General features: G+C 34.2%; 2 protein-coding genes and 1 long non-coding RNA gene across 3 annotated transcripts in view; 1 reads left to right on the top strand and 2 right to left on the bottom strand.

The window, feature by feature from the left end:
• The first annotated feature begins 8,339 nt into the window (after positions 1-8,339).
• Positions 8,340-18,793, top strand: LOC107845674 (plasmodesmata-located protein 8). The gene is made up of 4 exons (XM_016690123.2): positions 8,340-8,895; positions 8,977-9,278; positions 11,243-11,350; positions 18,562-18,793. Exons 1-4 carry the CDS (start codon positions 8,420-8,422, stop codon positions 18,564-18,566), a joined length of 891 nt encoding a protein of 296 aa, XP_016545609.1. The 5' UTR covers positions 8,340-8,419; the 3' UTR covers positions 18,567-18,793.
• Positions 18,794-23,359: 4,566 nt separating this feature from the next.
• LOC107845684 (pectinesterase 2) lies at positions 23,360-26,545 on the bottom strand. The gene is made up of 2 exons (XM_016690135.2): positions 25,612-26,545; positions 23,360-24,288 (listed from the first exon to the last, which is right to left on the bottom strand). The coding sequence occupies exons 1-2, from the start codon at positions 26,486-26,488 to the stop codon at positions 23,606-23,608; spliced, it is 1,560 nt and encodes a 519-aa protein (XP_016545621.1). The 5' UTR covers positions 26,489-26,545; the 3' UTR covers positions 23,360-23,605.
• Positions 26,546-64,154: 37,609 nt separating this feature from the next.
• The window catches only part of LOC124886380, a 9,131-nt gene continuing 1,196 nt past the window's right edge, over positions 64,155-72,089 (bottom strand). Inside the window, exons 1-2 of the long non-coding RNA XR_007043471.1 lie at positions 65,307-72,089; positions 64,155-65,222 (exon numbers count right to left, since the gene is read on the bottom strand). The exon at positions 65,307-72,089 is cut by the window's right edge and continues 1,196 nt beyond it. This is a non-coding gene — a long non-coding RNA (uncharacterized LOC124886380). The remainder of the gene's footprint in view (positions 65,223-65,306) is intronic.

Here is a 72,089-nt window from a genome sequence, read left to right on the forward strand (position 1 = left end):
TGAATAATCTTGTTTTTATTTTTGCTCACAAATTAAACATCAAATCCATTCCAAATAATTAAAATTCTTCTCCAACTAATTTAAATTTTTAACTATAAATTCATACATACAAACATAATAAATTTTGATTTTTAAATTTGAATATTTTTAACAAATTCACAAAGTTTAATTTTTTTAAGCAAAATTCACTATTTTTTTTCAATATTCACTATCACTCACTTTCAATTTAAATTTAAATTTTAATTCCCCCCCCCCAAAAAAAGATTTCAAATTTAAATTTTAATTAAAAAATGAAAGAAATTGAATTGAGAGGGAAAATTAAAATTAAAAAAAAAAAAAAAGTGAACGTGTGTGTGAGGGGGGGCTGGAAATGTGTTTGGGTGGGGTGTGGGGGCTGGAAGGGGTTAGGGTGGGGTGGGAATGGGGCTGGGAGGGGCATGGGGACTGTGGGTGGGGTGGGGCTGGGTGGGATGGGGACGGGCTGGGTAGGGTGGGGGGCTGGTGAAGGGGGAGGGGTTACATGAGGCTGGGTGGGCTGGGGACGGGTTGGGGTGGAGGGCTGGGGAGAGGGATGGGTGCGACTGGGTGGGGTGGGGACGGGATGGGGTGGGGGTGGGGAGGCTGGATGGGGTAGGGAGGGGTTGGAGAGGGGGTGGGGTAGGATTTTTTTTTTAAATTTATTATTTTTATATTTTTAAAAATATTTTAAATGAAAAAGGATGGGGAAAAAAATGACCCTTTTATTTTTTAAAAATTTTTTTTATATATTATTTATTTATTTTTTAATTATTTTAATGTTAAATTGGCCAAAAAATGACCCCCACTCGCACCCCGAGGCGAGTGGGTACACTCTCCTTGTCCTATTCAGCATGATCTTGCCACATAGACAAGGTCAACGGTTAAAGGGTGCAAAATGTTTTCTTTTGAATGGTTCAAGGGTGCAGATGACAAACATGTAAGTAGAAGTGTCCAACTTACAAAACCGACATAGTACAAGGGTCCAGAAGGTCATTTTGTCTATTATTATATATATAACTCGAGAAAGGTTCTTTAAGATAATAAAACTTTATCCATTTGTTGCAATACAATACTTTAGTATTTAGTTCTTGTTCTCAAAAATCTTATTTGTAAATAATAAATTTAAAATAGTTTAGATAAAAGTTATGAAATATCAAACAAAGTTCTACTGACTTTAACTAAAAGAAAATTAAAAATGAAAATAAAATTTTCTCCACTTCTAATGTCATGACTATATAAAGAAATAATTAACTTTTCTAAATATTAATTGTAACTTTATAATACATACAATAATATTTGTCTAGTGATTATAAGAAATTTTTGCTGAAAAGTAAATTTAATTGTAACTTAAGATATTGAAATACAAACTTGATAAGGTGGAAAGAAGAGGAGTCGGGATCCTAAAGGATAATTTTTTTCATTTAAAATTTCAAAGCGGCATATGAAAACAAAAAATTTCAAAACGGACAACGTAAACATAGGTGTTCTTGTCCATTAAAAGTTAACGTAAGTGTAAAGTAAAATCACAGTTTTACCTTACAAGGTAAATGGAGTCACTTAACTTATCCTCTAACTGAAAAAATTGGTGGAGGTTGAAAATTTTAATGACACGATGTACTTTCTCCGTTCATCTTTATTTGTCCACTTTTTTATTTTTGATGTCCAACAATACTTGTCCACTTTATAAAATCAATATATAATTTATGGAGGAAGTATTTAATGAAGAAACTGTTTTACAACGTGTTTCTTACCTTACTAATTTTCTTTTATAAATCACTCATTTCGTTTATTTCTTGTTCACATTATTTGTTTGTTCATCCAAACTCACTATCCGTGAGTTCTTCAACAATAGGGGAATGTTCAACAGACGCATACATGTCAAGCGTTTGTAGATTAAGGCGATTGCCAAAAATTTCAATGGTATGAAAAAATAAAGATAAAGAATCGTCATTCCAAATAGGAGTTTCACCAAATTTTGATTATCCGCTGGACGTAAAATAATTCGGATATCAACCAGAACCACGTCGTCTATCGATTAGTAATACTCGTTTTACTCCTAAACATAGTTTTTTTAGAAGATCATATTTGAGAGATAAAGGAAACGATTAAACCACTATAGAACGCCTAATATATCACACCGAATTCCCATCATGCAAAACTTCACCATCCAATGTAAATTTACTCTCACCTTATTATCACCCATCTTAAAGTAAGAAATAAATAAGATTCAACACAAATATTTTGAGTTATGCACTATGACAATTTTTTTTTTTGAATTGATGCAAATGAAAGAAACCTACACTCACACTCTTTATATAGCATCATCTGATGAATTTTGAAGTTGTTACAAGACAAACAATAAATCTTACCTTACAAGGTGAACATGGGGGCCTACTTTACAAGGTGAGAGTTCATACTTGACTTCCCATCAGCGATCAAAAGGCAATTTATTCTCCCTCTTGTCAACAGTAAGTCCCATCTTGGAGACACTTTTTTCCCTAGAAAAATTTATTTCCCACTTTTTCAGTTAAAGATAATTTATTCCTCACTTTTCAGTCAAAAGATAAGGTAAGTGACTCACCAAGTAATTGATGACGTTAATTTTTAATGGATTAGGTTGTCCATTTTAAAAAATTTTAATTATCATATGCCCCTTTGAAATTTTAAATGAAAAAACTTGTCCTTTAGGCTCCGACTCGAAAAAGAGTGCGTTCCCATGTAACTATACAAGCAAATTTGTAAACTTTTTGTATTTTAAAAAAATTCAAAATGGTATTCAATTCTATATAAAAGGCCATAAATAAAATGTTTCATTATTATTTTTTAGATTTTTGTTTAAATGAGTGAGCAAATTAGGTCAAATTTATATCTTTCATTAATTAGTAATGTATTGCTCTGTCGGTTCTTATTTTTTCTTGTTCTCGTATATTTTTTTTCCCTATATATGATGATTTTATATATTATTTTAAGCTTACATTTTCTAATTAATTATTTTTAGTTGTACATGAAAATAAACATTTGAATGAATTAACCTTCAATAGGGTAACTTGATAATTTTGCATATGAAACGGTAAAAAGAAAGAATTAAAAAAAAATAAGTTCACTAAAAATATTTGTGATATCATATTAAGCTTTGACTTTAGGTTATCGATTATATTGAACCGCCTCGAAAAATATTTTCATGTAGGCAACTTTGCAATTTTCACAAAAAAGGTATGTACTCATTGCAAAACAAAGAACGTGTTGACAGAAATTAGTGGTCATTTTCTCTTATGTGAAATGTTGGAATAGTATTGGTTTTATAGTAATGATATTTTTCAAAATTGAGCCATTTTTTATGATGGGAAAAAAAGAAAAGAAAGAATATTTGCCGTCAGGAGAGTTTATCTCCACAAATGTCATTTTCCGCAATAGTGAAAGAATCAGCATATATTCTAGTAATGAACAAATTAATGTAAAGAGAAACTTCACTTGGTCACCTTTGATTTTTGATAGTGCCAAGTCCTAAAACCTCCATGAAATTAGATTGGATCAAGAATTTAAAGTTTATGAATTTCTGATAATTATAATTTTTTTAAAAATTAATTGAAGTGTCCGAGGAAAATGAAACCCTCTTCAAGAAGGATTGAAAATTTTAAATGAATTTCATTTCTATCATGGATCACAAGAGTCTAATATAAATATTGAATTTATACCAAAATTGCTGAATTTAAGAGCTAAGGTAGGTGGTCCTCCATTAGGCAAATGGGGCATAAAGTTTAGGTTCCTTTTCCAAAAGGTTTACGTACATTATTAATGGTCTTGAAATTCATCGAAGCCCCCAGGTGTTGTCCTAGTCCATCATACTCATTCCATATCTTGCACGTCAATAAATCAAGAGGATATTAATTAGTATATTTTTTAAAGAAGTAAATAATTCATATGATTAACGCTAATTATTATTAGTTTTTTTTTTTAATGATGAGTATGTCAGAACTACTTATTCTAGATCGGAGGGATCGAAGTACGTACAATATTAAGGTCAACAATCACATCCACTTATTAATTAACCATTCCCAATTTCTAGTTATATAAGAATTATATATAGTATGCGTGAGGTAATTAAATAGAAAGTTCATAAGTCAGATCATTTGAGGTCTAATGTGCATTGAATTTTTTTTCAAATGTGTTTGAAAATGAAATTGTGGTGCAAATCACAATTCACAATAAATTAAAGAAAAGTCTCGTGGTTTTCGTAGTTTGACAATCCTTGCATGAAAGAGAGCTGGTGAAGAAAAAATTGATCTCAGTAGAAGGCAGAGGACCAACATTTTCTTACACCAAATATGAACAAAATTAATTGAATATATATAAGAAATTAATAAAATGTCTCTACTTTATAAGATTCTATTTAATTAGTGGATGTATATACCAAAACGGATTATAACTCACAAATGAACAACTTGCAACATGTTATATGTGAAAGGGTAATTAAAGAAGAGAGACAACATGGAATAACCTTAAATCTAGGCAAAAGTTTAGTTTCTAGTTAGATCGATCCTATATAGGTGCCATCACTAATCACTATGAATTTCTAGGTATTTGAAAGAGTGCCAGTGGAACCTAAGGTGTCATATTGGTAAATGCAATACGAATAATAGGTTCTTTGAAATCCTTATGTGTTGGTCTCTATAAAATTTTAACGAGGGATTAAACTTTATGCAGATACTGAGATTCGAAAAATATACATCTTCGTCCACTAATTCCAAAAGAAAGAATAAGGAAAAGGACAGTATCATGTGGTCGAATTGATTGAGCAGGTGATCTCTAAAATAGAGGTCTCAGATTCAAAATTTCTTGTATACTTTCTTAATCAAGCTTATCGCACGGCATTTATTTATCTTTTTTGTATAATTTACAAGCTATTAATTATATATTATCTTAAGCACGCTAAAATAATAGCAACTACGGTAATCTCTTAAAAATAAAAGGATTGAGCAGCGTGTCATGGAACACGAATTGTAGCCTTGAGCACGGGAGCAATTTTTGGGTTTAATTATTTAGTATCATTATTTTATCTAGAAGAACTACTTTTAAGCTCTAATTGTTAATTAACTTGGACAATAAAATAGTAATTTAACTCTTGTTTTTCTAAATTGGATAAATTAAAAGTAGACATATATTTTTAGTATATACAGTGGATAAGTAAAAATTGATGGAGGAGTATCAAGTTAAGCTACATTGATATTTGTAAAACCTCTTTAATTTATGCTATTTGTTGGAAGTAATCGCTTACCATCAATGTCAAAAGCTATAACTGATAGCAAGCGCAAAGTTTTATTTCCCAACTAAATCCACCAAGCAATCATCGTATTTGATCATGACTTTGAAAAGGGCCACCCCGACCCTTGTGGTCCTTGCCATAAGGTGGATGTTGGCGTTACCAACAATTTTTCCTCCCAACACCTGCCTCATGTTGATATTGAGAATCGAACCCATAATCTTGACTCTAACCCCACTTGCTAGGATCAGGCGTTAATTATCATTATGCTAAAGCAATAGCTAATAACAATGATGTAACTTTACTTTTTAACTGCCAACTAAGCAAGTGTCATGTTTGATCATAAATCCGATTCGAACCACCCTGCCCCTCGTAACCCTTGCTAGATACAAAATGCTTGGCGTTACCCAACACTATTGGTGTTTAGTGTTTACCACTTACTACCAAGTCTTTTTTTTTTTCCTCCTTTTTAAGAATGGTAAATGATTATTAGACCATGACAACCCGTAAGGAATAGGCACTCATTGGTCATCAATTCATGTGTCTCGAAATCCCACTTGATATATGGTCCATATATTCCATAATGCAAGACCAAGTCATGTTGTTGTTATACCTTTAACCAGTAAATCGTTTAGCTAAAGCCAAATTGTTGAAAATACTTGTTATAATAATAGCTCTGTTGATCAAACTTTTTAAAAATTACTTTGTCATCAATGTTTTTATGGCGAGCAGAAAATTTTATTTGATTAATCACTTTGGAATCGTTTTTTCCCCAGTATCTGACTAACAATTTTTGTGCGACCACGTTTACAAATTAAAACTGCTTATACATGCATATAGAAAAATATGTTATCAAATTCTCAGTAAATAGACTAAAAAAAAGGTCATTGATGTACCCCCAAAAAAGGCACTTCTCATAACTATATATACTCCTATTCATGGCGTTAGTTTCGTTTTTCTCTTTGGATTTGTCTTCTTTCAGTCAGAAAATTGCAGAGGTCTAGAAGCTAGAGAATTAATTAGTGCAAAGATAAATCAATTAATAAATTGTCAAAGAAGTAGGAAATGCAGATAAACCAAGTCTGAATAGTTGAACTTACCGAACAACTCTAATATTTTTCTAATGTCAAAATTCATCGACTTAATTAATTAATTGCAAAGAATTGCATTCGTTTGTCTGACTCTTGACTATATAACGTCTCCCTCAATCGTTTAGTAAATGCTTAATTTATTGACGATAGTGCAAATTTGAAACTGATCCATGCTACAATTATTGAACTTGAACAATTCAGAGCTACAGGTTATAACATAGCTTTTCCACCATCCAAATCGCAATCTAATTTTGCTGTTCTTAATATTACATGGCTACATAAATAATAAAAGTCAAATTTAGAGTTTTCCGATCCCTTAATTAACCTAAACTACATTAGTAATTAATTTAGTAAAATACACCTCTTACTAATTTTTTTTTTTTTAAAGGATGTGTCAAGTCAATAAGAGTCGAGTAGAATAAAACGGGAGAGTATTAAAGTTCTATTGAATTTACCGTTCAAGATTTGAAAAAGAGAGACGAAATGCTTAAAATACCTCACATTCATGTATACTGTGACAAGTTATAGAATATTAATTCAGTAAGAGGTTAATTAGAACCATAGAAGGAACCTTAAAAAGTCCTTAGTCAAGTGTATAATATTGTATTCGGGTTGTCTAATATTGTTACGAAAACAATTTGTCTTTTTAAAGGGTGTGTCAAGTCAACAAGTGTCAAGTAAAATAAAACAGGAAAATATTAAAAGTCTGTTAAATTTACCGTTCAAGATTTGAAAAAGAGGGACGAAATGCTCAACAAACTATTCTTAAAATACCTCACATTCATGTATATTGTGACGAGTTATAGAATATTAATTCAGTAAGAGGTTAATTAGAACTATAGAAGCAAATAAAAAGTCCTTATAAGTGGAGGGGAATTAAGTGTATAAATATTCGAGTTGTCTAAATATTGTTACGACAACAATTTGTCTATGCAGCTTGTAAGCTGAAAATATAGCTATATATGGGTGCAATCTGTTGACTTGGACTATATATTTTTTGAAAAAAATCACTAATTAATATAACGAGTACTAACATACACCTAATTTCAATAAATAATCATACATGATCCATCTGTAAATTTGTATAAATATAATTTTAATCTTTAGAATACCAATATTAAACATGTTATGCACCACCTCCATTTCTAGATGTATGTTTGAATGAGCTTATAACTTATGACTTATAAGTTAAAATTTTCCAACTTGCCACTTATTTTTATTAATTTGACTTAAAAATAAGTGTTTAAATTATTAATTTTTTCGTATTTCCCCATATACTACAATACTTTAAAGCTATTTTATCTTTAGAGCAACTAAAATAAGTCGATCCAAATAGGCAAATTCTTATCGTTACTCCCCAAAAGCCTAAAGTGAGATTGGCCATGTTGTAAAACTAGGTTAGTCGAATAAAGACCCAGAGATGGTGGAAATCAATTTCAGCCCAATTGACTCAAGGCTAAGCCATTGTTAACCAAACTAGATCCAATGGATGTGGCTCAAATTGTTATTGGGCTCGGACTTAGATTTTTTAATGGGTTATCTCAACTTTCTTATGGATTCCATTTGTATACATTCAATTGACATTCACCAATTTGTATGAAAGAGAATTTTGCAACCTCACCCAACTAGTTGAAGCTCACTTTAAAGACTAAAATAAAATTAAGATAGGAATACATAGAGGTTCGTATATAGAATTTATTCGAAGGAACAATGTAGCCTGCTCATCAACCCACTTGCTACGAGTCATTTGGTTTTTATAGAAACGAAATTAGCTTTTTCTACCTTTTATTTGGGGATAGCTAACCCCACAATTTTAAGTAGAAGAAAATTTTTGAGACTAGTAAATATCCATAACCAAATCGCCAACTTTATTTCAAAGGCATCTTTAGTACTCACCAAAGATACCAAATGGGCACAAAATTAAAGTTGTTTAATTTAACTATTTTCCTTCAAGTCCACAAAATCAAATTAAAGCATCCAAACCAAAAAAGAACAATATAAAAGGAAGACAAATTTCATAAAATTCCATAGGAAAAGAAAAAGAAGAGAAATGCTGAACATCACAAATCTTCCACAACACTTCTTACCTTTATTCAAACTCTCTTCTTCTCTTTCCATTTTCTTCCTCTACTTCTTCTACAATATTTTCCTACATAATAACCACCTTGTTAAAGCTCATGTTTTTATCTACGCAGGTTGTTCACAAGACAAATATCAACAAAATTATCCTTTTGCTCCAAGCTTAAACTCTCTACTATCCTCACTAGTTAGTTCTTCTTCTCAATCTCTTTACAATAGTTACGCTATTGGAAATGACAGTTCAGCCCCTCAAGAATCGTCTATTTACGGTTTGTATCAATGTAATGGTGACCTACAATTAAGAGACTGTTCAACATGTGTGGCGAGTGCAATTGGCCAAATGAACATAGTTTGTCCCTATAATTTTGGTGCTATTTTGCAATTAGATGGTTGTTGTGTTAGATACGAACACAAAGATTTTCTTGGAAAACCTGACACCAGTTTAAGGTACGTACTGATTATCTAAAAGTTTAAACTATTAGAGAGAACACGTACTTTTATTTACTTAATTATATTTTCAACGTACAGGTACAACAAGTGTAGCAAGACTCAACTACGAGGAGACGGAGAGTTCATTAGGCACAGAGATAATGTTCTTGCTGGATTAATGCAAGGTAGTGGTGGAGCAACGGGTTTTAAGGCTAGCAGTTCGGGTTCGATACAAGGATTTGCTCAGTGTTTGGGTGATTTGAGTCCAGAAGATTGTTCTGCTTGTGTTTCTGAAGCTGTTATGAAGATGAAGGACATGTGTGATGCTGCTGCTGCTGCTGATGTTTTTTTGGCTCAGTGTTATGCTAGATACTGGCTTTCCGGCTACTATCATTCCTCCAGTAAGAGTTTAACTTCTATATACTGATAGTAGTAGTATTGAAGAAAGTTTATATTCATTGTTTAAAAGTTTTAGAGTAATACAAGGATAGTGAAAGAGTTTTTAGATGGATCATGCATGAACAAGAAAATTAAACTATTCATGCATGATATCAATGTGTAAGACTCATAATATGGATAATTTTCTTGCTATCTTATGAATCATATGTTATAATTTATATACAAAAATATAAATTGGATAATCAATCTATGATACTAGAACTTTCAGTATGTGAGTTATAAGGAAATTATACTACTGCATAAATTTGATACTTATAAGACTACATTTTTTAGTAATCACTCCTTCTGTCCCAAATTAAAAGTCACTTCAACTAATAAAATTATCTCAAATAATTATCACTTTGAAAATTCAAAATTAAAGTTGAACACTATTTTCCACATATATACCCTCATATTTATTTTGAATGTTGCTTGATTCTCAATAAAAACATTTTATAAATAAAAGTATACAGAAATTATACCTTATAGATTTCTTAATGAGCATGAAAAGAGCTAAAACATTCGTCAAAATGGAGTGGAGGCAACTTTGTAATTTTCCGTGATTAATTTTTTCTCCAATACTTCAATTCTTTTTCTTTTGTAATTGTGTGTGTTTCGAATTTAACAAATTCCTCCCAATTAATTTATAAGAGACATTTCAAGCATTTATTTTTCAGACAACTTTTGTAATTGTGTGTGTTTCGAATTTAACAAATTCCTCCGAATTAATTTATAAGAGACATTTCAAGCATTTATTTTTCTTTAATTATATAAGACAAGATAGAAAAGCAAAAGAATCAATCACATTTTTCGAAAACAGATTATGATACATAAAAAAAATATTCTCTTACTATAGCATAAAGTTAGGAATAATTCACTTTAATTGAAATCTCTAGCAATGTCTCTTTTTGTTTTAAAAGTTGTTATTCTTCTTTCTGTTAAGCTTAACCTCCCACTTTGTTCCTATCGTCCCTAAAGTCCTTTATATATATCATATCAAAATTTAGCATTTATAGAAGAAGGTGGGTCAAAAGTCAAAACCCCTATTCAAATTGAAATTCATAATCATTCACATCTTCAATGATTTGTCTTGAAATTAGCGTTTCAATATTGTCAATTAAAAATTATAAGCAAGAAAAGCCTAGACGCGGTTGAAAAAATGAATCAAAGATGTCTCAATAAAATTAGTGGTCTAAAATTAAATTTTAATCTGACATCATATATATATATATATATATGATAAATAAAAAATTATGTTGCTTTTTCTTGATTTTTATAATTGTTGTTTTTAGTGTAGTAGTATGTTTCACATATTAATATTATTATTTATAATAGTGAAAATTGATTCAAATTAATGATACGTTAACCATGCATTTTTAATACAGTACCTTGGATGTTATGGTAAACAAATTATTTATTATTATGAAGATTTGAGTATTTTAATTCAAAGTTTCAAAATATTTCTATTGAATGATGATAGTTTTTTTTTCTATATCCAGTCAAATAGAAAATAAAATTATAAAATCAACAATTAATTTTTTTTTGAGGTTTTGTGATTTGGGAACCTACAACAAAAATTTTATTAGTTTTATCCTTGAGTCACCACTGCGGGGAATGATAATTCATGATTAAGTTATTTTATTAGCTATGATATGTCACAACACGAAATTAAAGCTAGATAAAAATAATATAAATCACAAATTTCTATGATTTGAAATACATCAAAACTGTTTCAGAATTATTGTCCAAGAGAAAAAAAATTACTAACTCACCAAATAATACAAGTATCATATAAAAATGAATAAGACTGGCTAGAAAAAATAAATATTCTCTTATTTTGACTGTAATGTTTAATATAAGAGCTATATATCTTTGCTTCTTTTTTTTTTTTTGGTTAATTATATATCTTTGCTTAATTTGTGAACAGATCCATCTAATGATGATGAAGTAGGGAAAACAGTGGCAATAATCGTAGGAGTATTAGCTGGTATTGCTGTTTTCATCGTTCTCCTCTCTGTTTGCCGCAAATCTTTAGGTAAACTTTTATATATATATAAAATAATTTGTAGTGTCTTAATTCTGAATCTGTAGTTTTGGGGTTTAGAGTTACGCCTAACTCTTAATATTCATTTTCTTATCGTGGTATCAGATTAAGATTCCTCCAGCTTATTTCACTCGATGCTATCCTTATTTATCTTTTCACTCTCTAGTTGTCAATCGAAAGCATGTGGGAATCTTTTATAATCCCACATCTTAAGCTAACTTTTGAAATTGAATAACTACTATACGAACAGTTTTGTTTGGCTAAGACCGGCAAATCCAACTATTCTTTTTATTAATTAGTTTCTTTTATGGTCTTTTTTTTTTTTTTGGTAATTAGGAGCATTTAAATATACATATAAGGTATTACGTCGTTAGGGCCAGTCAGCCAGGGTTAATTACAAAAAGATTGCAATTTTGCTCAGTTAGAATTTAAGCATTTGCTCTAATGGATCTTTCAAATAAAGTTCCTCGCATGTCTGCTTCCAATTCCTGAAGAGCATACACAGGTGGAACTTGCAAAAAAAGAGATTCTTCGAAGATATTTGTGGTTGCTCCCTACTTGGCAAACTTATCAGCTACTTGGTTCTGTTCCCTGAAGCAATGTTGGACTATTGTAGCCCCTGCCTCCCTCAGCTTTGACCTGCAAAGAGTAACAATGCCATCATACTGAACATTTCCATCTTTGAGCATTTGTAATACTTCCATTGAATCAGTGTTGACTTCAATGGGGGTGAGCTTTTGTTGGATGGCGATAGAAAGGCCAACCTTAAGAGCTAGTAGCTCCATTTGGTTATTAGTAGTAAAAAGATAACTTTGGGTAAAGCCTATCAACCATTCACCATTGTGGTTGCGTATTACCTGCCCATACCCCCTCTTCCAGGATTGCCAAGACAAAAACCATCTACATTGAGCTTATAGTAGCCTGTTGGTGGGGGGATCCAGTTGATGTAAATGGTAGTCTTGGGGACTCTACAGTGAGATTTGTTGTTGAGTAGAGTGTACTTAGTCGCTTCACTATAAGCCTATGAGAAGGAAGGCTTAACAATTTTTTGTTGGAAGATGTTGTGGTTCCTGGTCTTCCAGATTTCCCATCGGCGATGGGGGATGATTTCGTGCCAAAGAACCATGCGGTTGAAAGCTTTATGCTTTGTGATCCTCCACACATTAAACCAGTTGGTGTTGAAGAGGTTTGAAAGGTTACCAGTAGATGAACACGAAACTTCACTGAAAGTGTCTACCCAGATAGAATTAGTGGAGGGGCAGTTGAAGAACAGATGGTTTGTATCCTCAATGATGTTGGGGCAATATTTACAGTAAGGGTTTATATCTAGGCCTTTTCTGGAAAGATTGAGACCGATGGGGAGTCTATCGTGATGAAGTAGCCATATAAAGAATTTGATCTTAGGAGCTATGGGGAGGCACTAGAGCCAGTTGGAGGATTTGTTAGACTGAAATTTAAGGTTGGTATTATGACTGATCAGGTGATGGTAAGCACTACCGGTGGAGAAGGTTCCTTTGCCATTTATAGTCCAGACAGGGGTGTCTAACACTACTTTGGGGTTAGCAAAGAAAGAGTTCTTGATGTGGTGAATGACATCCTGGGTATGACCATGGAAATGCTGTCAAAATTCCAAGAGCCCTGATATCAGACCTGGTTGAGTTGGATCCTCTTATCTAAGCTGGATAGAGGGCCATAAATTAGGTTTCTAAGGGGTTGAGAGTTAGGGATGCACCTATCATACCAGAAAAACACCATGGAACCATCCTTGACAGCCCAGGTGGAGATTTCTTTGCATCTGGCCCAGCCTTGGTAAATATTCTTCCAATTCTTAGAGGTATTGGTGTGACACCCCATGCCATCCTAGCTATATTTGATTTTTAAGACTTTAACCCAAAGGCTTTCAGGCTAATGCATGACTCTCCAGGCAAGACTCATAAAGAGGAAATTATTTTTAAGAGATGCTCTTTGGATGCCAAGTCCTCCATCAACTTTAGACAGAGTCACGTTTTTTCAAGAGATCATGTGAATTTTCCTTTGCTCATCAGTAGATCCCCAGATAAAATTTCTAATGATTCTGTCAATATGTTTAAGAATTTAATGAGGGATGGAAATGTACTGCATGATATGGTTGGGGATGCTGCTAAGAGAAGCCTTGGCAAAAATGATTCTTCCATCGATGTTAAGGAACTTGGATTTCCATCCTCCAAGTTTGTTATGGTGGGAATCCAGGATAAAATGGAAATCCCTATTTCTGGGCTTTGAGTGAAAAATGGGGAACCCCAGGTATCTGCCCATGTCCTTCTTGGGTTTGATATGAAGAAGGTGAGCTAATTGGTTCTTGAACTGATTGGAGCAGTTATTAGAGAAAATAACTTTGGATTTTAAGTTATTTACTCTTTGACCAGAATAGATAGAGAAACTACTAAGAGTTTCAGTGATGGTCCTGTAGTTCTTCTCATCAATTTTGGCAATTAGAATAAGGTCATCAGCAAAAAAAAAATGGGAGATCCTAGGTCCTTTTCTGCTAATTAAAATTGGGTCCCATTTGAGAAGGTTTACTTCATGGTCAATCCTTCTAGAAAGGAATTTCGTGCATAGTTTGAATATATAGGGGGATAGGATCCCCTGTCTAAATCCCTTAAAGGGTTTGAAGAAGGTGGTTTTACCCCCATTTATGAGGATAGATATGGAGGAGATGGAAATGCAAAGACATGATAAGCTTGATGAGATTGCAGGGGAAGTTAAAAAAATGAAAGGCCTACCTTATGAAAAAACATTCAATCTTATCAAAAGCTTTTTCTAGGTCTATTTTGAGCATTATGTTAGCTTTCTTACCCTTCATTTTTGAGAAATGGGTGATGTATTCCTGAACAATTATAGCATTGTCAGAAGCCCTTCTCTTGGAGAGGAAACTATCTTGAGAATTACTGATGAGGTCCCCTAGTTGCATCTTTATTCTATTGGCAATAATCTTGGTAATGATCTTATATTAGGTGTTTCAGAGGCCAATAGGTCTAAAGTTCCTGAGGTGAGTGGCATTCTTGCATTTAGGGATTAAACAAAGGTAGGTTGAGTTAACCTTTTCATAAATGGAAGAAGAAGTAAAGGTCTGAATAAAGAATTATAGGATGGGAGGCTAAAGGATATCCCAGTATTTCTGATTAAAAAGTGGGTGGAAGCCATCTGGTCCAGGGGCCTTATTGGGCTGGAAGAAGAAGACAACTCTTTTAATCTCCTCCAGGCTAGGGATGACATCAAGGGTTTGATGGGTATCAGAAGTTAAGGACCCCTTAGAAGAGGGCTTCTTTTGGATGCTAAGGTAGGAGTGAGTCTGTTCAGAGGAATAGAGATGATGGTAGAAGTTGAGGATGGTGGTGGAAATATCCTCTTGAGAGTAATGTCAGTTGCCCTGGTCATCTTTAATAGAGTTGATCCTGTTATTCCTTCTCCTATTGATGGTAGAGGAGTGGAAAAACTTAGTATTCAGATCTTCATCAGTGAGCCAGTTTATTCTTGACTTAATCTTCTAAAATTCTTGTTCTTGTCTTAACAACTCACTGTACTCTCTGTAAAGCTGGAGTTTAAGATTGTGCAGGAAGGATCTATAAGGGTAGTCCTCAGCCCTCTGAATACCCTCCAATCTTGCAAGGAGTTTTTTTTTTCTGGAAGATATTTTCAAAGATCTCTCTATCCCAGGAGGTGATGATAGGTTGGAAGTTGGTGGTGGCTTGAGTAAGGTCAGTATTTCCAAGGAAGGTACCTTTGACCATGTTTGGGAAAGTTGGGTGAGAACACCAGATGGTTTTCATTCTAAAAGATTTAGAGAAAATAATTTGGTGTTTTGAGATAGTAATCGGCATATGAGAGTGATCAGAGTGAGTTCTGGGCAGGTGAGTTACAGAAGCCTCAGGGAAAAGGTCTATCCAAGAGTGATTAACTAGACACCTATCCAATCTTTCAAGGATCAGGGAACCCTTATTTCTGAACCTTTTGTTGGTCCAGGTGAACTTGCTGCCCTTGAACCCCAGATCAATTAGAATGCTTTTGTTAATACAATCCCAGAAGAAAGTTGCTCTATTATGGTTTATACAATTTCCCCCAAATTTATCAGAAGATTTAAGGATTTCATTAAAATCCCCCCAGCCAGACATTATTAGGAGAGTCCCTTATGGTATCAGCAAAGGTTATTAGAAGGTTCCATAGGTTCTTTCTCTCCTCAGGACAATTGCTAGCATAAATAGTACTAAAAACCCAAGTAGAAGAGGGGTAACTAACCTGCAAAGTGACATGTATACCTTGAGAAAAGATATTATTGTCATTGATGGTGATGTTGTTATTATTCTATACGATGGCAATGCCACCAGAGTTCCTAACTGCTGGGTATTGAATTTTCCTAGAAAACCCAAGCATATCTGCAAGTTAGTTGTGGTCACCCATGCGAGTTTCCAAGAGGGCCAAAATGAGGGGTTTGTGGAGGTCTACCATTGCTTTGAAGTGCCTTTTGAAATCAGCACTGTTTCCACCCCTAGTGTTCCATATTATGCAGTTCATCATGAAGGGATAGAGGATTGATGGTTCCTACAGTACCTCCTTGCCCTTTTCCTGGGCTGAGGTTCGTTCCTTCTGATGTTTTTTCTTTCTTGAGAGAGGTGACATCTTGGTCTTGTAAAATTTCCTAGTCCTGGAGGAACAACTTCTAGGTCAAGAGTTCTTAAGTCTTGTGGTATAAGGATTATTGACATCTCGCTTATGACATCCTTGGAGATGAGATAAATTGGCTTTCCTAGAGTTTCCACGTCTGTTCTTGGAGCTCTCAGAGATGCCAAGATGCTTTTCATTTCTCGGTTGTTCTCTCTTAGGGCCTCTATTGTTAGCTCTCTTTTTATGACCTCCTGAGGGAGGGTTGGGGTCGAGAAGGGTTTGAGGCTCCAAAATAGTTTCTCCTGGGTTGGGGGGCCCATGTATTAGCACAAAAGGGGGGACCCTCTCCAATATCTGAGGTATTTTCGATGGAAGGAATGGTAGGGACTACCCTGTGAGGGTCATCTCTGCATTTAGCATCTCCTGAGATAGAGGGGCTATCTGGGCTTGGTTGGTTAGCCTCATTAGTGTTGATAGCCATATGTTTTTGTCGAAATTCAGGAGACCCTGATTCAACCTCTTCATCACTACTTGAGCTAAGTAGCATGGGTCCTGTATTAATACCCTAAATTTGATCCCCTGCCATTCCAAGTTTAGAGGGATTGCTTGGTTTGTTAGACCTATCTCGAGCTAAGTGGTTGGTATGTGGGTCATTGGGAGAGGGGTTATTGTAAAGGTCAGGAAAGGAGGGGGGGCCATGGGTTGGTCCATAGTTAAGTATAGTAGGGGTAGTTTTGTAAAGTTCAGTAATGTGAGTAAAGAAGTACTCAGTGAAAGTTCTAGAAATGGAAAGATTGGGGGAGGTAAAGGGCCGCTCCTCCATTTCAGTCATATCAGAGTTAGTGATATGATTGATTAGCTTAGGCAGGATGGGGGGTTAAAAGTCGTAGGGAGGGGGTTAGAGGAAGTCTGAGTGTGGATCAACTTTCAAGGCTCAGTCGTCTCAAAAGTCTTTGACAAGACTGGTAGGGCTCTTTGGGCCTTCATTTCCAGATAAGGAGATTTTTGGGCTTTATCTGGAAGGATATTGGGCCTGATGGAATCATTTTTTCCCTTCTTAGTAAAATCCAAGTTTAAGAAGCCCAAATTGGTTTCAGAAGGAGTCGTGGGTTCCTTATTGGGCCTGGAAGCACTTGGGTCGTTACTAGAACCCGAACCACTTGTGCGAGTATGGTAATGGGCCGTAGGATTTGGGAGTCTGTTAGGTCTGCCTTGGGGTAGGGTTACGGCACTAATCGCCTTGCCTTTCCCATCGGCTATGTCAATAGAGGTAGAAGACTTACTTGGGCCTGTTGCAGATGATTTTGCTTGCGTGTTTTCCTTAGTCAGGTATTTCCGTCTTGTTTTTTTGAAGGTCACCGTAGTCCATTGATCCTTACGCTCTGTTGATCGGCCATCACTTTGTGGGTTGTCGTCGCCTTGCTATGGTGTGTAGGTCCAGGGGCGGAGCATATACGTTAAATATAGATATTTATGGTTATATACATATTGTTGAACACCTTTGACAAGATAAAGAAGCATAGCCTAATGGTTAAGGGTGTGCAAATCCGCAGCCCCAACCTGGGTTCGAATCCTGGTAGGTGCAGCAATATTTTTTTTCATTTTTATGAACACCCTTACCCCAAACTTTGGCTCCGCCACTGTGCTGGGCTTCCACTTTAGGCAATTACTCCTAGTGTGTCCCAACGTCCCTTAAATGTTGCAAAGGAAGCCATCCCCTTCGTAGTGAAGAGGTTGTTGGTGGCTTCTGATGTTGACCCATTTTTAACCTAGGTGTCCATCGAAACTTGCACGCATATCCTTGCGTAGCGGCCACGCAGTGCTGTGGATGTACATGTATCGACTTTGACGAGGGATCCAATTTTCCTCCCTACATTCTCTAAGATAATTCAGTCGTAGAACTCAGTTGACAATTCCGATAACCTAACCCAAATTGTCGTTGTGAGGACTTTAGAGTTGCTGGGTACGAAGTTAGGGACCCAACTCCGGACTACTAAGTAAGCACCAGCGACGAACCATGGACCTTGTTGGAGCACCCTCCTTTGAAGATCCTTTCTATTAATTTTACCGTGTAGAAGTCTTTGTCCAGATCTATTAGTGAAAAAGGATCGTTTATTTTCCACAGATCCGCCAACTTTTTGCTTAAATAGTGGTGGTTGAACCATTTGACCACTGTTTTCACAATAACCGAGTGACGCCATAGATCGTAAATCCTTTTCTTGTCCTCCATCGTTAAGGGTATACAGTCGTCTGACTTCATTCGATCCACGGGGGGAGAATCCTCTGGTACTAACATTGAGGAGTTGGAAATTGTGTGGCTTTGAGTCCTGAGAATGTCGCTATATGAAGCAGTAGCAGGTTTCTTGGTAGCTTCCTAAGAGGCTCCTTTATCTGGTGGTTCCGGTGGGATGAGGGTATCGAGGGAACGGTCCTCCATGGTTTCGTCCATGAGAGAGAATCTGATAGTAGAAAGTATATTTACTTTCACCAAACTCAAAAAACTTTTATGGTCTTGTTACTATGTTATAAATTTATATTTTTGTTGATCCTTTAATTTGTAGGTTAAAAAAAGAGAAGGGAAGCTTACGCATGGTTCAATGAGGTGAAACCTGAACTTCTGTGGGTTCATATGTTAGGACCAATTTATAATGAGTTCCACTTTTTCTTTTTCTTTTTTATTAATTTATTAAATGCAAATTGTTAGGTGTATGAACTTCTATTTTGTTTATTAGGAGCTATCATGAATTCCATTTACCCTAGTTAATTTATATTAGACACAAACTTTTGATAACATATCCAGAAAGTTGAATTTTATCTTTTGGAATATAATAAAGTAGCATAATAACAATATCAACGATGACCAATGAACAACTTTGGAATAAAGAATGGCCATCTTTTCTCAGCCAATTACATTTCAATGAAACAAAACTTTAGTGGAAATTATTTTTTGATTTTCTTATTCGATGGGTAATGCAACATATTGTTAGATTCTTCTATAATATTACGGAAGGGATGAGACGAATTTTGAATTTCTATTAACATGAGTGCATGCAATGTCAAAAAAGAAAAAAAGAAAAGAAATACCTAGTGGAAATAAATAGGGATTAGTGATAAAAACTTTACATTCAATCAAGTGCATCATTTAGTCTTTTAGAACACTGACATATGGTATTAAATTAGTTAAAACAAATATATATATAAACTATCTAATTTGATAGTGAGACCATAAGTTCACAAACACCATAAATTACTTTATAAATCTGTCCATGTGGGGGCAGTGTGTTGTCTCCTATAGGTTCAGATTTCATTTTATGAGTCAGCTGATTTATAAGATTGAATTAAGTTCATAATTTATTTTCTTGACATGGTATCAGAGTCGTATTCATTGCTATTCGTGATTTGCTCCCTGATAGACATCTATTCATATTATGAATTCTTTTGAGGAGCAATGGTTGACAAAAAATTTCAGCACCAGTTCAAATTAATTACAAATGATATTTGAAGATATATTAATATATAATAGTTAAATTTTATTTTCAAAATTCAAAAACTTCAAATAGTTTGAATAAAGTTAACAAATATTAATTAAAACATGCAAATTTCCATTTTATTTAAAAATAAATACAAAAAATACAATTGTATTTTTTTAAAAAAAAAATAGGAAGTATTATTTAAATCTATAATGACATATCAAAAAAAAAAAATTGTATATCTTGTTTCACAACATTTTCTTAACATTCAGTATTATATTGACATACCAACAGTTTAACTTAATTTTTACAATTCAATCAATCAACATCACATAAACATATATAATTTTTACAGTTCAATCAATCAAATATCACATAAACATATATAATTTTTACAGTTCAATCAATCAAATATCACATAAACATATATTGACAAATCAAAACAAATTTATTTGTATATCCTGTATGACATGTTTGCATATCATATGTGTCTTATTTGGTTTCTACAACTATTTGGGCAATAGCCGATCCCATAAAAGTATTGTTTGGAGTTTCTTTTCAAATTTTTGTCCATTTACAATATATTATATCAAAAAAGGATGACCAATGTTTAATTTTACAACTTAGTACATCATTTTAGTTTTAAATCTTTCCATATATGTTATTATGCAAAAATAAAATAAAATTAATGTAATATCAAAATGTCTTCCCATAACTTATATAAATATCAATTTTATTATTGAAAATTAACCTTAACAAAATAAAATACAAAATTCGGCTCAACCAAGCCCAATTAAACCACGGAAAAAAGACATGGTGTAACCCTTTTTAAAAAATAATAGCCCAAGTTTGGGCATATGGACATTATGTGTCCTGTCGATAATCTCGGCCTTTCCAAGTTGGGTCATTTGGCCCTTTACTAGAAATATTTCAATTTTTTTTTTTGCTACAATTTTTTTAATTGATAAATATTTTTCTTTTTTTTTGTTTCCTAAATATAATAATTAAATATAATTAAATAAAAATGGTATAATTGTTATATAGAATATGTATCTATATAAGATATATGTATAGAAATTGTATAGTTCTATCAAATATGTATATGTATAAAATATATATAAAAAATTGTATAAAAATTATATAATTATTGTATAAAATACGTAAAAAAGTTGTATGATTATTATATAAATTGTGTATCAAAATTGTATGATTTTTGTATAGAATATGTATATGTATAAGATAATATATAGAAACTGTATAGAAGGTGTGGAGAAATTATACAAAATAACCGAACAAATTGAAATGACTAGAAAATAAATTTTAAATTTCATGACCATTTTCGTGGAATTTGTTTGATCTGAAATGTCATTTCTATACTTTCCCCTTAAACAACTAACCCGGGTAGGGGGTTGGGTCGGTCGCCACTTTCCCACCCCAAACCTAGCTCCCAGACCAGCCCAATTCTGAAGCCGGGATAGGCTACACTTTAATGGGCTGAGTTGGCCCGAATGAAACAATTTTCTTGTAAGTAAACCTTGTAAGTTGATCAAAGAGAAAAAGATATGGGCTGGTCATTTAAAAAAAAATGGCTCATAATTGAAAAGGCTGACATATTATAGCCAGTCGGCTAAAGTAATCTCCTTTTTAGTCATTTGGCCCAATTGGGCATGCAGTCTCTATACTCAATTGATATACTTTTATACCATATTGATACACTTTTATACTATATTGATACACTTTTTAAAAAAGAGAAAGAAAATTTTATGCAAGCACATGCAGTCTCTATACACAATTAATACTCCTCTATACCACATTAATACACTTTTATACTATATTGATACACTTGCAGTGTCCATATACTCAATTGATACTCTCTTATACTAGATTGATACATTTTTAGAATGCATTTAAAATCTATATAGAGTCCTATAAAATATGTATCTAAATAATAATTGTAGTTAAAAATTGTATATAATGTGTATAAAGATGCTATAATTATTATATAGAATATGTGTGTGTATATATATAGAGAGAGAGACACTTTATCGCTATTATATATAAATAAATATCTTTAACAATTGTATTATATTAAAAGTATATGGTATTGTATTTTATTGTATAAATAAGTAAAACTAAACAAAACAAATAGTATTTTATTTTAATAATAAAGGTGAATGCAAAATAATCTAAAAAAAATAAAATTACTCAATTGTTAAAAAGAATAAAAAAAAAAGTAGAATCTTTAAAAAGGAGCCAAAAAAGTCTAGGTTGAATTTTAAGATAAATTTAACAGGTTGGACCATGCTTTGCTCTATTTAGAGGTACCAATCTTATTTTGTGTGTTGTATTTTATTGCGTGTACTCGGTCATGTTTTACTATTTTTTTTGTCGGGAAAAGAGGTTGACTGAGTTAAAATTATATCGGTGACTATTTACTGGGTATTTAACTATGGGTACTATTTTTATGATATTATTTTAATTTTAGATGCTATTTTTGTCCTTTCCCCTTGATCAAATATGAATGTGCATTTAAGATTCATCTTAGTAAAGTATATAGTAACATATAGATTATTATTATTATAACTAATTTTATACAAAGATATAAGAGACTTTAATTTGTTTAAAACAAATATTTGTAAATACCAAAAAATAGTTCCGCGAAGTAACTAATTTAAGGTATCTATCCAATCATAGTTAGCAATCATCTGCTGCTGCTGCTTTACCATCCTTATTATATACATCCTTTAATCCCATAATTTGCATATATATATATATAAACATACAAGGATTTTTTTTTTTACTTAAATGATATATGTAGTGTTTTTTTTTTTAATCATAAACGGGGGATAAATGAAACCTCCTTCCATCCCTCTAGCTTTGCTCATGCCTGGACACAAACATTAAAATGGGCTACTGAACTTATGTATCGATGTTTAAATTATCAAGATGCTATATCTTGAAACTCCATGATCTAATAATTAGATTCTTCACTAAAAAATAAAAGGAAGATGCTAATTAATATAGAACATTTGAAATCTTCCTGCAGAGAGACTTTCCTTAATCCCATCAGGCAACTATTTCGATATGATATTCACTTTAATGTCTGTTGTTCTTGGCTAAATTTACAGACTTAAATTTAGACCAAAGTTTACTTGTTTTCTGTTCAATCATATTGTAGTGTTTAAAGATACATACGTAGCTCAATTTATTCAATGGTTCTGCCTAAGATGTTTGCAGATAATAATGATTCTTAATCACATAACTGTACCACAAGGCTAGTGAGGCACCATGAACTGTGATGGATCCCAATAGGGTCAATATATTAATCAAGCCATGTATATATCACATTAATTCAAGTGGAAGTGGTTATGAGTTTGACGTAATTTTACATTATATCTTATAAATAATCAAGCAGCATTATTATTTAATGATAATGACTCCATTCCAATAATTCCCATTATATCATGCAAATCAAAAGTAACGAATATATTTCTATCCAACCTATACAGTGAATTGAGAAAGATCATTATCCTTAAAAAAAAAAAAACTTCTAATTCATATTTCATTTATTTGTGATTGACTTCTGCATTAATTTAGGTTGTCCTACGGACATAATGGCCCTCTGCATATATATATTTTTTTAGGAGTTCTCTTAACTACCTTTCCCTATCACTATTTAGTTCGAATTAACTCTATTTTTAGTAAGTGTAAACAATATATATAATCAATTATATTTTACAACGCGTAAATAATCTGATGACATACATCTTTTTAATACTAATCAGGAAATGATATACTATTTGTTTCTAAGCTATTTTAGTGGCCGGAAAAAAAAAACTCCTAGCATCGAGGACGATATGCATAGGGGATAATGACATTATAATCAAAATGATCATGAACTTTGAACTTTATTATAAAATGGATATTCTCAATTCAACAATTTTGTTGCTAAAGAAAGAATTAGCTAGAGAATACAACAAATCAAAAGAAGGATACAACAAATACAAACAAGTTGCTCAATTACAATACATTTCAACTTGAGCAACATTTATAAATTGACAAATTCAAATCAGTATGTATGGGGTAGTCCATAGAAACACATTAAAGATATCGTAAGATAAGATAATAAATCAAATCAAAGACCAGAAGTGAATGGCACGTTGGTAGCTGGAATCCAAGAATTTCCCGCAATGAAATTAGCAGGGGTAAATTTAGATGCCTCGGTAGCACTTGTAATAACGCGATATCCACCCCATTTAACCCGATTTGAAGTGGATGAACCCGGTCCAGTGTTCATGTACTCACCATAGTACAATGTGTTGAGGGCGAAGTTACCACTCCACGGCATCCAGCCTTCTGGATTAATCAATCCATCAAGAAATGTTTTCATAACAACAGTACGTGAATATTTTTTCCATGGCCTTCCTAGATATGTCTTAACTGAGGAGGATTTCAAATCAGGAGCTGCAGTGACTCTACAATTGTGAATTGAAATTCCAGTGTTTTGGTTCGGATCTGTTCGGCCTTGTGCTGTTACTGTGTTGGTCTTGTTTGGAGGGTCTCTTGCTAAAATGTTACAATTTTGTAACACTACTGCTGCGTTACCAAATATGAAATCGACCGTACCATAAATATCGCACTCTTTGTAAAATTGCCTCTCAGAGTGGGTATAAAGAGTGTCTTGGTACCCTTCAAAGCTACATTGGTAGAATACTGAAAGATCAGAGCCAGATCGAAGGGCTACTGCTTGATGGTTTTTGGGGCCAGCAGTGTTCCTAATGGTTAAGCCTCGAGCAATAAATCCATCACCGACAGCAGCTGACATTGACAAATAATACTATTAGCATATGCTTAGTTACATTAATAAGCACTAATTAATGTTTCTGTTTCTGAAGGTACGAACCAATTAATAATACTTTAATATATGGTTAGTTGTCAAATCATACTTTTCTAAAGTCTAATACATAGGGTGGTTGAAGTTGAACTATTGATACGAGTGACATTAATTAACCATCATTTAGTACTTATCTCCTTTCAAACACTAATAACCATCATTTATAGCTTGTTTAATTTGGCCAAATTTATTTTTTTCTAAAGTGCTTATTTTTAAAAATATGAAGTGTTTGGGCAAACTTTTGAAAGAAAATAAGTACTGATTTTGAAGAGTTAAAAAAACAGTTTTTCATAACCTTAAATATTTTTGCACCAAAAGTATTTTTTTGAAAAGTATTTTTGCACCAAAAGTATTTTTTTGAAACACAAATATTTATTGGTCAAACACAAATATTTTTGCACCAAAAGTATTTTTTTGAAAAGTACTTCTAAAAAAGCACTTTTCAAAATAAGCTGAATTTAGATGTTTAATTTTTTTTTTTAAAAAAAACATGTTAAGTATTACTATGTGTTGAGAAAGAGAAAAAAAGAAATATGACCGTATTTTATTTTGTATTTTATTTTTTTAAGTCTATGTCCCAAATAGAATGTTATCTTCAAATAACTTTGAAAAATCTCATTTTTACGCTTAATAAAATAAATATATATATAAATATTCAGGACTTGTTTTATTAGACCACAAATTTCGAAGAAAAAATTCTTTTTTTTTTTTACATTTTATCTCAATCAAATCATGATGCCATGTAAATTGAAACACGGAGGATATCAGGGGAGGATCCAGGATTTTCAGTGAGGGGGTTCAGTAGTATATATACGGATTAGTCGAAGGGGGTTCAGTCTCTATTATTTATACATAAAAAATTTTTTTACCATATAAAAATAATATAATTTTTCGATAAAAGGGATTCGAATGAACCCCTGAAATACATGTACGTCCGCCACCGGAGGATACAATTACTACCTATGATGTTATGGTGTTTTGCCTCCTAATTATTTAAGTCAATGATTATTTAAGTTACGTACCACGGAAGTGTAAAAGTTTGTGCACATATATAGAAAAAGTAAAACCTAAACTCATCCTTTTTCAGTTTTGACCGGAGTTATGTACGACATGATCATTTATGTACTATGTGGTAATACGATGTATGTTTATCCTAAAGAGAAAACAAATTAAAGCTCAACGATTTAATTGCTGACAAGAAAATTGAAACTGAATTATAACCAACTTTTTTGTTGTTTTATACTTACCAACTGTGGCTGATTTAAAGGTGGTGGATCCTCCTCCTACACTCTTGCTTCCTGTAATAATTGTCTTTCCCATGCCATCTCCAATCAACATAACATTCTTCACCTTTGATCCAATCTCCACATTTTCACTATAAATCCCTGCCTTCACATATATCACAAATCTCCCAGTCCCTTTCCTCTTTCCAGCGGCCGCGATAGCTTCTTTCACTGTCTTAAAATTTCCTGAGCCGTCTTGAGCCACTACTATATTCGCTTGAGAAGCTGGAGAAGAAGATTGCAACAGTTTTCGATCACCGAGTGAAACCCAAGTTGGAAATCCATCAACTTGAGTTGCAGCTGGCTCAGTGTAATAACCATGGTTCAAAGATAACGTGTTACTGATTAAAGAGGACACATTATTTGACATTAGTGGCATAACATAATCAGTGACCCCTAGTTCTTCGAAACCGGTTATGCATGTTTCGATATTTGTTAAGGCTGTACTTAACCATGTTTGAGCATCAGCAGCTGTGCATTTAGTGCTTGGATCAACTATGCTTTTGATTTTATGGACTGTATTTTCATAGAGCTCAACACAATCAGCCCATGCGGTTTTTTCGAGGTCGTTGCGACATTTTGAACCTAGTGAATATGTGTTCGTTTGGGCACGTAACGCACGGTCTAGGGCTAATTCTATTGACACTTTTAGAAAATCAGATTTTTTGGTTATGGGAGATATATACTTGGGATTTTGTGACAAGAAGTATTCACAAGGTTGTGGGTGAGGTGTTTGGAGGCACCAAGATTTTATGACTGCTTTAGAGTAGCCATTTGTGGTAGATGGGAAAAAGAAACAAGACACAAGTAAAAGTGGGAAAATCAAATGAATATTGTCCATATTAAGAAGCTTATAATTTTCTAATTATGTTTTTGAGAAACAAATGTGATTTTATTTGGTGCCTTTTGGCTTCTTTATATAGATAAGAATATGAGACATACAAAGGAATGAAAAAAATTAAGTGATGGGGACGCACCATCCTTTTTTTAGTTTATTTAATTTGGATTAAGGCATGATTAATCGTGAGAACAATACTTGTGGCTCTCTGTTTAGGTTTTGGAATAAAGAGAAAATAATAATCTATAATCTTAGGAATAAAGTAAAATAAAAATATTCTGCTGCTAGCTAATTTATGTTTTTTTGACTTGACAAAGGAATTAAACTGATGAAACAAGGTACCAACTTGAAATGGAAAACAGGAAGTTAGAATTTAGAAACTAGTCTTTTCATTATTCCGATTCCGATTATAAATATAACTTCATGCATGTTATAGTTTAACTTACGTATATTACATTAAAACAATTTACAATGATATGCAACTCTCTATATGACGGACCTTAAACTAAAAGGGACAAACAAGTTTCTTAATTAAGTGAGAGTCCTTCAAGCTTTAAAATTAGGTAAAAGGAACAAAAAAAAAAATTTCAGTTTTTATTAAACATTTTCGCTCCAACAACTTTGCACAGTTGTTGAACAACTTTGATAGTTAGTCGACAACTTTATTAGTTGTCTCAACAACTATCAAAGTTGTCGAACAACTTTGATAGTTATTGAGACAGCTAATGCAGTTATCTTTATTTAATAAAATTTATTTTTTTAATTTAATAATATTGTGAGACCCACTTGTCCCCTTTTTTTAATTAAAGACTTGGGAGGGTCTTTCAACTCATTTTTCTCCTATATGACAAACTAATTTACTCTAGTAATATAATATCTTCGTCTCGATTTATGTAATGTTGGAATTTCTAAAGTCAATCTAAGTATTTTCTTTTTTTGAATGAAATTTCTTTTTATTCCTTTTAGATATTTTAAATTGCTAATTATTGAGATTTTTAGTATTTTTTTTTTACATAGTATTCAAAAAAAAAAAATTATTTTAAAAATTTAAATCTTCTATGTCAAAATTTAAAAAGTTTGAATATTTAAATTTTACAACCATACCACATAATTTGATAAAAAGAGAGTAACAAAATAGAAAATAATAACAAATTAAAATACTCGATATAAAATCAGTTATACAATCAATATATATGAATTAATATGAATAACATCTTTAATTTGGGCAGCTTAAATTCTAGGATTTCAAAATGTCTTCGGTTTAATTTCTCGTTTATTATTCTCGTATATCATATATTTATTTGGCTATTTTTTAATTTCTTACAATACTAGATAAGGTGCTCCACGAACTTGCCGCTCGTTCACATTTATGATTGGATATGATTGGATGGTACCATTTTTATTTTATTCTTTCCTTTTATCATATATCCAAAGAAGAAAAATAAATCCTTGCTAGCTACTAACTAGTACAAAAAATTTAGAAAAATTATTTCTGTTTTGCTGTCTAATTACGGACAAACGCACGATCAATTAGTGTTGCAAAGTCATTTCAAGCTGTCTTAGCTTCTAGTAATTACTAGCTTTTACAATTCATGATTTATACTTCTTATTCCTTTCCTTTTTTCTGTTTAAATTAATTGTGATGTAATTTCAAAAGATTGTTTAGAATAGATATTTTATTTCATTAATTCTTTAAAGTCATAGTCATATTCCTTATTGAACTTTATAATATATCAACTGCTAAAATTAAACTTTATCGACCGACTAATTTAGCTACTTAGCTAGTTCCTCTATATGGCAGATTTTTCTATGGGAGCGTTGCATGATTGTTGCAGCTTCAAATTATTAGTACTACATTTCATTTTCATTGGCCTTAAATGATGGCCAAATCAAATATTTTTAAAAATAATTTATTTCAACTGACAATATGAAAAGTATTTTTTTAATTCACCATTCATTTTTAGTTATTCACTATTGACTTAACACACATCTTAAGAAACAATAAATATTTGGAGTAGTTTTACTATATCAGTCTTTGAATATATAATAAATCTAATGCTTTGGAAAATGTATTGGATCAACAACAACAACAACAACAAACCCAGTATATTCCCACATAGTGAGGTCTGGGAGGGTAGAATGTACGCAGTCCATACCACTACCTCCGAAGAAGTAGAGAGGTTGTTTCCGATAGACCCCCGACTAAAGACAAAGAACAAGAAAATGTATTGAATAATGAAATAATATATAACAACATGGGTAAAATGGACATGGCATGGTAAACAAATCGTTAGACAAGTAAAGATGAATGATAGAGTAGTACAGAACTACTAGTAAAGTCAAACTTGTCAAATAGAGAAGGTCGTTGTGTAATTTTCTAGCTAAATTTATAACTTTATGAGGCAAAGTAACATTGTCTAGCACTGCACGTACCTACAAATTAATTTCAACACTTGACAACGAACAAGTGGTAAAAACATTCAAATTAAAGAACTATTGAAGACTTGAAATTTATATCATATCATCAAGAAACCATGGTTAGGAACATTATTTTATTCATATTTATTGAAGTACGTACTTTTGACGATCGACGAGGAAGTTCCATTTAGCTAAGGAACTGTTGGATAAAATGCATGCACGTCTTTCTAAAATGGAAAGCATGAATAGTAACTATGTATGTACTTTGAAGGAAAATGGAATTCTCAATTGACTACTTCATACAACAAATCTATAGCCACCTACCCCATAGTTTATAATTTGATTTCTTCCTATAGGAAGCGTGTCTTATTGGGTTACTATAAATTCATGACCTCTATTCAAAAGACATATTGTGAATATGGAGATAGTATAATATGCGTTAGAAACCTTGAAGTATGATGAAAAATGAATAATAGGATAATGTGGATTATATTATTCCAATTATATCATTTGTCAAAGTCGTTATGCTCATTACTAAATTTGTCAAAGAAAAGCAATATAACTAAGGTATATCTTTACAATTGGGCCAAGAATTAGGATATTTTCATGAAACTTTCATCGATGAGAAACAAATTACTGTCATAAATATTCTCGATTTTCATTATGTATATGCTAGATGATAAATTAGTAATTGCTTGCCATATATATTGACAATTTGACATTACAAAATTAAAGAGTTATTGTTATTTAACATTATACCATAAAAGTACAAATTAGTGATTCAACAATTATAATTTTCGAATATGAAAAGTTGATTAATTTGTTATCTCACATAAGCACGGTCCATGGATAACTTGTACTTGTTTCGAGTGGATCGACATAGACAATCGTTGTACGTAGTTTAAATTTTGACGTTACCTAACTTAGAAATGACAATTAAATAAACTGGCTACAACAATTTAAATGGTTTATGACTTGTGAGGGGGGCTGCTACAGTTGTTGGAATTGAAATTATTGGGTGCTTCCATAATTATGAATGCAAGAAAAATGTCAAGTCTATAATCATAACTGAATTATTGAATGGATAGAGTTCTTTTGTTTTCTTTATCATCACGTAAAAACGCACATTCATGCAACTAATCTTTTGATTGCGTGTGTGGTACACAATTTATAAATGTTATATTGTTATATCGTATTCATATAGTAGTAGTGTAGTACTACACCTCGTATACAAATTTGAAACATCTACTGCTTCGTCTAAAATTATTTGTCACATTTTTACTTTTACACGCCCCCGAGAGAAAAATAAGTTGAAAGATCCTCCCAAGTCTTTAATTAAAAAAAAAGAGACAAGTAGATTCCACAATATTATTAAATTAAAAAAATAAATTTGCCTAAACAACGACAACTGCATTAGTTGTCTCATCAACTATCAAAGTTGTTCAACAACTGTGCAAAGTTGTTGGAGCGAAAATGTTTAAAAAAAAATTGAATTTTTTTTGGTTCCTTATACCTATTTTTTAAAATTTAAAGGACTCTCATTTAATTAAAAAATTTGTTTATCCCTTTTAATTCAAGGTCCAATAGAGAAACTCCAACTTCTATTCAAAATAAGCGATTATTTTACTATCTTACCCTAAATTATATGCCTTGAAGAAAGAAGTGGTTTCTTAATGACATAAAATCTTATTTATTAAAATAATTAGGGTAACTTGTAAGAAGAAAATTAATTCTGCTGATTATGTAAAACATCATTTAATTTGAAACAATTTGAAAAGCTAAAAACACCACTTATTTTGACATCAATAAAATATTAATAAGGGGGAGTAAAAGAAAAATGTGAACACTAAAATGAGACAGTGAAGTTACTCCATTATGTTCATATTTACTTATCCATTATATTAAAAATAGATGTTCAGCAATACTTATTCAATTTAAAAATCCAATGAATAATTTATCATTTCTATCATTTTAACTTTAGCATTAAATAAGATACATTATTCAATGTATTTTTTAAAATATTAAATTTATCATATTTAAAAAGGAACGTGGTAAATTACCCTATTATTTACTATTTCTTAATTTGTATGTCAAGTACATAATGGATTATTAGTAAACAATTATTGATGAACGGAGGAAATATATTTGACCGGAGAAGGGAGAACGGCAGACATGAAGGTTTCGCCGGAAAAGGAAAAAGAAGAGGGCTGGCAGCGATGACTAGATTTCACCAGTGATGATAGCTTCGACTAGATCCGACATGGAGAGAGGGGAGGGCCTTCGGTTGACATTTTCGCTGTTGGTGGCGTCGCCAGCGATGACTGTTGTTGGCGTGCTTGTATCGAAAAAGGGTGAGGGGATTCGCTGATTGGCGACGGAAAAGGGGAGAAAAAGAGTTTGCGGTGCTAGCTTTTTGATATTCCGGCGACAGGAAGGGAGATAGGGGTCAACGAAGCCGGCGAGGAGAGGGGAGATGGGAGCAGCGACATTCAGATCTGGTGGTATCGCCGGGAAAAGGGAAAGGGGAAAGTGGCGTTGAAATCATGGGATTGTTGGCGGTTTCTTAGTTTTTCCGGTCAGTTTCCGGCGAGAAATTCGCCAGAAAGTTCTAAACTATGAATTTATTCTTTAATGCTCAATTTTCAATTTTTCCTTTCTCCCTCTCGTTATCCTATCTCATTTTTTTTTTACTGATTTTTATGGGATAATATGGGAACAATGATGAATGCCGAAACAGTGTATGTTACAGTATATGCGAGGATTGTTATGTACATATATACGAAACAGTATGGATATGCATTATTTATATCAGTGAACACATACGTATATATATTTAATATATATTGCTATATCCGTTTCTGTTACTGCCTTTTAATTGAACTAATATATAATTGTTCGATAAATCAATAGCACAATCTGTGATAATGAAAGGTTCACAAAATCAAATATACATGGTACATAGTGCATTGAAATCATTCAAAAAATTTCATTCATGCTTTTTCACAATAACATCTATAAAATAAATATTACATGATTAAACATGAATCTGTTGATGAAGCAATAGATAGTCACCGAAAATCTCAAGCGGAATACTAAACTTCAACTTCACACTTTTTTCTGTGTTGTTTATCTTATGTTTTTCTCTCTGTTTTTTTTTTTTTTATTGTTCAAGTGTCTGATCTCTAATGTAAAAGTATGTTTTCTTTTTTCTTTTTTTTCAAAACTGATTGAGAAGTTCTTATATATGGGGACTTTTGGGGGGAACAGTTACTTTAAGGGGGGGGGATGGGGGATGGGGGATTATTCATCAGATAAGGGAAGGATGATTTTAAAATTCAAATTAATTTATAAAAGATAATACTATAATAAATCAATAAATAAATAATATAATAAATATAAAAATATTAATTAATTAATTTTATATTTAATAAAAATTATAAAAAATAAAATAATAATTAATTAATTTTATGTTTAACAAAACATAATAACAACATAGACAAAAACAAATATAATTAAATAATATTAAAATTATTAATTTATTTATTAAAATTTATAAAAGAAAACATATATATATTAATTTTATATTATTTAAAATTAAAATTAAAATAGAAATAAAAATCAAAATAATATATGATTAAATATAAATATAAATATAAATATTTAATATTGATAGACAAGTTAAAATTTAGGGAGGATAAAAAATAACGTGTCTACATTTTTGCCCCTCTTTGTGTGAAATCTCGAAGAGTTTTCATACAAAAAAGTAGACCAGATATGATTTTTGACCCTTCAATTATTTAAAAGGTAAAAATAAAAATAAAAATAAAATAAAATAAAAATATGACCAAGTCCTGTTTTTGAACATCCTACCTATCCCGGATTATAAGGGAATCAGGTCACGAGTAGTTCAAAGGTAGTATAGAGAGAGAAAGAGTTAAAGTCGAGTGAGATTCCGTCGAATTTTCAGTTAACAACTTCTGCTTTTACATTCAATTGACTAATAAAGATCAAAAATGAAAAAATACAAAAAATTGCAATCTCTAGAATCTTGATTCAAGCCTTCGCGACTTGAATTTAAAAATTCACCCTATTCTTCAGGCGGGCTCCTGGACTTACAGCTTCTTCACCCTGTTCTTCAGGCGGGCTCCTGAACTTCTAATTTCTTCACCCTGTTCTTCAGGCGGGCTCCTGGATTTGCTATTTCTTCAACCTGTTCTTCAGGCGGGCTCCTGGACTTGCAATTTCTTCACCTTACTCTTCGGGCGGGTTCCTAGACTCAAAGCAAATAGTGAAACAGAAAAATAACATCCCATTCTTCAGGAGGGTCCTGGATATAAAATAAATTTTCATTCTTCAGGAGGGTCCTGAGCATAAAAATAAATTCCCATTCTTCAGGAGGATCCTGTCCCATTTTTTAGGAGGGTCATGTCCCATTCTTCAGGAGGGTCCTGAACATAAAATAAATTCCCATTCTTTAGGAGGGTCCTAACCATAAAAATAAATTTTCATTCTTCAGGAGGGTCCTGTCCCATTCTTCAGGAGGGTCCTGAACATAAAATAAATTCCTATTTTTCAGGAGGGTCCTAAGCATAAAAATAAATTCCATACAACACAAATAAAATTTTTGCCCCAGTTTGTACTGAAAAAATTTATGTGTCACTGGATCTTAATATACCTCGCAAAGAATAAAGTTTATCATGACCGAGATCCAATTTTGGATGTTGTAACCATGCTTCTTGCATTGAGAGAAGTGTGAAATTGCATCTTTTATCTGAAAACAATTATTTCACCTCTGTTCCAAACAAAGAAAAATTGTGAATTTTAAAAAATGTGGTGGTTAGTTTGTGGCATTTGGCTTTTGAAGTGGCTGCTCTCGCACTTGTCATGCTCAACTCTTTTCCAATCCATGATAATATTCATTGAATTGTTATGCCTCTAACTCAGAATTCTGACTACTGAGATCCTCAACTCAAATCATATTTTTACTGTATGATGCTTCTGAGTTTAGCTTCCAATATATCCCTTAGATTTTCATGAGTTTAAAATGGTTAAATCACAATCATCTTGAGTACCTTACTTTTACTTTGAAATGTTATCTCTATGCATCGACCCTTTGTCTTGCTTTGTACCCTTAAAGGAGTTGGTAGCGAGTTTGAAATTCTTTCTCACTCGACTTGACGTGAATTTGACTCAAAAGACAATGAAAATTTTTTTGTTTAATGACAAGGACACAAAAAATTAAAATAAAATAAAAAGTAAAAGACAATGGGCATCTCTTCTTCAAAATAAAGAGAAAACTTATCTGAATGTGGAAACCGATTCTGGTGATTATGATATGCATTTTGAATCAAACAACCAGATCTACCCACACCAATCATTACAACTTTTGTCCACTTATTGAGCTTGAAATTAAGTCAATCTTGAACTTGTTCCTTCTTAATAACAACCTTTCTTCGGCTAGTGACACCTCAATGGATTTTTGCCAACGAGCCTATATCCTTTTCATTTCCGTCTCAGCTCACAGTCGTCTTATGGTGCCCAAAAGGGTTTTCACCGATAAGACTCTCATTTTTATTTTTTAAAATTTTTTTTTAAATAAACACCCAAAATATGAAATATCATGCACTCATAACATGTTTAGCCTTGACATTCTCAAAGATTGATCTGAAGGTCTTTCTTTGGTTGTAACTTGGCTTTTGGATAGGGGTTAGAAAGAAAGGTCGGCATGAGGCTCAAAAATTTATATAACATTAGGTGAAACATACAACTTTTGGAATCGACTCTTATTAAGGAAATAAACTTTTTGCCCCAGTTTTTCTCATTCTGGGTAATTTAAATTTTCTTTTGGTTGCACTGAACCCCGGAGTAGGGTTGCCTACATATCTTGTCATAACAAGAATCGGGTCAAATGTAGTTCAGGAAACATCATTCTCTTGTTTGATTTTAATTTTTGATTGATTTATTTTTATTTTCTTTTTTCAACTTTTTTTTTTAATTTTTTGACTTTAATTTGATTGCAAAAGAGGGGTACAAAAAAATAAAAGCTCAAAGGGTTAGCAAAGGTTGATATATTATTCGGATATTACAACAAAATGCCTTCATCATTTCAAATCTTTAAAAATGTAAGTACAAAACATACATAACATAATTGTACATGATTATCATACATAATATCTTTTAACTGCATCAGCATTGACCGACATTCCTTCCATTTTGCCTTCTATATCAGTCAAATATAACATGTCATTAGGTAACACTTTCTTCACCATGAATGGTCTATGCCAATTAGGAGAAAATTTGCCTTTGGCTTCAATCTGATGAGGTAGGATGCATCTTAGTACCAACTGACCAACTTTAAAATATCTGTGACGTTCCTTTTTGTTATATGCTCGTGTCACTCTTCTAGTACAGTTGTCCATGACATACTGACGTCAATCTTTTTTCATCTATCAAGCTTAATTACTCCAAACCAGTCTTGACCATTGGTCCTCATCAATTTCAGCTTCTACAACTACTCTAAGAGATAGAATTTCAATCTCTGCAGGTATAACTACTTCAATTCCATACACTAACAAGTAAGGAGTTGCACCAATTGAAGTCTGAACTGCAGTACAATAACCCAACAAGAGTTTCACCAATTGAAGTCCGAACTGTAGTACGATAACCCAACAAAGCAAAAGGTAACTTTTCATGCCATTGTCGGGAACCCTGCACCATCTTACAGAGTATTTTCATTAAGTTCTTGTTGGCAGCTTCTACAACTCCATTCGCTTTTGGATGATAAGGAGTTGAATTTTGATGCATAGTCTTAAATGGCTGGCACATTTCTTGCATCAAATGACTATTGAGATTCGCAGCATTATCCGTGACAATTATCTTTGGAATGCCGAACCGACAAATGATATTGGAGTGAATAAAATCAACCACCATTTTCTTGGTCACTGACTTGAAAATTGCTGCTTCCACCCACTTCGTGAAATAATCAATAACTACCAAGATGAACCTATGTCCATTCGAAGCTTTTGGTTCAATTGGTCCAATTACGTCCATTCTCCAAGCCACAAAAGGCCATGGAGCAGTCATTGTACGCAACTCAGATGGAGGAGAATGTATCAAGTCTCCATGTACCTGACATTCATGACATTTACGAACGAAATTGATAGAATCTCGCTCCATGGTGAGCCAATAATAACCTGCTCGGAGTATTTTCTTTGCCAAAATATACCCACTCATGTGTGGTCCACAAATCCCAGAATGTACTTCAGTCATGATTTTTGAAGCTTCTTTAGCATCTACACACCGCAGAAGTCCCAAATCAGGAGTCCTCTTATACAAGATTCCTCCACTTAGGAAAAATCCACTAGACAAACTGCTGACACCTAATTTTTGCCCTCCACGACTAAGTTTAATCCTGAATTTTTTCAGTTTTTAATAAACCGAAATAATTATTTCATCCAAATAAAAAAAAATTAAAATATTTTTCGTACGTGATTTTGTCATTTTAAGTAGCGATTATATACTATCGTGTTCAGTTATACGAGATTATATAATTTGTTACTTAAATATTTATTTTACAAAATATCGGATTTAATTAAGGCTTATCTTGAAAATAAATTCAAATGATTAAAATCTTAATTTAAATATAATTTATTCTCAAAAATAATTTATTTGGATAAATATTCATTCATTTTATTAAATCAAGAAGCTCGGTATTAAAAAAAAAGGGTATTAATTCTTATCGAATTTTAATTTAATTTAGCCAATCTATTAGATTTGACCATAATTAAAAATTGGTCATAATTGCAAAGCAATTCGTCAATTAATTTTTTATTTGGTCAAAATAAATAAATATGACTAAATTTTAAATTCCAACTGGGGTTATATTTTAAATAACCCCAAAATTCTCAAGAACTCTCATAACTTTTACCCAATTCCCACTAAAAAATAAATTCAAATTGTACTTTTCCCCCCAACTTTGTCCTTTTTCAATTTTGAAATTCAAAGATTGTACTGCATTGTACTATTTCCTCCCCACATTATCTTCCACCTTACCTTATCTTTAATTTTTACATTCTAAAAATCTCCCTAAATGCTTTTTCTCCCACATTGATAGATGACAAGAAATAAATCTCTATCCTTTCCTATAAATACTTTTCTCCTTGGTGGAAAAGGGAAAAAAATACTTCATTCTCTCCTATAAATACTACCACTACTTTGGCAGAGAGAAGAGGGAGAAGGAAGAAAAAAAAAAGGTTAGAAAGGGGAAAAAATCCTTTTGAGCAAAAATAGTTATTTTTATGTAGTAAAAATTTTTGTTTCATAAAGTTGATCGGCTAATCAAAATTTTTGAGTTGCCGGCGACGTTTTTCGGTGGTGGTTGATTCCAACGAAACTCGTAGTCTCATTTTGCTGCCCCCCAAAAGGTAAACACACCTTTTTTTTTTTTTAGTTTTTATTATCATTTTTCTCTTCATCTTTTTTCTTCTTCGTAGTTCGTAGATATAATTTAATTTATAGGAATTGTATGTTATAGATGGCCTTGAAGGCCCTAGGACGTTGTGGTATCGATATTCTAATTATTTTCATGTTCATGATATAAAAATGAGCTAGCAATAGTTGTATGTGCTTTTTTTGACTTTATTTTTTGATCATTTTAGATAAAGTTTCAATCTTTGTTTAAAAGATGTATTTATGCTTTTTTTAAACTCATTGTTGTTGGATACATTTGTTTTTAGTATGTAAAGTTATTTTCTTTATGTTTAGAAGAATAGTTAATGTTGAATGTTTTGCCTTTTCACCTTATTCTTTGATTATTTGAATAAAGTTTAGATCTTTACTTGAAAAATGATACCCATGTCTTGTTTAAACTTATTGTTGGTAGATATATTTGTTTTTAGAATGTAAAGTTATTTCCTTTATGTTGAAAAGAATAGATAATATTGATTGTTTCTCTTTTTTCACTTTATTCTTTGATTATTTTGGATAAAGTTTAGATCTTTACTTGAAAAACAATACTCATGTCTTATTTAAACTTATTGTTGGTAGATATGTTTTTTTTAGCATGTAAAATTGTTTATTTTATGTTGGAAGAATAGTTATTAATATTTGTTGCGCCTTAATAAAATAGTAATTAGTTAAGTTAAGAATTTGTCATTTGCTTACTAATTATTTTAATGAATTTCAAAACCCTCATATAAGATATGAAGTGCTAGCTTTATTTTTCATCCAAGATGTTTATTCTTCTTTGTTCGCATGTTGTCTTTTCAAAATGATAAGAAAGTTCGAACTTTTGCGGCTAAATAAAATTATTTGGATATTTTTGACTCATGCATAGTATAATTGTGAAACTTTTGTTTTGCATTTTTCATTTGTTGACTCTCATTCTTGTGCAAGTATGCTTATTCTTGTCATTCAAAAATTGGTTCTTGTAGTTTCTTTTACTTTGAAATATGTCACTTTTATGCCTTGAACATATATTAATTTCTTTATCTTTTCTTTGCATGCAAAAAATATCTCGAGTCCAAATGGACTCCTCTTGTCCTGCATTTCGTAATGGGTAAATGAGGCTCACCCCTTCGAGTCAAGTTCGAAGTTTAAACCCAAGTTCCACTACATGGCGTGCGGGTGCTAGAAGATAGACAAAGAAATAAAATGGGTCAAAACTCATTGATGAGGTCACTAAAAGACTTGAAAAGTCTCAATTTTTATTATTGTCTTCTTTTTATTTATTCATTTAGTCATTTATTTATTCATTCATTTCGGCCTCGAAGCAAAAGTTGTATTCAATACAAGTGGAGCAAGACTCGAGCCAAAGGCTCAAAAAATAGTTTAGGACAGGTGAAATGGGTCGGAAGCCCAACTAGACTAGGACAGGTCTCGTTGATTTGGGCCCAATGGCCTAATCCTTTACTTTCTCCTCCCTTCCCCTTTTATGTGTTTATTTGTTTATTAGTTTTGTTTAGACTTAGTTAAAATCCCTACTAAGTCGCCTAAATCTATTTTACACAAGTCTTTTTTTTGGAAAAAAAATCAAATCACTATTTCAACAAATTAATCTTTTCAAAGTTAATCAAAAGACAATTTTCAAACAGTCCAGATAACCGCAAGTTAGCGGATGTTTTAGGTGCCTAACACCTTTCTAAAATGTTAATAGGAACCGCTTACCTAGAATCTCTAACTTAAAACGATTTTCCTGTTTTGAATCGTTTGAAGTAACTCTCTAAAGGTTTCTTAATTCCTTTTCAAAATTAAGTGGCGACTCTCTTCAAAAGTCAAAATTTCTGCAAAACAGAAATGGGGACTCTACTAGGGATCTAACTAGGTTCTAACCAAATGTTTTATTTCGTCTTTGATTAACTGTTTATATGTTTATGTGTTTCGATTATGTAAAGTTTAATTATCGCATCTCATGGCATTTCCTGCATCTTATAAATTATTTTAGGGTTTCGTGGATGTCCCGGCCCTTGTTGTTCAATTCCAAAATGTGTTGAAAATACAAACAGCTTATCAGCACGTGAGTCATCTGACGTTGTTCGTATTTTCAACCTCAAGTTGTCCGCTTGAGAACCAGTGTCCAAGCCCACTCTAGACACCGAGGATAGAACGAAACCAAAACCCTATTTTAGGTATGTGCCTAGGATGACCCAATATCCGAGCGGGGTATTGGGCCCATTAGAAAACCTGCCCTATGTCTATTTGACCCCGAGTCAATCACAGACGAACCATGCTTATGTGTTGATGAAATATATGCTTGTCTAATTCAATCCATTATCCTTTGTAGGAACGTGTCTTCTTTCATGTTATGTCCATTTCCCTAAAGATTGTATCCCTATTTTGTTATCGTTTGTAAGCATTTATGCCCTTTTCGTGTCTATATAAGTTGGAGGTTAATGGATTGACTTCGAGGAATCATATATTTTCTTCAAAAATTGTTAGGCCTGAACCCTTGGCTCAAAAGGGTCACACCATCTAGGATACGCGTTATTATAACATTTTTATGTGATATAACTGTTTCATGTGCTTATGTGTGTATGTTGAGATCAAAGGCAAGTTTATCCACTATGACCTACGGATGAATTTTTCTATGACTTGAACAACTCTGTGTGATTATTTCCTGTCAAATATTTTGCATTACTTATCACATACGGAAACTAACACATCTGCCTTTGAGTTGTTTGACTTTAAAGATAACAGAAATTACTCCGTGTTGATAAACTGGCAGAACATCCATACTTTACCCGATCGAAAACACAGAAAATCCCATCCTCGGACCATCATTCAAAAATGACAGGAAATGACGAAGAAAGCTCACTGGCTATCCGGGATAATGTGATAGCGGAACAGAATGAGATGATTGCGGAACTTGCAAGAAAATGAGAATTGCTTCAGGAGAAAATAAATCACACTCGAGAATTGGCTAACTTGGCTATCACCGTCAATGCCCCTGCTCCGGGGGGACACGGGACTCCACTCCAAATCCCTCCCCTCAGTACCTCTATTATCAGGGACCAACCAACTAACGTATCATCCGGCTCCGCTCCTCCATTTGTCCAAAATACTAATCGTAAAAATAATCCAGACGCCTACCATCCACAAAGTCCATCTGCAACCCCATAGAACCCGTCTTCGAATCCATTCCCAAATCCTCAAAACACATTCTCGAATCAATAAAACGCATTCCCAAATACGCAAGATTTACTCCTAAATCCACAAAATACGGCAAACCTACCTTCGAATCCACAAATTCATTTCCAAATCCACAAAATCCCTCTCATACTCCGCCAAACTACTTACAAGGCCCACATAAACTTCCCAATTTCCAAAACTTTCTCTCCACTTACCAACCAAATTCCCTCCATCTGCAAAATCAAGACTTCCTTCCAAATCCCCCTCAAGCCATCATATTCCCTGATATTTATGAACCCCTTCCTAACCCCGAGATGGACCATTACAAGGAGAAGGAGAAGGAATGGAAGGCCCAGCATGAAAGGAATTTACTAGCCATGCAAGAAGAGATCATGAGGATCAAAGAGTGTCACGGGGCCAAGGACCACGACGGTTTGGGGTATGACGATTTGTGTGTTCACCCAGGAGTAGACCTACCAGAAGGATACAAGGTCCCTAAGTTTGAGATGTTTAACGGTACCGGAAATCCAATGGCCCATCTAAGAAGGTACTGCGAGCAACTAGTAGTGATAGGGAAAAACGAGATGTTATTAATGCGCCTATTCAGTCAAAGTTTGAATGGTGAAGCCTTGGAGTGGTTTATGTCTCAGGAGCCAAAAAGGTGGCCTGGTTGGAGGACATTGGCCAAGAGTTTCCTTAACAGGTTTGCATTCAACATTGAAATAGTCCCTGATCGTTATTCACTAGATCGGATTAAACAAAAAAGCATTGAAAATTTTTGAGATTATGCTTTTCGTTGGAGGAAAGAAGCTACCAAAGTGCAGCCCCCCCCATATCCGAGGAAGAAATGGTATCCTTGTTCTCTCGTGCTCAAGAAGGAGAATATTATACTAGGATGGTGTCCGCTGTCAGAGCGATCTTTGCAAATTTGGTAAAAATAGGAGAATCATTAGAGGAAGGTATTCGAACAGAAAAAATTGCCAAAACGCCGACATCATCTGGAACTGCCATATTTTCTAAAAACAAGAAGGAAGAGGTAGGTAGGGTTTCTGCCAATTCTGTTATAAAATTGAAACAGTGGTTCAACTCTAGAAATATTTTATCTTCCATGCCATCACCTAACCTTCCGCACGCATTCTACGTCCAACCCCAATACCAAACTCCACTCCCAAATATCCCACCATCATACCAAGCTCCACAGCCAAATATCTTTCGCCAATACCCAGTTCCACCTCTAAATTATTAGTCTCATTTCCAAACTACTCTCCCAAATAGCTGAACAAATTTCCAAACACCTCCAAATTACCACCAAGTACCCCCTGCTACAAACCTAAGCCCGTATAACCCCCAGCGTCCAAACCACAAAAAGAAACCTCCCCGAAACTTCACCCCACTAGCTGAAAGTTGCACCCAATTATTTGAAATATTGAAGAATGTTGGGAATTTACAACCAGTACAGCCAAAGCCTGTCAATCCTAGCTTCCGGTTTTATCACCCTGATCAAAATTGTGCCTATCATTCAGGGGCAGTAGCGCATAATACCGAGGACTGTCTTAACTTGAAACACAGAATCAAAGATCTAATTGATCAAAAGGTCATCACGCTCTAGGCACCTACTCCAAATATTAGCAGTAATCCACTGCCCAACCATGGGGGATCTACAGTTAACATGATTGAAATAAAAGGCGAATGGGCATCTGGCAAGACCATTACTCAGGTGAACTCCAAAAAGCGCAAAAGGGCAGAAGAGAAAGGAAAGATAGAGAGAGCTGTAGTTGCCTTAAGTATCAGCGAGAAAGCCCCATTTATAGTGATGATTGCACCGACTCAAGTGTACAATCCCCCTCCAAAGAAGGAATTTATTGTGCAAACCGCCGCTGCCCAGGGGATGACGCGATCAGGACGATGTTACATCCCTGAGGAATTGACTAACAAGAAAGATTCATAGAAAAGGACAATCACTGAAGGAGAGGCTGAGGAATTTTGGAGGCGTATGCAACCAAAGGATTACTCAATTGTCAAACACTTGGAGAAAATGCCGGCCCAAATCTTTGTCTTGGCACTATTATTGAGCTCGCAACACCATCGACAGGCTCTGTCAAAGGTCTTGGAGGAAGCGTATGTTCCCGCAAGAACGAGCGTTAAGAATTTAGCTACGATGATAAGGAATATTGTGGGAAACTATCGCATATTATTCAGTGATGAAGAGTTATCGTTTGAAAGAGCAATGCACAACAAATCCATGCATGTCACTGTCATTTATCGAGAATATGCAATTAATCATATATTAATAGACGATGGATCTGGTGTGAATATTTATCCTCTCTCCACGCTGGTCCAAATGGGCTATGATCTGGGGAAAATTCGTCAAAGCCACGTAAATGTGAGAGCATTCGATGGAGGGCAAAGAGATACCATAGGAGAAATTGATTTGCACATCCAAATGGGGCCTGTTGAGTTTAAGACTAAGTTTCATGTTATGGATATCCATCCTAGCTACAACCTGCTTTTAGGAAGACCATGGATACACGGGGCAAAGGCAATTTCATCACCCCTTCATCAATTATTGAAGTTCATTTGGAAAGATCATGAAGTAGTCATCCAAGGAGAAGGAAGTCGAGCGGACCGTCCCAATGATTATGTGCCGATGATTGAAGATGTTCCAAAAGGTAGCAGTTTCTATACAACGAAAATTGTAAACGCTGCGGAAAGAGATTCGACACCTAAAATATCAATGCCTTTTATCTACAAAATAATTGCAACTATGATATTAAGAAATGGGTTCGAACCTGGTTGAGGCTTGGGCAAGAATTTACAAGGAATTATCGAGCCTATTGTGATCCCAGAGAGAAGCTCTAAGCACGTGTTAGGGTATCAGCCTACAAGAAGAGATAGGGTTGAGGATGAGCCAGAAAAGAGTCTGTTTAGGCCCTTGCCACTCCTGTTCCAGTCATTTCCCATACGAGAGATGTCAGATGATGATGGTCTTGGGGATGGGATAGGAGATTTATTTGAATGATGCAATGCTGTACCAGAAGATCTCCCAAAGTCCAACGGGGTGAAGCAGATTGTGCCAGGGAAGGATTTGCAAAATTGGACCTTCACTCCACTCATAACCCATCGCCCGTCGTGTACCAGTAGCTTAAAACCTGCCAATGTTGTGTCATGTCAAAGCCTGAACGAACAAAATATAGGGGAAAATGATGGTTGGAAGGATGATGACGAGGAACAGTTAGTTAAAGCTATGGAGGAATTTGAGAATCATGAAAAATCCAATCTGGAAGAAACTGAAACAATCAACTTGAGAGATCACAATAAAATCAAAGAGACCAGTATCAGTGTCCACCTCACGGCGCCACAAAGGGAAGAGCTCATCCACCTGTTGCGGGAGTATATCGACATGTTTGCTTGGTCCTATGATGATATGCCAGGGTTGAGCACCAGCATTGTGTCACATAAATTGCCGATAAATTCTGAGTTTGATCTAGTCAAGCAAAAATTCAAGCCAAATTTAAGTCTAAAGATCAAGGTAGAAGTGACAAAACAAATCTAGTCTAAGGTTGTCGAGGTTACAAAATATCCTACATGGTTGGCCAACATCATCCCTGTGCCAAAGAAGGACGGCAAGATTCGAATTTGTGTTGACTATAGAGACTTGAACAGAGCCAGTCCTAAAGATAATTTTGCATTGTCCAACATCCACATTCTCATCGATAACTGTGTGAAACATGAAATGCAGTCATTCGTTGATTGTTTCGCCAACTATCATCAGATACAGATGGATGAGGAAGATGCAGAAAAAATGGCTTTTATTATGCCCTAGGGTTTTATCATTGCAGGGTAATGCCGTTTGGTCTCAAGAATGCAGGTGCGACATATATGAGGGCCATGACGACGATTTTCCATGATATGATTCATAAGGAGATTGAGGTGTAAGTGGATGATGTAATTATCAAATCCCGTGAGAGTTCGGATCATCTAGCTCATCTGGAGAAATTCTTCAACAGATTAAGAAGGTACAGTTTGAAATTAAATCCTGCTAAGTGTGTTTTTGGTGTGCCATCAGGGAAGTTGCTGGGGTTCATAGTCAGCAGAAGGGGGATTGAGCTAGACCCATCCCAAATCAAGACAATTTAAGACTTGCCACCGCCGAGGACCAAGAAAGAAGTTATAAGTTTCCTAGGTCGTCTAAACTACATTAGCAGATTTATCGCTCAATCAACAGTCATATGCGAGCCAATTCTTAAGATGTTGAAGAAAAATGCACTGAATGAGTGGACAGAAGAATGTCAGAGAGATTTTGTTAGCATCAAGGAATACTTGTCTGCACCACCGGTTTTGGTCCCACCGAGACAAGGAATTCCATTATTGCTTTACCTGTCAGTCTCAGAAAATGCTTTCGGATGCGTCCTCGGGCAACATAATGAGACCGGCAGGAAAGAGAAAGTCATTTACTACTTGAGTAAAAAGTTCACACCATATGAAGCCTGTTACACTCTTATAGAAAGGACATGTTGTGCTTTGACTTGGACGACAAAAAAGTAGAGGCATTATCTATCGTCCTACACAACTTACCTCATCTCGAGAATGGATCATTTGAAGTATATATTCCAGAAGGCCATGCCTACAGGAAAGCTAGCCAAGTGGCAAATGTTGTTGAGTGAGTTTGACATTGTGTATGTAACCCAAAAGGCAATCAAGGGGCAAGCCTTAGCAGATCATTTGGCTGAAAACCCAGTTGATGAGAAATACGAGCCACTTCGGAAATACTTTCCATACGAGGAAGTTTTGTTCGTAGGAGAAGATATCACAAAAATCTACCCCGGATGGAGGCTATTTTTTTATGGGGCGGTCAACTTCAAAGGTTCAAAAATTGGAGCAGTTTTGGTGTCAGAAACGGGCCAGCATTATTCGGTAACTGCTAAGTTACGTTTTCCATGCACCAACAATATGGTTGAATATGAAGTTGCATCCTGGGGCTCAAATTGACACTTAATATGGGTGTTCGTGAATTGCTAGCCATCAGAGATTCAGATTTGCTGATTCACCAGGTACGAGGAGAATGGGCGGTAAAAAACTTCAAGATTACTCCTTATGTGGAGCTGGTGCAAGAATTATGCGGAAGATTCAAGGATACTGATTTCAGACATATCCCACGGACACAAAATGAGTTTGCTGACACTTTGGCCACGATATCTTCCATGATTCGGCACCCAGATCAGAGTTACATCGATCCTTTGGAAATAAGCCAAAAGGAGCAACCCGTGCATTGCATACACGTGGAAGAGAAACCTGATGAAAGGCCTTGGTACTATGACATTAAGAGGTATTTGGAATCTGGAATATATCCTGAAGAGGCTAGTAACAACTAAAAGAAGACAATCTGGCGTTTGGCAAAGAATTACTTTTCGAGTGGAGAAATTCTTATTAGGAGGACTCCTGATTTAGGATTCCTAAGATGCGTCGATGCGGCGGAAGCCAATAAGTTGATAAACGAGGTACACACTGGAGTTTGTGGGCCCCACATGAATGGGTTTGTCCTTGCCAGAAAGATCCTGAGAACCGGTTACTTCTGGATGACTATGGAAAATGATTATAGTAAGTTTGTGCAGAGATGTCCAAAATGTCAAATACACGGAGATTTGATTCAAATGCCTCCACACGAGCTTAACACAATGAATTATCCTTGGCCTTTCATAGCTTGGGGCATGGATGTTATCAGACCAACAGAGCCATCGGCATCGAATAGACATAAATTTATTTTAGTCGCCATCGATTATTTCACTAAGTGGGTTGAAGCTGCTTCATACAGAGCCGTCACTAAGAAAGTGATTACAGATTTCGTTAGGAATAACTTGATTTGCTGATTCGGAGTGTCGAAATCGATTATTACTGATAATGGGGCAAACCTGAACAGCCACTTGATGAAAGAAATTTGTGATCAGTTCAAGATTGTGCATCGCAACTCGACAGCGTACCGTCCCCAAATGAATGGAGCCATAGAAGCTGCTAACCAGAATATCAAGAAGATCTTGAGAAAGATGGTCGAAAATGATAGATCATGGCACGAGATGTTACCTTATGCCTTGCTAGGGTATCAAACAACTATTCGAACCTCCACAGGAGCAGCTCCCTATTTACTATTTTATGGGAATGAAGCTGTGATACCCGCTGAGGTCAAAATACCTTTTCTAAGGATTATTTAGAAAGCTGGACTGAGTAACGAAGAATGGGTCCATGCTCGCTATGAACAATTCATGTTAATTGATGAAAAGAGAATAGCCGTTGTATGCCATGGTTAGCTGTATCAACACAGGATGGTTCGTTCCTTTAACAAGAAGGTAAGAACTCGAGTATTTGAAGTAGGGAAACTGGTTCTCAAATAAATATTCCCTCACCAAGAGGAGTGCAAAGGCAAGTTCGCTCCAAACTGGCAAGGGCCATACATAGTTCGCAAGGTTCTATCTGGAGGAGCTCTGATTTTTTTTGAGATGGATGGCACAGAGTGGACCAAACCAATCAATTTTGATGTGTTAAAGAGATATTATGTTTGAATGACGTTCTAGTTTTTGTGTTTTCTTAGTTTGTTTGTAATCACCTTTGTAATAATATTGTTTGCTAGTGTGTAACTGCCTAGAATCCTTTCTTTTAATGTATGAACTACGTTTGACCTGAGTTCCCAAAAAGGGATACGTAGGTGGCCTATGTCGGCTTCGGTTAACCCCTTAGGAAAATTTACCCTTTCCTTTTATGTACGAACTACGTTTGACCTGAATTCTCAAGAATGAGATACGTAGGCGGCCTATATCGGCTTCGGTCAACCCCTTAGGAAAATAGAATCCTTTCTCTTTATGCACGAACTACGTTTGACCTGAATTCCCAAGAAAGGAATACGTAGGAGGCCTATGTCGGCTTCGGTCAACCCTTTAGGAAAATTTATCCTTTCCCCCCCATGTATGAACTACGTGATGACCTGAATTTCCAATAAAAGGGATACGTAGGCGGCCTATATCGGCTTCGGTCAACCCATTAGTTTCTTTTGTATATCCCTAGCGTAGCCTAAACTACATTTGACCTGATTCCTACTTCAACGGGATACGTGGGCGCCCCAACGACTCTGTCATATAACCCTAGGAAATGGAAACTGGGGCAGAATTTTTGAGAAGAAATCTCAAAAATTCACAAGAGAAGATCGACATCCAACAAAGAGAATGAAGATCAGCAAAGACTTCAGATCCACTCAGATTGGTATTATATCAAACAAGTTTAAACTGGGGCAGAAATTTTGAGAAAGACCTCAAAATTTCCACCAAATGTCAGGACATTTTCCAAATTCCCCAGCACCAGAGGTTAAAGCTTTGAAAACCACCAACTGTAACAAAGTCTGGGTAGACTCAATTTTTGGCTATGATAGAACTACTGGAAGAAACCCTCCAACAATAATTATGAGTTTTGGAAACTATCCATCGGATATAGTGAGAACCGCGAGGAAGACGTTCATTGAGCTAGTACATGACATGACTGGCAGAAAATTTCTAAAATTTTATAAAAGTTGTCAAAATTATTTTCAAAATTTAAGACTATTTTCAAAAATCTTACGACTCACTTACTTTGTACTTGCCTAGACATCATTTGGGATAGAGTGTCAGGGTAGAAGTCTCAATATGGTGGAATGCCCAAGAGATGACAAGGAGCAAATCAAGGATCGAAGAAGGTCAACATGGAGTAATTTCACTCAACTAATCATTTTTCTGTGAATGCAGGGATCAAAAATAGGTTTAATGCCCATTTATTGAAGACCTTTTGATTTGTCCATCTCATTTCTTGAGATCGTAGCGGACAAACAAAAGCGCTTTGTCTTCTTTACACGTATCGTATTTAGAAGTTTCCTAAAAATAGTCGCTATTAAAAGCGACTTTGTGTCTAGTAATCATCTACCTTGAGTACAGGTACAAGTAGAAAGCAGGACACTGAAAAATGAAGCCAGGTAAAATTATTTTATCACTGCCACAATGGCCATTGCATATCATTGCCGCAGAGGTCATTACATATCTGTTGACGCGCTAGACATAATGCTGGCGTCGAGGATATCATCAATATTCAATATCTGTTGATGCGCTAGACACAACGCTGGCGTTGAGGATATCATCAGCATTCAATATTTGTTGACGCGCTAGACACAATGCTGGTGTCGAGGATATCATCATCATTCAATATCTAACAACATGCTAGACACAACGCTGACGTAGAGGATATCATCAGCATTTATTATCTGTCAACACGCTGGACACAACGCTGGCGTAGAGGGTATCATCAGCATCCAATATATCTGTCGACACGCTAGACACAACGCTGGCGTCGAGGATATCATCAGTATTTAATATCTGTTGATGCGCTAGACACAACGCTGGCATCGACGATATCATCAGTATTCAATATATCTGTCGACACGTTAGATACAATGCTGGCGTCGAGGATATCATCAGCATTTAATGTATCTGTTCACATGTAAGACACAACACTGGCGTCGAGGATATCATCATCTTTTCATGAATCAACATCTGAATACATTAAGAACACACGATTTGGAGGGACGCCTTCAGGTCGCTATCTAAGGATGAATGATATATAAGATTTCCTAGAAATTGACAATTTGAAGGTCATCTATAAGTCATATTAATTGAAATAAGATATTGTGCAAGATCACCTATGAGTTTATATCCTGTAGGTCATCTGTATGCCACAATAACATACTAACCGGATAGTGTGCAAGATCGCCCAAAAGTTGATAGTTCAAAGGTTATCCGTAAGTCGCAACTAAATTCTTACCGGAGGATATGCAAGATTGTCAAATTGATACGTCTAAGGGTTCTCTATAAGCCACGTCATATCCAAGATCGATTATGTGCAGAATTACTCAAAGACGATCAATTTGAGGGATTATCTATAAGTCATATTGTATCCAAGGTCAGATGATGTGCAGGAACACCTGAAAGCTAGCGATTGGAGGGATATCTATAAGTCATCTTTTATCCAAAGTCGAATTATATGCAGAATTACCTAAAAGCTAGAAATTCAAAGGATATCTGTAAGTCGCCTCGTATCCAACATCAAATAATGCGCAAGATCATCTAAAGATTGACAATTTAGGGAAAATTTATAAATCGATCATCGGCTACAACCGGAGAGGTTATCATGCCATATACAACAAGTGATATAGGTACAATAAAGGATGACTTCACTTTTCAGGCCACAACTCACGTGGAGATATGGTAAAAGACTACATACCTCTTTCGTGAATTATGTTTAGTACTAACACTTTTTGCTTGAAGCATTGTTGAGAGCATCCGAGAGGATGAAAATCTCAAATAAAAACCACAGGTGCGGACGACTTCAGGTAGGATGCAACACAACGTGGAACTCTTTCTTAACAGCAAAACGGGACATAGTCTAAAGAGGGACGTCAAACTGTTTGGACACGAGCTAAGGATTATCACCACCACCATCCAACCACACCCCTGTTAGAAGGCATGTGGGTATTTCAGGATATTCTGGTTTCAGCTTCACCTTCGAGATATTTTTAAACTCATGCCGAGGGTAACCTTCTTTTTTTTTCAAATTCGGGTTGCAACACACTTAGAGTTTTGGAAATTATGTCCAGGTAAGTTCTTGACTATGGATGTGAAGGATCCCACATTCATAGTTAAGAGGTTACAAGCCTCTTTTCTACAACTCGATCAACTTGTCACTCATTCCGAGCCAAAGATGGTCTGAAATAAAAAACTATCTTTTCTACCGATTGAGTCAAACTACAAGTAGTCTGATTTCCTGAAATCTTGGGGATATGTAGGATAGGATCTATGTAGAAAACTCGATTGAATTCCAACCTCCCCCCTAATCCCTTTATTCCCCAGTTTCTCAGTTTTATCAAACACTCTAAAACTGAGATAACTTGTGAATTTTTTGAAAATCATGCTTTAAATCAAGATCTATAAACTACAAGTGGCCTAAATTCTCATGTAACCTGAGATATGTAGGAAACCTAATACCGAGGTACGGCCATGACTATGAAACTCGTGCAAAAACCAACCTCTTTCAGATTCGAATCTATGGTCGGACAAAAATTAGGAACGTAAACCTTCCTTTGCCCAGAGTTACTTACATCCACCCTACCAAAAGGGAGGGGGCAGCTGTTAACACCTAATTTTTGCCCTCCACGACTAAATGTAATCCTGAGTTTCTTCAGTTTTTAATAAATCAAAATAATTATTTCATCCAAATTAAAAAAAAAAACTTAAAATATTTTTCGTACGTGATTTTGTCATTTTAAGTAGAGATTATATACTATCGTGTTCAGTTATACGAGATTATATAATTTGTTACTTAAATATTTATTTTACAAAATATCGGATTTAATTAAGGCTTATCTTGAAAATAAATTCAAATGATTAAAATCTTAATTTAAATATAATTTATTCTCAAAAATAATTTATTTGGATAAATATGCATTCATTTTATTAAATCAAGAAGTTCGGGATTACAAAAAAAAAGGTATTAATTCTTATCGAATTTTAATTTAATTTAACCAATCTATTATATTTGACCATAATTGAAAATTGATCATAATTGCAATGCAATTCGTCAATTAATTTTTAATTTGGTCAAAATAAATAAATATGGCTAAATTTTAAAGTCCAATTGGGGTTATATTTTAAATAACCCCAAAATTCTCAAGAACTCTCATAACTTTTACCCAATTCCCACCGAAAACTAAATTCAAATTGTACTATCTCCTCCCCCCCCCCCCCACCTTTGTCCTTTTTCAATTTTGAAATTCAAAGATTGTACTACATTGTACTATTTCCCCTCACATTATCTTCCACCTCACCTTATCTTTAATTTTTACATTCCAAAAACCCCCCTAAATGCTTTTTCTCCCACATTGGTAGATGACAAGAAATAAATCTCTATCCTTTTCTATAAATACTTTTGTCCCACATTGGTGGAAAAGGGAAAAAAATACCTCATTCTCTCCTATAAATACTACCACTACTTTGGTAGAGAGAAGAGGGGGGAGGAAGAAAAAAAAAGGCTAGAAAGGAGAAAAAAATCCTTTTGAGCAAAAATAGTTATTTTTATTTAGTAAAAATTTTTGTTTCATAAAGTTGATCGACTAATCAAAATTTTTGAGTTGCCGGCAACGTTCTTCGGTGGTGGTTGATTCCAACGAAGCTCGTAGTCTCGTTTTGCTGCCCTCCAAAAGGTAAACACACCTTTTTTCTTTTTAGTTTTTATTATTGTGTCACATAAACAATATCAAACTCTGTGAGCAACATCTACCATTTCGCGAGTCTGCCTGTGGGCATAGGCTTCTGAAAAATATACTTTAAAGGATCCATACGAGAGATAAGGTAAGTAGTATAAGATGACAAGTAATGTTTCAGCTTTTGGGCTACCCAAGTTAAGGTGCAGCACGTCTTCTCAAGAAGAGTGTACTTAGCCTCATAAGTGGTAAATTTTTTGCTGAGGTAGTAGATGGCTTGTTCTTTTCTACCCATGACATCATGTTGGCCCAATACATAGCCAAAAGAATTGTCTAACACAGACATGTACAATATCAAGGGTCTGCCTGGCTCTGGAGGAACCAAAATAGGCGGATTCGACTAGTATCTCTTAATTCTGTCAAATGCCTCTTGACATTCTTCAGTCCATTCAACTTTAGCATTCTTCTTCAATAACTTGAATCTTGGTTCACAGGATGTTGTAAGCTGAACAATGAATCTACTGATATAATTCAACCTTCCAAGTAAGCTCATCACCTCTATTTTATTTTTTGGTGGAGGCAAATCTTGAATAGCTTTTATTTTTTACGGATATAGCTCAATGCCACGTCGACTGACTATAAAACCCAAGAGTTTTCCTGATGGAACTCCAAATACACATTTTGATGGGTTAAGTTTGAGATCATACCTCCGAAGCCTTTCAAAGAATTTTCTCGAATCTTTGACATGATCAGATTGCTCTCTCAACTTAATGACCACGTCGTCTACATAAACTTCAATCTCTTTGTGCACCATGTCATGAAACATGTAACACCCCGTACTTAATTACGTGCATTAGTCATTGTTATATGTGTTGGGGTATATGTATTGATCCTAAGTTAGGTATATATGAGTTTAAGTATGAGTATTGATTATTTTGAGATGGTTTCAAGTGTATAGTTTGATTATAGGTGTATAGGAATCGACTTTATTTATATCGGAATTTTCCCGTCGATGGTTCCATACGAAGGTTATTGAATAAGCTTTCCAACGATATAAAGATTTCCAAAAACGGATAAGTTTCGGATATAAGCGAGCTCGTTCGAAACTTTAAAACGGTGGCCGGGATGTGAACAGTAAAATGTGCAGGAAACTACTGAGGCCTGCCAGTTTTTTTGGGTCAACTTTGAACGATCATAACTCCCTCAATATAATGAACTGGTTGAGCTACCATATATCAAAAGAAATATCTTTGAGTCTTCTTTCCAATGAAATTGGTTTCATCCAAATCCAACATCTGAGTAAGGAGTTATACTCGTTTTACTTCAGCCTCTCAAAACAGATTTTTAGGGTCAACTTCAAACGATCATAACTACTTGTACAGGATGAAATGGGTGGATTAATTTATATTAAATGAAAGAACTTTGAATTATCTTTCTAACGATACCAATTTCACCCAAATACGATATCGGAGCAAAGAGTTATGGCCGATTTACTTTAGCCTATCAAAACAGTCCACCATGGACAGATTCGGATTTACTTAAATTTTTAAGGGCAATATGGTCATTTTCCATCACCTCATGGACGAAAATTGGTCATTATATACATATACTTAGCCTTATATCCACCATTTATCATCCAAATCATTGAAGAATAAGAAACCCTAGCCTAAGTTCAACTCCAATTATCTTGTGATTCAACCGTAGAAAATCCAAATTGATTCCGTAGTTGTGTTCACCGTCTCAAGGGCTTCGAGAAGCACCCCTTATTTGTGCCAACAGGACTTCGAAATCAAAAGGGCCATTTTTTTTGGTAAGGATGTAAATTATGTTGGTGTTATTTATATGGATATGTATATATATATATATATGCATGTGAGCATAAGAAGTATGTTATTTGATTGTTGTTGAAAGATGATTGGAAATGATGTTGGATTATTCTTGTGCATGGTTGGATTATGTTAAATTGTGAAGGAATTTGGGGTGATGATGTGGTATTGATGATGTGGTATTGAGATGATGATTATATACATATACACACATAAACCTATTGTTCAAGTTGGTTTTTGGAATGTTTTGCAAATATTGGTAGTATGGAATTATGGAAGAGAATTGTGGTGTTGGGTTGCTAATACTAGATGCCAAACATTTCATTGTAGATAAGTGATTTGTAAAGGCGGGAAGTTGTGTTGAATTGGTAGCTGAATCTACAACGAGGTATGTAAAGCATACTCTAACAATGTTCTTTGGCATGAAAACACCAATGTTCCATCAAGTAAGATTCCGAGGTTGTCCAAAAACATGTATTGTTCTACGTTACCAACGAAGTTGTTTCCATCCTATAAAGTGTCAAAATGTTCATTGATATACCAAAAGGCTCTTATTTCATTGTTGTGATATTGATGATTCTGAAACATATTGTTGATGTACCAATGAGTCCTTATTACATCGTTATTGTATAGAAGGTCTATTACTTGGTTCCTATTGATGTATCATTGTTTCAAGGTATCAAAAATGTGGTGACGACCGAAATAACAATCTCAAAGATTAATTGAACTAAGTGATGAAAGTTCTCTCTTATCGGGTGGTATCCCAGGGGCATAAGCCTAGCATGGGTCGATCCCTATTTCATGTGTTTATGGGTGGTATCCCAGGGGCATAAGCCTAGCATGGGTCGATCCCAGTTGATATGTACTGGAGGCATCCTAATGGTCACAGTACAGTACAGTAATGATTACAAAGACGATAAGAACGAAGGTAAAGTGATTGAATAAATACAATGTACAGGTTGTCACAAGTTCTAGTAAGTGTGGTCCACTCCTATTACGACTTATTCACTTGTTTCTGATTTCTATTGAGCTCCTATATCATATGTGATTATTTACAGCTTTACATACTCAGTACATATTTCGTACTGACGTCCCTCACGGGGGACCTGCATTTCATGCTGCAGGCACAGGTACCTCAACTCATACACCGCACAAGTAGGAGCCAGGTCATACAGCTATTGTTGGTGAGCTCCAGTTTGCTTCGGAGCTTTCCGAGTCGGTTCCTTATGTTTTGTTATTGTACATGAGTCACGTGTGGGCGGGGGTTTGTCCCGACCCTAGTCATGTCATGTATATCCTAGAGGCTTTGTAGACATAAGGAAGGGTAAAGTCATGGAAGTTTATATAGTAACGTTATATTTGTATATGTGGTGGCCCCGACGGCCAAGTATTATATATATATATTTGTGCGTGTTGTGCTGATACAGGTAATTAGACCTTTCTATATGCAACGAAGTGCTGTCCAATTTTTTTGGTGACATGTAAGTGAAAGTACAGGTATTTGAACGGGTTCTCCCGGGCCTTCTCGGCTTCGGGTGCCAGTCCGGCCCGATGGGATTTTGGGGCGTGACAAAACATTATGGTCATTGCCCTCAAGTAAGTTGCCCCAGCATTCTTTAGTCCGAAAGGCATGACTCGATAACAATATATCCCCTATGGCGTAATAAATTATGTCTTTTACGCATCTTCTGGATCCATAATGATCTGGTGATATCCCACATAACAATCCACAAAAGACGCAAGATCATGTTTGTCACAATTGTCCAACAAAATATGACTATTGGGAAGTGAAAAATTATCTTTCGGACTTGCCTTATTTAGATCATGATAATCAACACACATCCGAAATTTGCCGTCCTTCTTTGAAACAGGGACAATATTTGCCAACCAAGTAGGATACTGGGCCACTCGAATGAATTTAGCCTCAAGTTGCTTTGTGAATACCGAAACAGTGTATGTTACAGTATATGCAAGGATTATTATGTACATATATACGAAACAGTGTGGATATGCATTTATTTATATCAGTGAACACATACGTATATATATTTAATATATATTGCTATATCCATTTCTGTTACTGCCTTTTAATTGAACTAATATATAATTGTTCGATAAATCAATAACACAATCTGTGATAATGAAAGGTTCACAAAATCAAATATACATGGTACATAGTGCATTGAAATCATTCAAAAAATTTCATTCATGCTTTTTCACAATAACATCTATAAAATAAATATTACATGATTAAATATGAACCTGTTGATGAAGCAATAGATAGTCACCGAAAATCTCAAGCGGAATACTAAACTTCAACTTCACACTTTTTTCTGTGTTGTTTATCTTATGTTTTTCTGTCTACTTTTTTTTTTTATTGTTCAAGTGTCTGATCTCTAATGTAAAAGTACGTTTTCTTTTTTTTCAAAACTGGTTGAGAAGGCCTTATATATGGAGACTTTTGGGGGAACAGTTACTTTAAGGGGGGGACAATTATTCATCAAATAAGGGGAGGGTGATTTTAAAATTCAAATTAATTTATAAAAGATAATACTAATAATAAATCAATAAATAAATAATATAATAAATATAAAAATAATAATTAATTAATTTTATATTTTATAAAAATAATAAAAAAGAAATTAAAAATAATTAATTAAATTTATATTTAACAAAACATAATAACAACATAGACAAAAACAAATATAATAAAATAATATTAAAATTATTAATTTATTTATTAAAATTTATAAAATAAAACATATATATTTTAATTTTATATTATTTAAAATTAAAATAAAAATAGAAATTAAAATTAAAATAATATATGATTAAATATAAATATAAATATTTAATATTGATAGACAAGTTAAAATTTAGGAAGGATCAAAAATCACGTGTCTACATTTGGGATCATGGCAACAAGGAAAGAGGGAAAAAAAAAAAAAGGAAATATACACATTTGTGAGGGCTTGTACAGTTGTACATATATCAGCATATCAATATTCCCTTATTTTTAGTATAATTGTATAAGGGAATTAAATTTCATACCCTGATCGTATCCATCTAGATCATTAACAGATATTTGTTATTTTATATAATAGAGCACAACCAAGTTGGATATGAAGAGAAATAAGTTGTTTATTTAATTATTAATGTAATTATATGGTTGACTAGTTAATTCAGGCTTGATTGTATCTAAATGTAATAATATATCCACTAATTAGCTTTGGTAGGTGCAGCTTAAACGCCTTCTTATTTTTTTCTCCAAAATTCAGATTAATTTAATTTGATGATCATATCAAAATCGATCGTGAACTCTACAAAGATAGTGACAATTGACAGTTAAATTCGATTTTGATCATTATTTTCATATCGATAACAGTTATAACATAAAAATGTATATTTTTCTACTCAAGACAGCTCAATTTATAAATATTGATAATTATTGTGATATTGAACCAAGAGAGCAGAATAATATTTTCACTTATTGATGAACTTTTGACGAATAATTTTAATTCTTTGGTTTTTATTCTTCTTCTTCTTATTTTACAACAAATTCTCATAAATCATTTTGCAACAAACACGGATCATAATGACACAATAATAAGTGACATATAATAGAGGAATCTAATTAACCCATAATTAAAGGTTTCATCCTTTTTTAAGACCACTCCAATTCAAGACCCAAAAACAAAAGATAACTTAAAATTTCCCTTTTAAGAGAAAACATAGGAATAAAAGTTACTGTATCGAACTGGATATACATCATTGCAAGCTTTAAGGGAGAAACAAATAAAGTTATCAGTTGCTAGATAGTTAATTTAGTCAAATTCAAGTTAGATGTATATATTGCTTCCAAATCCAAAGTACAACTGCACTGGATTAATAGATCATTCAAGAAATCATGAGCCCTAACCAAGTGATTAAGATTGATGGCAACATGTTAACTGGTTTGTAAATTACCCTTTTCAAATAATTATTTTTCAAACATGAATATTTGCTTTCATAATGGAAACAAGTAGTACTTCTGTCTCAAATTATTTATCGTGATTTTTAAAAAATACTTAAAACTTAGAGTAACTAGTAAAGTTGTTGACATGTGGTAGGAGGTCATGGATTCAAACAGTCTGTGGCAGAAATGCAAGGTAAAACTGCATACAATACACTCTTGTGGTGGGGCCCTTCCCCGAACTATGCGCATAGCCGGAACTTTACTGCACCGAGTTGCCCTTTAGTTGTCTCAAATTACTTCTCATGTTTTCTAAAAATAAATTTTGCAATTTTACAAATTTAATGCAAAATTAAGTATAATTTTCTCATTTTATACTTAGTGTAATTGTCCTTGAATACTACTAAACTCAATAGAATAAATATTCAACGAAGTGAGGTTATATCTTAAACATAAATAAAAGTAAATTTATCAAAAAAATATTTTCTAATTAATATTTTCTTAAGGATCGTATAAAAGAGAAATACTACACAAAGTAATTAGTTTATTCGTTCAAAGGAATTGGGTATTTGATTGGAATTGAAATCAGAGAGAAAAACTAAAAATGTCAAAGATTGATCAGTTGACTTTATTTGAAATAAAGAACAGATTAATTAAGTAGCAAACTTGTCTAAGTAGATCAAGGATAAGGACTGAAGTCATCTAAGATGAAGATCTTCATATTCTAAATTATCATTACTAAAATTACATATACGGGATAAAATAATCCCTTGTGAGTTAGATTGTCAAAATTTTTAATTAACCCTCTTGGAGACTTCTGCCAACCAGTTGTGGGAAATTGGGGTTTGGATTACAATGGAAAAAAAATATTCTAGCTAAAACTTATGAGCACCTAGCTAGCTAGTCGATCATCTTAGTCTCAAATTATTGCGATTAAGTAATTTAAAAAAGCTAAATTTGATATTAATTAATCATAATAGAGTGAAATGTTTAGGGAAAATATGCGAAAAATATGTGTAGTATTTAGGCAAAATTTGTAGTTATGCACCCTGAACTTTTTGGGGTCCCTATGACCCCCTTAGACTATTTTCTACCGTATTTAACTAACATATACTTGCCCCTTACCAAACTTTTTTTTGTGCATGAAATACACGCAGTGGTCCAAATGTCAAATATATGTCAGTTAAATACGGTAGAAAATAGTCTAGGGGGGTCACAGGACCCCCCGCAAAGTTCAAGATAAGGTTGGGCATAAAATACCAAAATCAAATTATCGAACCGAACCAAAAAATTTGGTAATTGGTATTTGGTAATTCGGTATTTGGTATGGTATTTGAGAGTAAAATTTCAACATTCGGTATTCGATTGGGTTTGGTACAAGATATTAATACCATTTGGTATTTAATATTTACCGAATATCGAAGATATATATACATATATATATATATATATATATATATATATATATATATATATATATATGTATATACGTGTGTCTAACCCAACCCAATAGACAATAATATTACTCATCTCAAAGAATCTCTTAAACCTTGGCAATATATTCGTAAAAAGCAACAAAAATAATACTAAATAGGGTTTCTATTAAATATATTCTTTGAAGTTTAAAGGTACATTTGCACATCTCCAGCTTTAATATGGTATTACCAAATATCGTACCATTTCGAAGTTTAATTTACCAATTATCGAATTACCGAACCGATATTTATAAGTATGGTATGTGGTATCTATGTTCAAATACCGATTATCGAATTAGTGAATTCGAACTTTGCAAATACCGAACCGAATACCGAACTCACACCCCTAACCGCGTAGCCTTCCCACTCGAGTTGTCCATTCGGGAGCCTTGCGTCTAGTAAGCCAAATCTTAGAACTTAAGATAGAACTTCCCTGAATATAGGCCATGCATGCATAAGCCTTAGGTGGTTTGACCCGTGGTGTCATTCCACAAATTTAGGAAACGCCCTCATGTCAAAAGGGTTCACGACCCAATGACGATCCTCATATTATGTGCAAAGATAATGATGAATTGATCCAAGTTGAAATTTGACCAAATTGAGTTTGAAAAATTCTAAACTCGAGTAATGTCATTAATTAAAGCTTGAATCAATTTATCGTAATCTGAATCGATATTTGACATTTAGGCTCACACTTGGCTCAAAAGGGTCACCCAATTAGGACACACTATTTACTATTCTATTTGTTACGTGATATAATTATCTTATGCGTAGTAATTGTTTATGTGCTAAAGTGTTTTATTATTTTTCTTTGTCAATATTTGCTTATCTGTGTGTTTAAAGAACATATGTTTGGCTTGAAATAAGACTAGTCCATTATTCCTATTTCAAAGTCCTAGAGCGTTAATAAGCATATAAAACTCAAAATTTGAACCTTCGAAAATACCTTTAGAAGTTCGTTGATAAAATTCCTTCCAATTTATCCAATTTTGTTCAAAATTTCATTAGGTTATTATCCAATTCACATTGATCACGTTGTCCTCACAAGTTATTTTTTCCACATTTGATTGTAGTCAGAGTTATCCAGACATTCTGTTAATAAAAGACTGTCGACTTCAAAGTTTTTTCAAATAAGCCTTTTTAGGATGTTTATCTGTTAATATTTGATTTTTTGAAATCACTTAGTTCATCCTGTTCGAAGTTCTAATTTTTTCATCAAATTCAAGATACGTTAAATTATCAAAGTTCTGATCATTCATTCACTTTTTCTAGTGTCTTATCCTTCAAATTCTGGACTTAGTCTGTTTCAAATCAAATATATGTCATTCGTTCGTATACTACTATTGTCAATCATTAAGATAATGAGTTAACTTTTTATCTTTTGAGTGCTTTTCTTTCATTTAGAAAGAGGTTGATTTGTGTTGGTAGTTAATTTTTTTCGCTTCACAAAGGCAATAGTAATCGCTGGCAGAACATCAGTATTTCACACGGTCTAAGGTCAAGAAATTAACTGTAGATTCGTCAGTTCTTGCTTGGGCTAACAAAAGGACTCGTTCAACTGTGGATCCTAGTTTGATTAACACAAATACATCATCTGAGTCAGTTTCCACCTTTTCTGTGGCAATGGACCCAAGTGCCTCGATAGGAAGGAAAATAACTCCAAAACTCATTTCCGGTTTGGAGCAACAAATTACCGAGCAATGGCTCATGGTAATGCAAAGCAAAACACCTTCTCAGACTCCTCCAAACATGACTCTGCCTCCTGATGCTCGACAAAAGGGACCTATGCTTCCGACGTTAGAAGGAGTTGATCAGAAAGGTCGTTTTGCTCATGCTTATCGGAATGCCCTTTTTGTGTACACATTTGCTCCTCCAAAGGTTCAGAATATATCCTTGTCACACCAAGTTCCGCCAGTGATACCTATTCTACCGCTCCGCCAGTGATACAAACTCTAGGGTTATACCGCTTAGATGCTAATCATTATATTGAAACAGAGAATAATTCAAGAATGTGCACTGATGAGATGGTGAACAGAAAGCTCAAGGTCTTGGAAGATGCAATGAGAAGATTTCGAATGCTTGGGAATAACCAAAGTGTGAAGTATGAAGAGTTATGTGCATTTCCTGAGATTGAGTTGTCTCCTGGTTATAAGATCCCAAAGTTTGAAAAGTTTGATGAGTCCGAAAATTCTTTCTTTCACTTGAAAACTTATTGTGAAAAGTTGATTGATGTGGGCAAGAATGAAGGAATACGGATCAAGATATTTAGTCAAAGTTTGAGTGGAAAGGCTCTAGAATGGTATGCCAAGCAATATGTGACTAATTGGCGCACATGGGATGACCTGGCAAATGCTTTTGTGGATCACTACAAGTTTCATGTCGATATCATTTCTGATAGAATCTCTATCACAAAGCTAAGATAGAGATCAAATGATAATTTTTACGAATAAGCCATACGTTGAAAAGAAGAGGCGACCAGGGTACATCCCTATAGAGGAAACTAAAATGATCAGTTACTTCATCCATGTACAAAATCCAGAATATTTTGATCTCCTGATAACAATGGCTGGAAAAACATTTATTAAAATTGTCAAGACTGGAGAAATGATTGAGGATGGCCTCAAGACGGAAAGAATAATAAATTTGATAAAACTACAATCCACTTATAAGGGCTTCCAGACTGGATTTTTTGAAAGTGGAAAGAAAAAAGAAGAAGAAAGTAATGGGAGTGATGACTCAATAAAGTTCTTTCAACTACAAGCAGCCACCTCGATACCAATCCAATGCTCTACATGCTCACTATCCGATCTTCAATACACAAGCAACATATCATGCTCAACCTCCACCACAAAACTATCAAAATAATGCTCCTTGTGCCAATCATGAAAGGAAGTCTCCCAGAATTTTCACGCCGTTGGCGAAATTTCTTACTCAGCTTTTTGAAAGGTTGAAAGATGCAGAACTACTTCATCCAGTGGAAGCAAAACCTGTGAATACTTCTGTTAATCGGTATGATCCAAGCAAGTGATGTGCTTGCCACTCTGGAGTTGCTGGACATGATACAGAGAAATGTATCACTCTCAAGCACAAAATTCAAGATCTGATTGACAACAAGCTGATAATGCTTGAAGAAGCTACGGATAATGTTAACAACAATCCATTGCCCAATCACAAGAAATAGTCATCGTCGTTATCCATCAGAAAAAGCATGAATTTTCCTCAAAAGGCACATTTTTGACGTCCTTCTATCCTGCATTTAGAAGAAGTTGTTTTCTTTTCTTGTAATCGTACTTTCTTATTTTATTTCCTTGTAACTGCACTTTATCGCTTTATTTCTGTGTAATCGCACTTTATAGTTTGATTTCCTTATAATTGCACTCTTTTAGTTGTAATGATTTGATTTCCTTATAATTGCACTCTTTTAGTTGTAATGAACTACGTTCGACCTGATTTCCCTTGTGGAATATGTAGGCGGCTTATATTGGCTTCGGTTACGTTATTAAAAGTATAAAATATCCCTATAGTATGTATGAACTACGTTTGACCTGAATTTTCAAGAATGGGATACGTAGGTGGTCTATGTCGGCTTCAGTCAACCCCTTAAAAAAACTAGATATTATTTTCTCGTGCTATGCACGGGCCCAACATATAATTTTATTAAGAATGAAATTTTACAGAAGTTGAAAGTATGATATTTAATTAAATTTCAATTTGATATTAAGAACATTTTTGCAGAAGTTGGAGCTATTAAAGTAATCATCAATTCATTGTAAAATAACATGAAAGAAAGTAAAGCCATGATAAAGTAAGAATAACTTGACAGACAAAAATTAAATGATAAAATTTTTCAATAAGAACCAGGGAATAAGTTTTCATTTAAACTCCATCATATACTAATTGTTGTATATTAAGTAAATTTACATTTCAATACATCAATATGACTGTCTTGGATGCTGAAGTGTTATAGTTAGTTAAATAGTTCAACATTTACATATACATGGGAGTACTAACTTTCCAAACTTGTGACACTTAGTCAAATGAATTTTAGTCTTCTCAGAAAAGAAAATTGGTTTGGTACTCTAATGTATTTTTTCTTTCTCCATGTCCAATAACTCCTTGTCTTCTCTCTCCTCTTAGTACTCTAATCAAAGCTTCCAATAGATTTACCATTGATTTTTATCCTTTGAAAGTATTCGAATAGGTGTAATCATCAACCTGTTGTGTTTTATCTTCTTTTCCATTGCTTCCCCAACAAATCAAAGCTTTTAAAGCTACACAACAAAGGCTTATAATAATGTTCTAATGTAAAAGCCACTACGACCATTCTCATACCTCCTGTTCTTTGAATTAAATGTTAGCCTACACCATTTTGGGATGCTGAGAAGCAAGTTTACTCAAGGACAATATAGGGATCCAAAGTGCTCGCCTACTGCTGCTCATTCTTCTACCCCAAATCATTTATTAGCTCGGTCAGTTTTATAATAACCGAGAAATCCCCAAGAGTCGATGACGCATAATTCAAAACTTGGTGGATAATACTTTCTTTTCCTCTCTCGATTATTGATAAATCGGAAAAGGGTCTAAAATATCCTTCAACTATGTGAAATGGTACAAAAATGTCCTCCGTCTATCTATTGGACCTAAAATGCCCTTCATGTCTATCTATTGGGCCTAAAATACCCTTCAACTATGTAAAATAGTGCAAAAATACCCCCGTCTACCTATTGGGCCTAAAATGCCCTTTTCGTCCATTTATTAGAGCTATTTTGCCCTTATATTTTAAAATAAATTATATTATACCACAACTTATCTTGATTAAACTATACGTAGTCATTTTTAAAAAAATTATTACATATACATAGTCGTATTAGTTGGTTGTCGAGAAAAGGCATTTTAGGCCCAATAGGTAGATATGAAGGGCATTTTAAACCCAATAGGTAGACGGAAGACATTTTTGCACCATTTTACATAATTGAAGGGCATTTTAGGCCCAATAGGTAGATGTGAAGGGCATTTTAGGCCCAATAGGTAGACGGAGGGCATTTTTACACTATTTTATATAGTTGAAGGGCATTTTAGGCCCTTTTCCGTTGATAAATTCTCATTTTAATTTTTCATAAATGTATAGTTTATTTGATCCCTTATTACAGGAACTATGTTATATTTCAATTGTTTTTAAAAGGGAAAATATTCTCAAATATACCTTAACTTTGACGAAATTTGTTGTTACACGTCGGAACTTTACGGGAGTCCTATGGCAACCTAGACTATTTATTATCTTATTTTATTGATACTTATTTGAACAAAATTCTCTTTTAAATTTTTTTAGCATTTTTTATCTTTTATTAGCTTATAAATATCACTAAAATATACTAATAAATAGTTCGGGGGGTGATAGGACCCCACAAAGTTCAGGTGTAATATAACAAATTTCACTAAAATTTGGGTATATATTGAACATTTTTCCCTTTTTAAAACTATATTACTATCAAACCTGAAGTAACAATAATTAAGTGATGGATCGGTGTCATGGACATTTGTATTTAGATATCACAAGGATTAAAATTGAAATTTATTAATAAGGAACCAAAATTATTATTAACCCAAGATTAAATGGGGTTCAAGAATCTTGACCTTTAATTAATTAAAGAATTTATATGAACCTAAAGTAGCCAAAGTGTTGTCATCTCTCTTTTTTGAATTTTTTTTGTTTTTTATCCCGTGTCCGGTACTTGATTAGAGTCTGACTCAAGATACGTGCCGGGTAGGGCCTCCATTCGGGGGTAGTGCTTCCTATCAAAGATTTTTTCATATCCAAGGCTTGAATCGAGATCTCTGATTAAGAGAGGGAGCAGCCCTATCCACTGCACCACATCCTTTGATAGTCTCTTTTTTGAAGTTAGTTAGATGTGCAACCAAAGATATTTGACAAGATATTAAAAGTGAGAAAGCAGAAATAATTGACTAATTTTCTGAAGGCAAAATGAAAAAAAAAAAATAGAAAAGCAGAAGTAAGAAGAAAGAGAAAGAAGATCTGCATGCAGACAAGTTTTGGGTTACCCTTAACTTTTATGTGTTTGAAACCTTTCTCAAGAGTATATTTTAGCCCTAAGATTAAGCCTCTCTATTCAGAAACATTGTTAGTTCCCATCCCCACACCTTCACGCAACCGGAAAACCTATAGACAAGAAGTACAAGTCGAAAACCTGTAAATTTACAGTGAAAAACCACATCTTCTACATGGTATGGTTAGGGAGCATACCATACTTCCATCTACAGCACGCAGCATAGCAGCAGCACCTGTTAGTCTATCATTCCCCTTTGAAGCCCCATCAAACTCAATAATGCATGAACGCTCATGTAGGGGGGCTGAAGGTATCAATTTACAACATGTTCCTCCCAGTTAGAAGTAAAACCACATAAAGATGGTAGACATAGTATCATGACTTGGAACTGAAGTGTCAACAGAATTAATACACTCCAAAATGGCTCAAAATATAAGTTTAACAAAAAAAAATTTTTGTAGCGCATAAGACATAGTCCAAATAAAATCTTTTATGTTGTCTATTTGATCACGTAGATATAATCTTGTATATTCTATTCGGGATAAGTAATCTTGAAAGTTATTTCAACAAACAATTTGATACTAGATCGACAAAGGAGACACAAAACAAACACCAAAACAATCCACAAGTTGGAAGAACCGAGGACCCCTTTGGTGACCACTCTCGGATTCACTACAACAACAACAAAAATACAATAACAACAAGATATTAAGGTGTTCAACACCTCTAAAATCAGTGAGCCAACAAATTAGATTAAAACTACAAGCACAAGAACAAGAACACAAAGTCTCGGTTTTAGGACACCAAACCCGAGAATGAATAACAACAACAATGAAATAGATAGATAGATAGATAGATAGATAGGTAACTTGACATACAAATGTACAAACACTATGAACCTAAGTGTATATTAAACACAAAGACACAAGAATTCATACAAGTAACACCAAGTTCTACGTTGCCCTCGAGGGAACAAGATTCCCAAGCAACCAACGTTTCAAAACTAGCACCAACACAAGTGATAGCCACACTTGTTTACAAGGAATCCACCTTGCAAGACTCTCTCTCTAGAGCTCTTAAAATATCATTAAAGTTATGACAAAATGACCTAACATGTTCTATTTATAGCTAGGTTTCAACTTAATATAAAATGACCAAAATTCCCTTAATGAGCCATGGAAAAAGGGCGGCCTTGGAGTGTGCATATTGGATGGTTTTGGAGTGTTGGGACTTGTTCTCTACACTTCAAAACTTGTTCCATTGGTTGGACAGCCACCCAAACTCGAGTCTTTATGTATTGGTCCAAAATCACGATCGTACTTGTATCATCCTCCCCTTCTTGAAAAAGGATTCGACCTTGGATCCAAACCTTGCATAATAATAGGAAGGACAAGCAAACACAAGTTCCTCAAGGTATGAAGGTTAGGATTAGTGTAATCAATCATAGCATCTTGCCAAGGTGGCTCAAACTTCACATACACCCAAACATCCCTCTTACTCGAATACCCTCCCAAGAAAAAGTCAACTAGTCTATCCACACAAGTGTGACAAAAAATAAAGAACAAGAGTTTCTCATCAAGTGGAAAACATACTCTTCTTTGAACAACAAATAGGCTTGAAAGCCGAGATAGGAAGGCCATAAATTCCATGCACATTCAAGTCATTCCAAAAGACATCCTCATCACCATACTTCAAATAATCACCGGGATCAAATGGGTGGAGTGTCCATGGACCCGGGTTTCGGATGCATTTCCTTTTCCACATACTGTACTAGTACAATCATATATCCCCTCTATACTAGCATGGTCTACAATAAAAATAACTAAAGTGTCATCCATAGTCAATCGGCCAACATGTTGAACATCACCATTTTCACACACAAGTTGGTCTTCATGACTTCCATAAGATAATATATTATCACTTGCCACAATGGCCTCAACACTAGATGGATCAACTAGTGTATCCACAATCTCAAGTTGTACATTATCATCACCAAATGGAGGCACATTCGGCTCGCCTAAAGACAAACTACCATTCACACTTAGTTGGCTACTAGCCTCATTCACTAGAGTGCAAGAGTTAGTTTAATTACCTTGTAGCTCATGTGTAGCATGTCCACTTACAGGAACTTGATTAAAAAGACTTGGATTCTCTATCAAGTTATCCAACTCCTTGCAAAGAGAGCTTTCCATCCCTTCTATTCTTCCTTCCACTCGGTCCATTATTTTTTTTGCATTCTCTCCATTCGGCTGCTAATGTCATGTTTCATACCCATTATGGCAGCTATCAAATCGTTCATGGTCACCTTTTCCAATGCCATAGTTCCTAACAAAAGAAATTCTAAAACAAAAACACAAAAAACAACAAACTAGTTAATATTAGAAAAGAAAACATCCTCACAAGCTCTTAAGCTCTCACACTTTGAAATGCCTCTCAATTGGCCTCACAAGTGTTGGTAACTCGTTTATACTCCAAGGAGATTACTTGGTACCAATTGGGGCTCGAGGTCGGAATAGATTCTCTTTTGAACAACTCAAAGAAAATACGCACAGACTTGAACCAAGAAACTACAACGAATTTCAAAAAGATAAAAGCACACAAAGAAACATAGACACGAATAAACGGACCCAAAACTAATTTACAACCTAGTAGATAATTACTAGTTTGCTAATTAGCAGTAGAATCAACAAAATGCAACTAAGAAACAAAGATTAGAAACTAATAAATCAAAAATTTGAGCCTAAATTTGTCGTGTGAACAGTAAAATATGACGTGGAAGCCACGTATTGGTTGCGGTCTTAACAAATTTTATTTTCCAAAATTGGAAGTCTTGAACAATTTGTGATTTGAAATTGGTGGGAATTGATTTAGGAGGGAAACAAGTCTTGAAATCCTATTGTCAAATTCAAAAGTGAAAGACTTGACTTTTGTGTACCATCCCCCTTTAAACAAGGAAAGTTGTTAGGAAGTGATTGACTAGTTAATGGGTGATGGTAAGTCTTTCAAGGCTAAAAAGCTTTCACCTTTTTCTCTTCAACTTTATAGATCTAGTATTCACTTTATTTTAACAAGTCTTGAAAGGGATGAAGAACATCAAGAACAACTTTAACGATCACCAAGAACACAACAATTCCAACAATCAATTCCGACAACAACAAGGCCAACAAATCACGGCCAAGTCCACCAAGATGGCAACACAATCGGCTAAGGCTTTAAGTTCACAACAACACTTCAACAAATGCAAGCTCAAATTTAGATTTTGACTCAAGAGTGTTAGTGATGAAGAAAACTAACACTAGAAACACCAAGAAAAAAATGACTCCTAGATCTAATTTTCAAGTCTCGACCAAACACAACAAGAACACAACAACTTTCGGCCAAGATCCAAACTCAAGAACACTACATTTTGTTTTTCAAGCAATCTAGCGCAAGATTGATCTTGTGGAAACAAAATCAAGTCATGCTCTGATACCAAATGATACAAGATCGACAAAGGAGACACAAAACAAACACCAAAACAGTCCACAAGTTGGAAGAACCGAGGACCCCTTTGGTGACCACTCTCAAACTCACTACAACAACAACGAAAACGCAATAACAATAAGATATTAAGGTGTTTAATACCTCTAAAACCAGCGAGCCAACAAACTAGATTAACAACACAAGAACAAGAACAAGAAGAACACAAAGTCTCGGTTTTAGGACACCAAACCCGAGAATGAATAACAACAACAATGAAATAGATAAATAGATAGATAGATAGCTAAATTGACATACAAATGTACAAACACTATGAACCTAAGTGTATATTAAACACAAAGACACAAGAATTCATACAAGTAACACCAAGCTCTACGGTGACCTCAAGGGAACAAGATTCCCAAGCAACCAACGTTTCAAAACTAGCACCAACACAAGTGATATCCACACTTGTTTACAAGGAATCCACCTTACAAGACTCTCTCTCTAGAGCTCTCAAAATATCATCAAAGTTATGACAAAATGACCTAACATGTTCTATTTATAGCCTAGGTTTCAAAATATAAAATGACTAAAATTCCCTTAATGAGCCATGGCAAAAGGGCAGCCTTAGAGTGTGCATATTGGATGGCTTTGGAGTGTTGGGACTTGTTCTCTACACTTCAAAACTTGTTCCATTGGTTGGGCAGCCACCCGAGCTCGAGTCTTTACGTATTGGTCCACAATCACAATCGTACTTGTATCATAATTTCTTTCGTGTGTTCTTTTGGTCTCCTAATGAGGTAGTATGCTGCAATGACATTTTTATTCTAAAATAAACTTATTAAAAGCTATGTTGTGCGGACTCTTCAAAATATCGACGGGTACATGTCGTATCCTTTAAAAGTAGTGCCTTTTTGGAGGATCTAACATGGATGCAACACTCTTTTTGGAGAATCCGAGCAACATTCACAACCTTCTCTTTGATGTGTAATGGGGGTAATCTTATCGATTCTAAATTTCATATTATTTTGGTCAATTTCGTAGAGCAAAATAATTATTTTGCCCTTGGTCGTTCCTAATATCATCCTAGTTTCTTGTGTAAATTACCAAAACTGATTCCTAATGCATGTGGTGCGTACTGAGATAGTTCTTAATCTTTATGTGGTTCTTAAGGTATCCTCAATCTGTAGTTTTCTTTATCAAATGGTCATTGACCAAGCAGACTGCATGGATAGACTGCAAGGACAACACAGGAAATTAAGAGAAACTATCAAACATTCTACATATTTTCTTATGGTTATAAGTTAATCCTATTTCTGGCATTTAAAACTGCCCAAATTTAACCAACAGTTAATAGTAAATGTCAAACATTAAGGATGTCAACAGAAATGAATAGCAAACAATGTGGATAAACAGTGAATTAGAAGCCATTATAATATTATATTCTAGTAAAGATATCCTAGCACACAGGGAACTGAAGTTTAACAAACATTGATGGCAAGACACATCCAGTAATCCCATAGATTATGACTACATAAGGATGGATAAATCTAGCCTTCTATGCTATAGAAAAAGAAACGGAACACTTATGTGCAATGAAGAAATATACCATTTGAAGACATGTAAGATGTTTTGAAAAATTTAGAAGTATCACTCTCACTTCAAAGATTATAAGTGTTTCCAACTGATCAGTCTCGACAATCGTTACCAAACTGAGATTGGGGACTCGCCGATGTGGGAAATGTGGATAGAAGTTGTTCATATTTAGGCACTACTTCAGAAATTGGCAAGCGCTATACAAACAACATGCCAAAATGTAATCATTGTGTTGTTAATCAAATTAAACCCATAACTCACCAGTAAGAAACAGTTACCAGAGCCTCATTTGCAAGAGTTTATGCAGCAACTTTGCTAGAATTCAAAAAATAATACAAAATTCTATCATAACAAATACTACAAGACATTTAAAAATTACTTCTTGTTGTTAGGAATTTCATTTATAAGTAAGATTAAGTAGTTTTCAGAAAGCTTCTTTACCTGCAAGTTGTCATCAAGACTTTGACCATATTTAGATTCAAATAATCATATTACTAAATAAAGACTATTTGCCATAACTTCAAAAACTTTCTGCCAGCCCAGCTATAGGATAAAGTTTTAAGAAACATGCAATTCTTGACGTTTTCAAACATACTTCGAAAATTATTGTATCATCATAAATAGATTATATACCACCACTACTCCGTAAGTGCTTTAACTTTTTTACAGTCCTTGTTTTTTAGTGAGAGCAGTAAAATTTTAGAAATGCAGCACGAAGCTTATCTCCATATTGCGAGTGTCATGTAAGGACATTTACTGTAAAAGACATACTAAGTTTATGATGGTAAAAGCAAACATGAAGATTTTGACATGTTCTTCCACCTATCTCTTTTTATGAGATACAAACACTTTAAACTAAAAATAAGACTTCAAGTTTACCTCGTCCAAGTACTTTTGAATAAATTCTGAGAAACAACCCTTATGAAGGTTGTGGTGGTATGATTTGCTACAGCCTTTAGATACATAGTTTTCCCAGTGTTTGATAGACCATAGAATAATACACCACATGGAGGATCTACAACAATCTGCTTGTACAACTCATGATGAGTTAGAGGTAACGCAACACACTTTACAGATTTTCTGCTTTTGTATGTCGCATCCTCAAATATATTAGTATTAGGAAAAAACATAAGCTCAAAGATTAAGAAATAAATAAGGTCTGTGAAATGGTGAATAAATTGGAGGAAACGATAACAAAAAGTTATTGCAGGCCTAAGAACTCCCTTCACAAAGCTTGGAAGGTGATCTCTTCAGGACAGTAAACTTCAAGTTATACGAAGTGAAATAATATGATTTCTATATTCAATTAAAAAAAATGTAGAGAAAAATGATTACTACCCAGTTCACACACTGGAAATAAACCATACCCCTTAAGCAATTTATCCTATAGGCTTTTACAATTCTTCTGGGTAAGGAGAGGACATACAAGGCTAAATGGAGGATAATCAGCTAGTATCCACCTCTTCATAAAGAAGCATTCCCCCGAGCCAACAGTGGCCTTATCCTTTGCCCTATTCGACAATAAAATAGGCATAGAATTTGAGCCAATTTTTGCTAACTGAGGTGGTATTGGCCCTGAAAGTTGATTGTTTGCATGATTCAACCACAATAAGCTGCTGCAATTTCCCAACTCAGGTGGGATGCTATCTGTCAGTGAATCGTTAGCAAGCATCAACCACAAAAGTGAGGTTAGCTTCCCTAAACTTGGTGGTATCTGGCCAATTAACTTATTAGAGGAAAGATGAAGGGCCTGAAATATCGGATTATCCCCGTATTCTGAGGGTATACTTCCATTAAACTGGTTGTATGCAAGAATCAAAAACTTCAAGCCTTTCATCTTGGAAAGTTCAACTGGCAATGGACCAGCGAATTGATTATCGTTCAAGTTTAATCGAGAAAGGTTCCCTAAGTTGGGAATTCCA

The sequence above is a fragment of the Capsicum annuum genome, chromosome 8 (genome assembly GCF_002878395.1).
Source record: "Capsicum annuum cultivar UCD-10X-F1 chromosome 8, UCD10Xv1.1, whole genome shotgun sequence".
In the NCBI taxonomy this organism is placed as follows: Eukaryota; Viridiplantae; Streptophyta; class Magnoliopsida; order Solanales; family Solanaceae; genus Capsicum; species Capsicum annuum.

Excerpts from the sequence above, each read along its gene's own strand:
- LOC107845674 (XM_016690123.2), top strand. The coding sequence starts at position 8,420 with ATGCTGAACATCACAAATCTTCCACAACACTTCTTACCTTTATTCAAA. Across the intron at positions 8,896-8,976 it reads AAACCTGACACCAGTTTAAG|GTACAACAAGTGTAGCAAGA; the intron begins GTACGTACTGAT and ends TTCAACGTACAG. Across the intron at positions 9,279-11,242 it reads CGGCTACTATCATTCCTCCA|ATCCATCTAATGATGATGAA; the intron begins GTAAGAGTTTAA and ends ATTTGTGAACAG.
- LOC107845684 (XM_016690135.2), bottom strand. The coding sequence starts at position 26,488 with ATGGACAATATTCATTTGATTTTCCCACTTTTACTTGTGTCTTGTTTC. Across the intron at positions 24,289-25,611 it reads CTTTAAATCAGCCACAGTTG|CTGCTGTCGGTGATGGATTT; the intron begins GTAAGTATAAAA and ends TGTCAATGTCAG.